Here is a 72089-nt window from a genome sequence, read left to right on the forward strand (position 1 = left end):
GAGGTAGAAGGGCTTCGAGGAACCCCAGTACCACCAGTAAATAAATAAGTTAATTAATTAATTAATTAATTAATTAAATAGAGCTAGGGTTACAGCTCAGAGGTAGAATGTCTGAGTTCAATCCCTAGTAACACACACACACACACACACACACACACACACACTCACACTCACACATACACACACAGAATTGGATATTCACTCTGTGAATATCTAGTCTGATAACTATCTAGTCTGACAGTCTGATTGATTTTACAAGATGGAAGAGACAGAAAAAGTAATTTGGATCAATGCGCACATCATATTACGACGTGGTCTTCAATGCATGTTCTCTTGTGCTTCTTAGGTTTATAAGTGATTTTGTTTAAGTTATGGAAATTACCTATTATGCACTTAGGTAACCAGTCCCACAGAGGGCTAGTACAAACTTGTAATTATTGGAGGGCTCAGCATCCCTATAAGCGTGTTCCAAGAGAGAAAAGAGGGGTTCCTTACTCAAATAATTTTAGTAAATGCTGAATTCAATAAATAAATAGGCTTCTTAACTATTCCCAGAGCCTCGGTATGTTTTTTGTTTGTTTGTTTGTTTGTTTTTGGTTTTTGTTTTTTTGTTTTTTGAGGGTCTGGGAGTAGAACCCAGGGGCATTCGACCTCCAAGCTATACCTCCTGCCCAATTTTTTATTCTTTATTTTGAAACCCAGTCTCACTGAGTTGCAGAGGGCCTCACTAAGTAGCTGGAGCTGTCCACGAACCATGATGCTCCAGTCTCAGCCTCCCAAATGCTGGGATTACAAGCGTGCACCACCACGCCCAGCTCTCGGTATGTTAATGTCAGGTATTATCTCACAAGATTAAGGCTCTTCAATAAAACAGTAATAATAACAATAAAAATAAAGATCGTGCTTGGGCTCTTAACTCTGCACCCAGTAGTCTACTAAGCACTTCATACTATATCGCATTTCACCTTTCCAAATGACCCTAGACCAGAGCCCCCACTGTAGCCCCATTTCTCAGAGAAGCAGAGACTTCAGGAAGCTAGGCAGTGAGCGGAAGTCTCATGGCCAACAAGTCGTAGGATTGGAATTCAAAGCACTCTGGATCCAGAAATTATACAGCTGACTGCTCAATTATGTGTCTCTGTCTGTCTGCTTTAATCAAATCAGAAAACAGGCCCTGCTTCAGCCAATTCTTGCTGAGTTTTGACAACAGCAATTGCTTTGAACTACAGAGAAGAGAAAAGAGGGAAAAGGGGGAGAAGGAAGGAGAAGAGGAGGCATCGTGTGGCTTACGAAGAACCAAATAACTAGACAGGGCATTACTGCAAAACGTGCACCAGACAATTCATTCCCTTATGGCAAGATGGTTAAAAAAAGAATTTGCTTCTATCATGCACATGTATATACCAAGTTCATCTTTCTGTGATAAGGTGAGAAGAAGGAGGAAGAGGAGGCAGAGAAGGAGGATGAGGAGGAGGAGGAGGAGGAAGAGGAGGAGGAGGAGGAAGAGGAAGAGAAGGAGGAGGAGGAGGAGGAGAAGGAGGAGGAGGAAGAGGAAGAGGAGAAAAAGGAGGAGGAGGAGAAGGAGGAAGAGGAGGAAAAGGAGGAGGAGGAGGAAGAGGAGGATGAAGAGGAAGAAGAAGAGTTGGGTTATTTTGTGCAAATATTTCACATTGCCAAGGTGACCAGCATGATCATCCCAGCCACAAAACTAGCACCAACCACAGGGTGCCAAGGGACACTCGAGAGGTAGATTCCAAAGTGAAACTAAAAATTTCAAGACATACCGGAGAAAGGATGAAGGCTGTAAGCGCACATTACAAAAAAAGAAGACTGTCATAAAAAAAATTTAACTTCAAGTGAAGCAAAAGATGTTTCGAACATCCATATCCCCTATAGAGCTAGTCCCCCAGCGACAAGCCCATAAATGAAATTGCCGATGAAATAGAAAAACGCTGCCTAGTACGATTTAATTGAGTTTCCTGGAGGGGTGAGCTGAAATCAGCCAGCTTTTCCAGACTGGGGGAAGGAATTTGAATCCTGCAAAAATGCCCAGTGGAATAAACTGGCAGGAAGTCCTCTTCGGCATGTTAATATGACCAGAGCTTCTTTAAAGCCTCAGATGCTTCTTCAGGGGAACAGGAGCATGCAGAAATTGAGAAACAGGAGTGCTCCCCTGCCGAATCTTTTTTTTTTTCTCCACCTATTTGAAATTATTTCTACTGCTCACCAAAAGTTTTGCATTCCTGGCCTACCTAGTCAACTGCGCTAGCTTGTCCATTAAAGGACAGAAGAGAGGGGAAGAGGTAACCCCCTAGGGCTAAAACCCCCAGCAATCCTCTACCCCAGGACACAGGAGGCTCCAGCAGGCCCCACCAAGCCAAGGGTCATCTTTGATCAGAGCACAGACACCAAACAGGGATTTTCTGCCTGCTGATATTGTGATTTAAAAGCCCATTTTATTTCTCATCGCAGCCTGGAATCAGTGATTTAGACAAACCAGAGAAAGACTTAAGGTTTTCTTTCAGCCATTCATTCAAGAAAATTCTGAGAGGCTAACCCCAGAGCACCAGGGTCCCAGGGACCGGCCATTCACTGGCTGTAGCTGGTGAATACCAGTTTGGTTGATGACAGGCTGAATTAGACAGCCTGGTGTGGTTATTGGGAGACTGGAGGATTTCAGAGAAACTCTGGACTCCCTATCTGAACCCAGATCTATGATAGGACCGATTTTGTTGGGTTTGGGGTATCTCCAGTCAAATCAGAAATTAAGGTTGTTTTGAAAGCGGTCCAGGCTTCCAAGACTCCACTTCTTTAAACTGTTAAGCATATATAAAGTATATACTTTATATATAAAGTATATAAACCCACACATTAACCCAGGGCCATGCCACCCCGGGGCTGTTTTATTTTATTTTGTTTTTTATTTTTTATTTTGAAACAAGATTTTGCTAAATTGCTGAGGTTGGCCTCAAACCAAACCTGCGATACTTCTGTCTTGGCCTCCCAAGTGCTGGGATTACAGGCGTGTGCCACCACACTCAGCACTTTAACTCTTAGGACCCAAACTACCATAGCGTCAAGACAGCCATCGATGGGGCAAGACACAGAAGGGAAAACTGCCAGCGATGTGTGCATGTGTGTGTGTGTGTGTGTGTGTGTGTGTGTGTGTGTGTGTTAACACTATGAGGCATAATCATAATGCCCCAATAAAAGTATTTTTAAAAGAGGTCAGTAACTTCCCTGCTGTGGGTCTACCTTCCCCAACTTCTATGGGACAGAATTTTAAAATTAAATAACAGTAAGTTGAGGCCTTTTGCAGTGGTGGTCCATTGTTTCAGCAAACATCCCCCCTCACACATTCAACTCTTATGCATTCAATACACCCTGCTGTGTATCAAGACACAGAAAGGTAAAAAGCTCACAACATCTGCACTCCTGGGGCTCACAAGGCAGTCAAGACATGAAGATGGGGGATTCCGGGAAGAGAAAGGCTCGGTGAAGATATGAAACCTGGACCCAAAACTCGCAGGAAGGTGAGCTCCCGGGTGCTGGGTTTTAGAGTGATGCGGACAGTGTCTGAAGGTTAGAGATTTTCCATCCAAGTGCTGGCGTACAAAGTAAGCCCAAAGCCAAAAAGCTAAGGAGATCTTAATCTGCCCAAACACTGTGTCTATTCTTTTCCTCATTGGTATTTCAGACATCGATCAAAGAGACAGCAGAAGAGAGTTCAACAAGAAGTCTCTAGAAATAGACTTTAAAAAACAGTACTGGGGATTGAACCCAGGGACACTCTACTTCTGAACTATACCTCTATCTCTTCTCATTTACTTTTATTCATTCATTCATTCATTCATTCATTCATTCATTCATTTATTGTACTGGGATTGAACCCAGGGCATTCTACCTCTGAGATATATCCCTAGCCTTCTTTCTTATTTATTTATTTATTTATTTGTTCATTTATTTGTTTATTTTTTATTTATGATACTTGGGATTAAACCTCGGGGTATTCTACCTCTGAGCTACACCTCTGTCCCTTCTCATTCATTCATTCATTCATTCATTGTACTGGGGATTGAACCCAGAGCATTCTACCTCTTAGCCACACCCCCAACCTTCTTTCTTATTTATTTATTTGTTTATTTATTTCTTTATGATACTCAGGATTGAACCCAGGGGTATTCTAACTCTGAGATACTCAGCCTTGTTTTTTCTTTTTTAATTTTTAAATAGGGTCTCCCTTGGTTACTAAGTGCCTCACTAAGTTTCTGCAGCTGGCCTCGAACCTGCAATCCTCCTATCTCATTCTCCCAAGAATTAGGATTACAGGCACGTGCCACCCTGCCTGGCTTAAAAAATGGGCTGCCTTCTTGAAACAGCCCAGTGTCATTAACAAGGCATCAAAAACTACTTTGTTCAGTTTCCAAACCTGTACAGTGGTAACAAAGTAGCTGCGGCACCAGCTCCCTTTGAAAGAATCAGTGAGATGGCGTCTGAGATGCCGGGGGTCCCTCACTGGGAGCTGTCACAGACGCTAAATAATAAATACTATCCTCAGCGAAGCTCCTCTAATCCAGCGAGCTCCAGTCGGGCTGCAAAAAGCCTCCGCTCTTGCTTCAAATCTTTCTCTCCCTAACTTTTAAAGGTTGGCATGACTGATTCATCGAACATGACTGAAATCAGCCAACAGAATGGAAAAGAAAAAGCTCAATGCAAATCCTCCTGTGTTTCTGCAGAGGTTCTGCGCAGCGCGCGTACGGCGACTTACTAACTGCCTCCCCGGCTCGGAACCCTATCTGGTTAGGTGACTGTAACTTATCCTCGACTCATACAAAAATTATTCATTTTCCACTCTGAGTCAGAACCCTTTGGTCTCTAAACATGCTGACAAAAAACGCATCCACTTAGGTTTGGGATGTCCTCACCTTGGGCATGCGGTTTCTCTCCTTCCCTCTGGGACCCTTCGGGACCAGGTACCCCCTTTGCATCTCACTGATTTGTGTATATTTCACTCCTGCTCCAATTGAGACATATATTTTTTTCCTCCTCAAGTCGCCATGTTATTACAGATCCCCAATTTTCAGCTTTCTGGAAACAGGGCTTGACTTAGAATTTTCCCCTGATCCTTATTTTTTGAGGTTTTTCATTTGTGTCTATCTATTTTGCTGGGTTTTTTAAAAAAAATATTCTGTCTATTTGGGGGGGTTGGGGAGGAGGAGACTCAATGGGGATGTGTTTTGGAAGTCCTAGAGTTCCCATTGGTCAATCATGGGGTTACAATGGATCCTGGGGAGAGAGGGGTTTACCCTTTTTATTACCTCTCTCTTCATTGCAAACTCACACATTTTATCATTTATTTATTTATTTAGGTGCTGGAAATTGAACTCAGGGCCATTCTACCTCTGAGCTATACCCCCATCCTTTTTTTTCTTTTGTTTCAAAACAGGGTCTCTCTAAGTTGCTGAGAGCCTCACTAAGTTGCTGAGGCTGGTCTTGAACCTGGGGTCCTCCTATCTCAGCTTCCCAAGTCCTGGGGTTACAGGCGTACACCAACATGCCCAGCTACACGTTTCATAGAGGAGGTAAACACTGCTCCAAGATGGTTTTACAAGTCAAGGATGTGGAAAATACCCACATCCTACTGCCGGTGGTAACCAAATGAACTCTTCTCCTGAGTCAAATGTTCAGCAAAAAAAAAACAAGAAGTCAGGCAGAAGGAAATAAGCTTAAATATTTAGTGCTGTGCTTCAAAGGAGCAAGCATACTGTCCTTCAAGGCAAAGACCTTGCCCTTACACCCCTAGAGAAACATGGGTTTCTATCATTTCTGCTAATGGCCAGGAGCCCCATTAAGCTATGTGTGTACTCTGTACCTCGAGAACAGAGGAAAGAGTTCCACCAGCTCCACGTTGTAAATAAGAACAGCCCTATGCATGGATCTCATTCCACTCTTGACCTTCAACAGAAAAAAAATTAATACTAATTTCAAGCCCAGCCTGGTGGCACAGCTTGTAATACCAGTACTTGAGAGGCTGCGACAGGAGGATGGTAGGTTCGAGGCCAGCCTCAGCAACCTGGTAAAACTCTCAGCAGCAACTTAGCGAGACCGTTTCAAAATAAAATTTAAAAAAAAAAATTTCAAAATAAAAAATAAATAAAATAGGGCTGGGGTATAGCTCAGAGGTAGGATGTCCCTGGGTTCAATCCACTATACCAAATAAGAATCATCATCATTATAATTATTATTACAATGCTCCTAAAAGATATAGAGTACTGGCCAGGCGTGGTGGCACACGCTTGTAATCCCAGCTTTTGGGAGGCTGAGACTGGAGGATCGCGGTTCGTGGACAGCTCCAGCTACTTAGTGAGGCCCTCCGCAACTCAGTGAGACCGGGTTTCAAAATAAAGAATAAAAAAATTGGGCAGGAGGTATAGCTCGGAGGTCGAATGCCCCTGGGTTCCATCCCCAGACCCAAAAAAAAAAAAAAAAAAAAAGTAGAGTACTCTTCAGATATTTTTTATCCCCCCTCCTCTCCGGTAGATTATTAGTGTGCTCATTACACTAATAATCTCTGAGTGCTCAGGTACACTCAGAAGACTTCTCTGGCCACAGTGCCGAGTCTGCTTCTTTCTTCTACGTGTCTCTGGTAGCATTTCCCCTTACCTGGCTTTTATATAGGTTGTTATCTTCACATCATAAGTTATAGTTAGATATGAAGTCCGCCCTGAAGAGCTCATTTATCAATGCCAAGAGTTGGTGTAACTAAGTCCTGGGGTTTCTCATGCATCTGTGGATACGTCCGTTGTAATGGTGACCTACTGGGCGGTGGCTGGGGAAGGCGGGTCCCTGAATGTGTGGCCTTGGGGACAGTGCTTTCGTCTTTGAATCCCCTGCTTGCTGGCTCTCTCTTGACCTCCATGATGTGAGAACAGAGTCTTTGCTCTCTCCCTCTCTCTGCTTCCCAACACCATGCTCTGATCTCCACAGACCCAGCCTCACATGGACTGAACCCAAAATCTAAAAACAAAACAAAACAAAACAAAACTGTGAACAAATAAATCTACGTTCCCTAAGAAGTGTGGTCAGTTTGAGGTAGGGTAGGAAAAATAATAGGTAGAAAGAAGACAAACTGGGAAGGACAGAAAACTATAGTTTTAAAATCTAGAAACATCATAATCTTTATTGTTACCCTACAGGGCCTGTTCTTTTCTTGGGCAAAAATTCTCAATAGGCCCACACTTCTAATCATAATGGCCCCTTCCTCCACCTGAAATTCTGGGAATGCTTGGTAAATAAAGGATCCCTAAAAATGTCTGGCCATTGGTCAAGCAATCATCAATGAAATGTCAGGAACCCGAGGATTCCAACAATAAGGGGGCCAGCCCCCCATCCCTGCCATGAGCCCCTACATATCTCCTCATGGGTGTATCCTACAAAAAAACTGTGAAGACCCCAAGGACTGTTCTCTCCCTCTTGAGGTGTCCCATATTCCCCCTTGCATGTGTATCCTCCATTTTTCTAAATAAACTTCTGTCTTTGTTTCTGACTGACACGCGCTGGAATTCTTTTCTACATGAAAGCCAAGAACACCAAGTTCCTGAGGCGAGGAATGGACCCGTCACACCCCGACATTTCATGCAGAGTGAGAATGTTGCAACGAATGTTGACCAAGATACTACGGGGGTCACTTATTCCTCAGGTGTCCGCCCCTGTAGGCGCTGGGACGACAAAGATGCCTGAACACCAGCCCTGCCTTTGAATGGGGCTGAGGCTGTTGGCATAGAAACAGGGCTCGGGAGAGGCTGACACCGTCCCTAGGGTAGAGGTAAGCAACTACTTGTTCAGTAATAATGACTGGTCCAAAGCTGGGCACACCTACATTCCAGTCCTTGAGAGGCTGAGACAGGAGCTTCTCAGCTTCAGCAATGCAGCGCGCCTCTCCACAACTTAGACCCTGTTTCGAAACAAACAAAATAAATAAATAAAAAAGGCCTAGAGGTGTAGCTCAGAAGTAGAATGCCCCTGGGTTCAGTCCTCAGTACCACAAAAACAAACAAACAATAACAATAATGATAACAACAATAATAATGACAGATTCTACACATGTATCTAGAAAATTCAAAGGAGACTTTCTCAAACACAGGTGCACAAAAATGCCTCATTTTTACCTGAAAAATTAAAAAGTAAACATTTTACTTTAAAAATTATCGCAGAGACCACAACAGGAAGGAAAGAAGACTGTTTTCTTTCACCTCTGGGTGAGAATAATACAGGTCACTCCATCTAGGTGTTTTCTAACTACTATTTACCTGCTCTCTCCTTTAGAAATTTTGGAAGGAGCTGGAAGGGATGGGGGTGGGGCTGGTGAAGCCTTTGCATAACAAAATATGTTTATAGGAAGAGATCCCACTCAATCAAAACTGAAAAGAACCCAAAACAGATTGTGAGGAAGAGAAACAGCTTCCTCACCTGTCTCTTCTTGCCCCAAACAGCTCAGGCCTTGGGAATGAATGCCTTGAGCTTCTGCCCTGTTTTTCCACCAGGGAGAATGTTGATCAAGGCCTGACTGATCGCTCACAAAAGGTCCAAAAATGCTCAGAAGAGGGAAGCCGGCCAGGGCCCCCAGGACTTGGAAGAGCAGAGGCCAGACGTTTTCCTAAGGGGCCTGGATGGCTCTGCGACCCCGTGATTCACCCAGGAAACACTGGCGTTTATCTCTCAGCTGTCTCACAAGGGAGAGACATCACAGCCTGCCACCGGGACTGGGCTCCTCTACGCCATGACAGGCTCAGATTTCACTTCAGGAGGGCTAGGCCTGAAGGTGACCTGACTCAGGCGGGTATGTTAACGCCCAGACCTTAAACTTCGCCAGTCAAGAAAAGGTCACAACACCCCACCCCTAGGACTTAGGAAATCTCCACCTCCCCCTTACCCCCAGCTTAAAAGGCCTGTGAGCCACCATTTGGGGGGGTCTCATCTTCGCTCAGTGCGCTGATGGGCCCCAGCATGCTGGATTCCCCAAAATAAAGCTCTTGTGATTGTATATACCCTAGTGGTCTCTTTGTGGAGGACTGCTGAACCCTTTTAAGTGAGACTATTTCAAAATAAAGGACAAAAAATAGAGCCGGGATATAGCTCAGAAGTAGAATACCCCTGAGTAAATCCCTAGTTCCGAAAAAAAAAAAAATACAAAGAAAGCCTAGTGTGGTGGAACACTCCTGTAATCCCAGTGCTTAGGAGGCTGAGACAGGAATCATAGGCTTGAGGCCAGCCTCAGCAAGTTGGTGAGAACCACACCAACTCAATGAGACCCTGTTTCCAAGTTAAAATATATGAATTAGTAGAGGGCCGGGGTAGAGGTCAGAAGTAACACATGGGTGGGTTCAATCCCCAATACCAAGAAAGAAAGAAAGAAAGAAAGAAAGAAAGAAAGAAAGAAAGAAAGAAAGGAAGAAAGAAAGAAAGAAAGAGAAAATGAGATAGGAAGGGAGACCAGGGTTAGAGAAGAGGAACTGGAGAAGAGATGAGAGAAGATAATTTTACTTATGACTTAGTAGCATCTTCGGGCGTTTGTTTGTTTGCTTGTTTTGTGTTCCGGATGTTATTTTGTTTTGTTTTTGTTTTCGTGCTACAGGAGATTGAACCCAGGAACATTCTACCTCTGAGCTGCACCCCCAGCCGCATTTTACTTTTCATTTTGAAACAGGGTCTCACTATGTTGCAGAAGGTCTTGCTAGGTTGCTGAGGCTGGCCTCGAAGCACAGAGGGGCAAAAAGAAAGGACATGGCTGGTATACTATTGTGCCAGTATTGGGAATGACCTAGGAAGATTTGGGAAAGCTCTGATTATTAATATATTTCAAAAGAAAATAATTGTTATATTTCAAAATAGTTGTGTCAAAATGGCGGCAGACATGGGTAAAGAAAGGACTTGATTTCTGCCTAAAACAGGCAGCTATTCCAATGTAAATTAACCTAGCTCAAAGCAATTAACCAGTCCATAGGAGAGGAGAACTAGGCCTTTATCTAAAGAGATCTAGTGATGATGGGGGAGGATGGCGCAGGATTTGACCTTGCCCTTCAGGAAAAGAGACACCTCACCACACCTTGCTAGGGGAGGTACCTTACAGGGTTAAGGGGAGGTACTTTACAGGGACATTCACAAGTCAGAGTCACGCAAACAAGATGGAGGTCATGGGTATAAAAGGCCGAGTCCACGTGTAAGCCCTTTGGTGTATTCATTTTGAGTCACCCCTCCATGCTAGTCTTGTATGGAGCTGATCCTGTTCTCTGTATTTCCATCTTTTAATAAACTTTAAATCTTCAGCAACTGTCCAAGCTATGCATATTTATTCTTAGCTTAGGACAAGAATCCACAGTTTTTTCTTCTGTTTGGAGTCGTTTTGGGTTTTGTTATGGGTTGGGGGAAAGTGTGTCCGGGACCCTAGCAGGGGTTCCCGGGGAACGGTTTCCACAAACCGTATTCTCCCAATCCGTAACACTATGAGTAGGGGAGGAGGAGAGTAGAATTTGAAAGGCTAAAGACGAGACACAAGAGGAAGGAACTGTTAAGGAGTTTGGACCATTGCCTGAAAAATGGTTAAGACTTTGAAGAGTATGTCCTTGGCTACCCCTGTAGAGACTGGAGGCCTGGAAGGAGAGGGAAGGGGTGCGGTTAACCTCGAGGCGCACCTATTGCAAGTGGAATTAGCAGCACTTGGCATGACTGACTACCTGTGGGGAGTGATGGTCACATCAAGCCTAACTTGGAGATTTCCACTACAACCATGCGTGAAAGATGAAAGGAGCCGGGCGTGGGGGCGCACGCCTGTAATCCCAGTACATGGGAGGCGGAGACAAGAGGATCAGAGGTTCAAGGCCAGCCTCATCAAATTGGTGAGGCTCTCGGCAACTTAGTGAAACTCTATCTCCAAAAGAAAAATTAAAAAAAAAAAAAACTGGGGGTGAAGTTCAGAAGTAAAATGTCCCTGGGTGGTTCAATCCCCAGTGGGGGGGGGGGGATAAAAGAATGCAAAAGAAGCCAGAGAGACAAGAGAGGTTTCCAGGAAGAGGGAGGCCTGAGTGTGTCAGCACACAAGGATGTCCAGGCCTCAGCTCCAGGGCTGGGCGGGGCGGACAGCGGCTCTTCGTGGTCACGGTGCCTTTGGCTCACAGCGACTGCAGCGCACGACTTTCCTGGTGATGTAAACGTGGGTCAGAAGTCGCCCAGGATGGGGTGGTGGTGAGCGGGCGGAGGGGTTAGGATGAGCGGCTCATGACGGTTCAGAAATGTCCGAAGCCCGGGTACTGATCGCGGGCGTGAGCACAGCGCAGTACTGCTCAGCACAGGTGGCGGGGATGAAATGGACCGCCATGCTTGCTGACCACTGGGGCTGCTTCTGGGGCCTGCAGCTATCAAAAGGATGCTCAAGGCCCTTGGAGAAAATGACACGAAGTTTGCAATTAGCCCGGACACATCCTTCTATACACCTCACATTCTCTCTAGAGTACTGACCACGCCTGTTCCAGCAGCCATACTATTCACATTGTCAAATATATTTGACGTAGACATCTATTTTTTATGAACACATACGTATATGTTTTTGGTATGGTACTGAGGACTGCGTCCTGGGGCATTCTACCACTGAGTTACACCCCAGCCCTTTTTGTTTTGAAAGAGGGTCTCACTGGATTGCTGAAGTTAGTCTCAAACCTGCGAGCCTCCTGTCTCAGCCTCCTAAATACTGGGATTACAGGCATATGCCACCACGCCCATCTTGGTTTGTTTATTTATTTATTTATTTATTTATTTATTTAGTGTGTGTGTGTGTGTGTGTGTGTGTGTGTGTGTGTGTGTGCTACTAGGGATAGAACCCAGGGCATTGGAGGTAGCTCCAAGCGACACTTCCAGCCCTATTTTTTTAATTATTTCTTTTTTTTGTGGGGGGTGGTACTGGGGTTCCTGGAAGCCCTTCTAACTCCGGGCTACACTCCCAGACCTATTTTATACTTTTTTTTTTAATTTTTGGAAACAGGGTCTCTTAAGCCAGCACGGCTGGCTTCGAACCTGCGCGATTCTCCTGTCTCTGCCTCCCAAGCGCAGGGATTACAAGCGTGCGCCACCACGCCTGGCCTTATTCTTTATTTTGAAACAGGTTTTCACTGAGTTGCAAAGGGCCTCAGTAAGTAGCTGAGGCTGGCTTTGAACCTGTGCAATCCCCCTCTCTCAGCCTCACAAATGCCGGCATTACAAGTGTGCGCCACCACGCCCGGCTCTAATTTTTTACTCTGGTATTATTATTTGTATTTATTTTAATCCATAGTCCGTCAAATCTACAGATAGGGAGCCCATGGATACAGAAGGCTGACTGTACCCTATATATAATAAATGTATTGTATATTGCATTTCTGTTACCTTAGTATAAAGAGGTCAGCAAGACAGTAAAATGTCCAATTCAGGTGGGAAGTATCTTTTTAGAATTTCAAAGTTTCATCAAAACTGGGGTTTCAGTCTTTTCTCTCATCACCAAGCTCTTTCTACAGGTGCAAAATAAAATGCGGCTGGGTGTGGTGGCACACACCCACGATCCCAGCACTTGGGAGGCTGAGACAGGAGGATCTCAAGGCCAAGGACAGTCTCAGGAGCGTGGCAAGCTACCTAGTGAGACCTGTTTTCAAATAAAAAATAAAATAAAATAAAATAAAATGAGGTAGAATAATTGGAGGTAGGACATCCCTGGGTTCAATCCTCAGTACCACATAATAATAATAATAATAATAATAATAATAATAATAATAATAACAACAATAATAATAACAACAATAATAATAACAATAATAAAAACAATAATAATTAATAATAATAATAACAACAACAACAATAACAATAATAACAATAATAAAAACAATAATAATAATAATAATAATAATAATAATAAAATAGAGGATCCATGCATTCAGCCCATGCTCAGATGGAGTCCTTCCAAAGAAAATTCTTTGGTGCTTAAGGTGTAAGTTTGTAAGTATGATAGATATATTTCCTTCATGCCATTTCTAAGTAGGGATATTGAGTAAAAAGAAATAAACTCGTGTCTGGAGTTTCTTGAGCATTCTTAATGAAAAAGAATTAATTAGATGGATTACTTATTGTCAGCACCATGATAAATTAGATATAGAAGCCAACGCACATGCCAACTTGGTTTTTCTTAAATTGATGAAGAAGTAATTTGCTGTGTATCAAATATAAAGGTCACCATAGAAATGTATTCATTTCTAGCCAGTATCTGGAACATAGAGAATTAATGAGAAATCAGCGTCAAGCGACTCCCGCACTTGAACAGACGGGGCTCATCTGTCAGCCCCTCTAACAGCCCGGCCACCGCGATCACTAAGTCACCGGCAGTATCGCCTGTCTTCCATTTCGCTTTCTGACACTGAGACCCCGTCGCTTCGTGTTTCTTAGGCTCTCCCAACAAATGCTGCTGAGGGAAGCTCTGTACGCAACGAAGACATCATTTTCTTTCGATTTCAAAATTCAATCGATTAAAAAAAATGCATAGAAGTTGCTTATCTCACATTACATTTGAAGGATCTAAGAGTGAGCCCTGCTTACATGGCTTTTCTAGCTCGCCTACAAACATATCCAAAGAGTAGGTCTACGAAGGAAACCATCGAAACACAGTCTAGAGCCACGCTGTTTAATAGGAATACCATGTAAGCCTTAAATGCAGTTTATTTATGTTTATTTTATGTTTTAGATTGAAACAGGATCTCATTAACTTGCTGAGGACCTCACTAACTTGCAGAGGCTGACCTCAGACTTTCTATCCTTCTGTCTCATTCTCCCAAGTACTGGGATTACAGGTGTGCACCATCATGCCTAGTTCTGAAGCAAATATTGTGTGTGTGTGTGTGGTGTGTGTGTGTGTGTGTGTGTGTGGTACTGGGGATGGAACCATTCTAACCTCTGAGCTACACCCCTCGTCTTATTTTTTTATTCTTTATTTTGAAACAAGCTCTCACTGAGTTGCAGAGGGCCTCACTAAGTAGCTGAGGCTGTCCGCGAACCACGATCCTCCGGTCTCAGCCTCCCAAATGCTGGGATTACAATCGTGCGCCACCACGCCCCGCTCTGAAGCAAATATGTAAAGAAAGAGAATTAACTCTGTAAACTGTGCCAGTAGGTTCGAGGAATCCGAAAGCATAGAGAGCTTTGCTGAAGTTGCTGGGCTGGCCTCAAACTTGTAATCCTCCTGCCTCAGCCTCTCAAGTACAAGGTATGTACTACCATGCTCAGCACTTAAGTGCAATTTAAAATTTTCCAATAGCTACATGAAAAAAACTGCTAAAATGAATCTCAGTAATATAAATTATTTAAGCCAACATTGTATCAACATGAAGTCCATATGAAAGATTATTTTACACTTTTATACTAATTTCTTAAAATCAAATGTCTATTAGAACTGAGCGTGGCAGCACACTTCTGTAATCCTAGTGCAATACATTAATCCCAGTAAAGATTTTGGGAGGCTGAGATGGGAGGATCATGGGTTCAAGGACAGCCTCAGCAAGTAGAGAGACTCTCAACACCCTAGCAAGACCCTGTTTCAAAACAAAAATAAAAAAGGGCTGGGAGTATAGCTTGGAGGTAGAATACCCCTGAGTTTAATCCCCAGTACCACCAAATAAATAAATAAATAAATAAATAAATAAATAAATAAATAAATAAATAAATAAAAGGCTGTTGTATGTACTTACACCATATGCCCAATCAGAAACTAAATTTTCAATGGCTGAAATAAAATACAGTCCTACCCCAAACAAAAAAGAGTATGTTTACCCTGAAAAATATTTTACACTGCCTCATCTTTTAAATCTGAACCCATCAAAATGAAGCACAATGGAGAGCCACTTCCTCGGCCACCCCAGACATTTCAAGTGCTCAGAAGCCACAGGTAGCTCCTGTTTACTGTCCCGGCCGATGACACAGAGGACAGGACCGCTGGCCTCTCTAACGCGAGTTCACACTGGGAATCAGGGGGAGATGAAACACAGACCAGGTATCTGCAGAATGCCAGGCTCCTACCTGGCCCTCGGCAGTTCTGACCGTAGAATGCAAACTGTCTGAGGGTCAAGCAATCTGTCTATTTTGTTTACCATTACCGCTAACATTCTTTGGTGCTTAAGAATGTGCCTGACATGCCGTAAACACTCACTAAATATTTGTCAGAGAAGGCAAGGCGTTGAGTTTTTTGCCATTAATTTAGCAACCCTACAATTAAGAGATTGAAAGGAGCTTAGTCCCTCACCCAGGGCTCAATCCCAGGACCGTTTGACTCCCAACCAGGGCTGTCTTCACGATGCCATTGTCCAATCAAATGAAAAGAAAAAAAAATGACCTTACTTTGGAATCCATTAGGTAATTTGTTAATAGCAGATGTGTCCTTCTGTTTCTGTGTATTTGTGCTTGTATTAAAATTAGCTTTCATTTTTCCCCATTCATACCAGCTGATGCAGAGAGCGTGGTAAGATGCCGCCAGGCTGCGGGGTGGGTGGAGGAGGAAGCTGGACTCGCTGTCAACGTCAGTGGGGGCAAGGCGTGCGGCGGGTGTTTGAAACGCAGCAGGACCGCACCGAGTTCCACTACAGATTTTGTTTCCTGTGTCACAGACGGAAGATAATGCAAAAGAGAGAGAGAGTTTTCCCCAAGTTAGCAAGAGAGAATGAACAAATTCTCAGACTTCCTATTATGTATGTAGGATAACACACACACACACACACACACACACACACACACACACGCGCGCGCGCGCGCGCGCACGCTCTGATATTCTGTAAAGGTCTTTCTAATGCATATTTTATATATTGTACTATATATTAGAAAGAGCTGTACAGAATCTCTGTACCCAATTATGGTTTTGATATTGGGGGAGAGGTGGCCAGGGATGGAGCCTGGATGGAAGGCGGAGGTCTACAGCAGGAAGCTGCTGGACGAGTTCTCTGCTTCCACCATCAAAGCAGAGGTCATTGGCAATTTTGTGTCACCCTTGCTCAGTTATACATAAACCTGGGTATATCCTTGGTACTCTGTTTCTATTTGTTTGCTTATTGGTCCATCTGTATTAGGTATTGAATACAGGGGCATTCTACTTCCAAGCTAGATCCCAGCCCTTTTTTTGTTTTGTTTTGGTGGTACTGGGGGTGGAACCCAGAGGCTTTCCACCTCCGGGCTGTACTCCCAGACCTTTTTTATATTTTATTTGGAAACAGGGTCTCACTAAGTTGCCGAGAGCCTCGCTAAGTAGCTGAGGCTGGCTTCGAACCCGTGCGATCCTCCTGTCTCAGCCTCCCAAGCGCGGGGATTACAAGCGTGCGCCACCACGCCTGGCTAATCCCAGCCCTTTTTTTAAGTATGTATGTATGTATATATGTATGTATGTATGTATTTTTCGTACTGGGGGGTGGAACCCAGGGGCTTTTCTACCTCTGGACTATACTCCCAGACCTATTTTATACTCTACTTGGAAACAGGGTTTCACCAAGTTGCTCAGAGCCTCAATAAATAGCTGAGGCTGGCTTCAAACCTGAGCAATCCTCCTGTCTCAGCCTCCCAAGCTCTATGATTACAAGCGTGCGCCAGCACGCCCAGATTTAGTCTTTATTTTGAAACAAGGTCTCACTGAGCTGCAAAGGGCCTCACTAAGTAGCTGAGGCTGGTTGAGAACAGTGATCCTCCTGTCTCAGCCTCCTGAATGCTGGGATTGCAAACGTGTGCCACCATGCCTGGCTTCTCCAATGCGTTTTAATTTCTATTTATTTATCTTTGAAACAGGGTTTCCTGTGGCACACGCCTATAATCCCAGTACTTGGAAGCCTGAGATGGGAGGCTCTCAGGCTCAAGGCCAGCCTCAGCAACTTAGTGAGAGTCTATTTAAAAATAAAAAATAAATGAGTAAGTTAAGGCTGGGGGTATAGCTCAGATGTAGATACCCCTGGGATCAACCCCCAGTGCTATTAATTAATTTATTAGAAAAAAAGGAAGACCAAAGGGGGAGGGAAGGAAGGAAGGAAGGAAGGAAGGAAGGAAGGAAGGTTGGTTGGGTACTAGGCTGCTAAAAGTCTTACTATGCTGCTGAGGCTGGCCTAAATTCTGCAATTCTCCTGTCCCAGCCTCCCAAGTCCTGGGATTCCAGGCGTGTGCATCCATGGCCGGCCTGGCCAGGCTCATTTTGAGATGAAGTGTGGTGGGAATCCCTTGCCCTCAGGAGTCAATAACATGACTCATTGGTTTACGAAAGCTGGAATACACGGAAGGAAGCGCGCGCCTGCAGAAACAATTGTGGCATCTGAAGGGCTGTCCTGAGCCCAGGAGCACTCGGCCCCGGTCTGGGCGCCGTGGCCCCCTGCCTCGTGGTGGGGCACTGTCCTCCTCAGCGCCTTTCCCAGCAGTCAGCAAAACATTATACACCCTCAAGGCTCCGCTCCGCCAGGGGAGGCCCCCGCGTTGCTGATCTTTCCCCAGTGAACCAACATTCAGAGCAGCTTCAAAATGAGAAGACCGGAGGAAATACCATGGCGATCAGCGCAGGGGTTGTTTACCCAGGTTAGAGCAGAGAGAAATCAAAACACCGAAGAAGCGTGCATGGACATCCATCTTATTAACTGGGAAACTGTGCTCATAATAGCCATGAAGTTAGCTATAGAGAGCTAGGAATGCAGGTGCGCACCTTTAATCCCAGGACTTGGGAGGCTGAGACAGGAAGGAGGATCGCAGCTTCGCAGCCCGTCTCAGAGATGCAGCGAGGCCCTCAGCAATCTGCAAGACTCTGGTTGTTTGGGGATTTTTTTCTTTTTTCTTTTGCAGTACTGGGGATGGAATCCAGCAGCATTCTACCTCCAAGTTACTCCTCCAGTCCTATCTTTTTATTATTTATTTTGAAACAGGGTCTCACTATGTTTCAGAGGGCCGCACTCAGTAGCTGAGGCTGGCTGCGAACCACGAGCCTCCTGTCTCAGCCTCCCAAATGCTGGGAGTACAAGTATGTGCCACCACACCCAGCTGAGACTCTAGTTTTAAAACAAAAAATAAAAGAAGCTTGAGCCTGGCATGGAGGCGCACACTTGTAATCCCTGCGCTTGGGAGGCTGAGATGGGAGGATCGCACAGGTTCGAAGCCAGCCTCAGCCACTTAGTGAGGCTCTCAGCAACTTAGTGAGACCCTGTTTCCAAATAAAGTCTAAAATAGGTCTGGGAGTATAGCCCGGAGGTAGAAAGCTCCTGGGTTCTACCCCCAGTACAGAAGGAGGAGGAGGAAGAGGAGGAGGAGGAGGAGGAGGAGGAGGAGGAGGAGGAGGAGGAGGAGGAGGAAGAGAAAGTTGGAGATGCAGCTTGGAAGTAGAATGGCCCTGGGTTCAATCGCCAGTAACACACACACACACACACACACACACACACACACACACACACAAATAAATAAACAAATAAATAAATAAATAAATAAATAAATAAATATGAAGGAGGTGTTAATTGTTATTGCAGTCAACAGGAGAGGAATAGAAGGGAAAATGTGGGCCATGGAAAAAAAGCCACCGGTTGGGTAATTTACAGGTTTGTTTGTTTGGTTGTTTGATTGGTGGGTTTTCTCTTTGTGATACCAGGGATCGAACCCAGGAGCATTCTGTCTTTGAGCTCCATCCCTAGCCCTATTTATTTTTTTAAATTTTGAAACGTGGTCTCCCAAAATTGCCGAGGACCTCACTAAATTACCAAAGCTGGCCTCGAACCTGTGGCTCTCCTGTCTCAGCCTCCCCTGGCTCAACGGTATTTTATTACTAGTAAAAATTAAGAATGTCGGAAGAGAATAAAGTCATTGGATTAGGAGTTTGAACTGACCCCACTTGCCCACCTAATAAAGAGCTGCCACACTGGGCTGGTAAACCCTTTGAACTGTGGCTAAGTTTACTTTGAGGAAGGAAGCTGTCAGCTCTGCTCACAGTGAGCCAACAGCCAGCTACAAACGAGCCGATGGGCTTGGGACAGTAAGTGGGGCAGGCCTAGCGTAGGAAGCAGGACGTTTATCGGGGAGGACGAAAGTCATCAGGGGCCTGGCTGGCGGCCAGCGTGTGCTCTGCCGCTCCAGGAGTGGAGTTGTTTGGCTTGAGGGGCCCCATCCCAGCAGCCCAGAGGCCCTGAAACACAAATTCTGACAGTCACCAATTTCAAGAAATCTCGATTCTATTCCACCCCAACACCCCAAATTTTCTTTCCTTCATTTTTTTTTTTTTTGCACTGAACCCAGAGACATTTCTACCTCTGAGGTACACCTTCAACCTTTTATTTTTTTGTGTGTGTGGTACTGGGGGTGGAACCCAGGGGCTTTCTACCTCCGGGCTATTCTCACTAAGGGTCTCACTAAGTTGCTGAGAACCTCACTCAGTAGCTGAGGCTGGCTTCGAACCTGTGTGATCCTCCTGTCTCAGCCTCCCAAGCGCGGGTATTACAAGCGTGCGCCACCATGCCTGGCTCACTTTTTATTTTGAAAGAGGGTTTATGAAGTTGCAGACGGCCTCACTAAGTTGCTGAGGCTGGCCTCAAACCTGTGATCCTCCTGTCTCATCTTCCCAAATACTGAGAGTATAAGCATATGGTACCATGCCCAGCTTCACCTTAATCTTTTAGATGGCGATTTATTTCTTCTTGAGACACCCCTATCTTTTATTTATTTGGTATGGAGGATTGAGCCTAGGGGCATTCTACCTCTGACTTATACCCCCAGCTCCTTTTCTTTATTATTTATTTGTTTTATTTCTTTGTTCGCTTTGAAATAGAGTCTTGTTAGGTTCCTGAGAGTCTTACTAACTTGCTGAAGCTGTCCTCAACAAACTTCTACCCTTCCTGTCTTTGCCTCCCAAATACTTGGATTACAGGCCTGCGCCTTTATCCCCCATTTTTTAGATACTTTTTCCTTCTTGAGACAAATCGTATTACCTGAGAGAAACACATAACTGCACGTTCATATAGTTAAGAGTTCTGTTTCATTTTATTTTATTATTTTATTTTTATTTTTTATTTTTTGGTGGTACTGGGGGTGGAACCCAGAGGCTTTCTACCTCTGGGCTATACTCCCAGATCTATTTTATATTTTATTTGGAAACAGGGTCTCACTGAGTTGCTGAGAGCCTCACTCAATAGCTGAGGCTGGCTTCGAACCTGCGCGATCCTCCTGTCTCAGCCTCCCAAGCGCGGGGATTACAAGTGTGCACCACCATGCCCGGCTTAAGAGTTCTGTTTCATCAAGAAATTTCACTTACACGGCTTTAAATGAACCAGATACAGTGGCACACATCTGTGATTGCAGTCCCTGGGAGGCCAAGAGAGGAAAATTACAGGTTCCAGGCCAGCCTCAGCAACTTGGTGAGGTTCTTTTTCCAAATAAAAAATAAAATAGGGATGGAGGTGTAGCTCAGTGACAGATCACCCCTGGGGTTAATCCCCAGAACCACAAAATAAATAAATGCAATAAGATATTTTAAATGTTGATACCAACTAAGGAGGAAAGAAGTTTTTGGAAATATACCCTTTCTATTCCTGAGAGTAAAGCAAATAGGTGAAAGATTAAACAAAGAAAGCTGTCTTGGGGTGAGACTTTAGCAGAGTTCTTTTTCCAGAGCTTTCTATGGCACACATATATGCTTTATTATGCATTTTCTTTTTCAATGAAAAATGAAGTTTCATTGAAAGTTAATCATGCTTGAGTTGCTGGTGAGTACTGCAGAAGAAGAAAAAAGAAGGAGGAAGGGGAGGAGGAAGAGGAGGGGGAAAGGGAGGAGGAAGAGGAGGAGGAAGAGGAGGAGGAAGGGGAGGAAGAAGAGGAGGAGGAAGAGGAAGAGGAGGAGGAGGAAGGGGAGGAGAAAGAAGAGGAGAACTTTGTTCCGTGTTCTGAGAACTTTGCTGTGCCTTAGATCTAACTTTTTTTAAAAACTCCTCTCACTTTAGAAAAGTTAAAATCTCATACTATACTGAGATTCCATGATTTCATTCTATTTAGAGTATATCCGCAGGGTGGAAAAATCACTTCTTCAGACCATGACATTTTCCTAAAGGTTTATTTTACACTGTACTATGAAAATATTTTTTCCAACTTTTATCAAGTAGGCGATTATGTTGGGGTAAATGCTTATCTAAAAGGTAACAAATATTAGCTGGACGGGGTGGCAGATAATACTTGAGAGGCTGAGAAAGGAGGATTGCATGTTTGAGGACAGCCTCAGCAAATAGTGAGAGCCTGTTTTAAAAATAAAAAATAAAATAGAGCTAGTGGCGTAGCTCAGAGGTAGAATGCCCCTGCATTCAATCCCTAGCACCACAAGAACTAATAATAATGATGAATCCAAGAAACAAGTATTGGTGAGGATAAAAAGAAATTGGAGTTCCTGTACACTACTGATGAGAAAGCAAAATGTCGCAGCCCTTGTGGATACCAGTCTGGAGGTTCCTCAAATAAACCAAATGTGTGGGGATGCACCACAGCGGCAGAGTGCTGGCTTCACGGGCATGAGGGCCTGGGATGAATCTTAGCCTGTAAAATTAAAAGCTCAACTACCATATGGTCCAGTAATCTCACTTCTGTGTATAGATCTAAAAGAGTTGAAGTCAAGATCTTAAAGCGCCGGGCGTGGTGGCGCACGCTTGCAATCCCCGCGCTTGGGAGGCGGAGACAGGAGGATCGCGCAGGTTCGAGGCCAGCCACGCTGGCGTAAGAGACCCTGTTTCAAAAATATAAAAATAGGTCTGGGAGTGTAGCCCGGAGGTAGAAGGGCTTCCAGGAACCCCAGTACCACCAAAAAGAAAAAAAAAGATCTTAAAGCAATCCCAGCAATCCCCACGTTCACCACAGCATCATTCCCAATACCCAAGATACAGAAACCACCCAAACGTCTATCAGGAGACTAAGAGACAGAGGGAAAGTGGTGCATCCATCAATGGAAAGCCATCAGCATTACGAACACACGAAATCCTATCTTGGCCACAATGTGGATGAACCTAGAGGATACCCTATTAAGGGAAATAAGCCAGCTTCAAAGTCCAAATGCCATGCCATCCCATCTGTCAGAGCTATCTGAAATGGCCAAACCCATAGAAGAGGAAAATCAGATGGTGGTTGGCAGGGGCCGGGGAGGGGAAGATGAGGAGTGAGTCAATGGATAGAAAATCTCAGCCATGAAAGATAAACCCAAGAGATATGCTGTACAACAGGGCGCCACAATGACATTCCAACAGAGGGCACTTAGGAAGCAGTAGAAGGACTGATCTCATGTGAATCATTCTAGCCAAAAAAATAAATAAAAATTAAGCTAAATATTCAAAGGGACATGAGGAAATTTTGGGAGGTGATGGATATGTTTATGACCTTGATCATAGTGGCTACTCTCATGGATATAGGCATATGTACAGGACCATCAAATTTGGCATGGTAAACGTGTAGATTTTTTAATGTATCAGTTCTATTTCAATAAAATGTGTGTGTGTGTGTGTGTGTGTGTGTGTGTGTGTGTGTGTGTGTGTGTCCAGGCAACAACTCCAGGTCTTTATACTTTTCATCTTAAAACAGGGTCTCACTAGGTTGCCAAGAGCTTCACTAAGATGCTGAGGCTGGCCTTGACCCTACAATCCTCCTGTCTCAGTCTCCCAAATATTGAGATTACAGGTGTGTGCCACCATGTCCAGTAGAGCTGTTTTTGTGTTGTTGTTATTTGTTTTGTTTAGAGAGAAAAAGTAAATGTGTCTCCAAACTGCTTCAAAACTGAATATCCTGATATGGCAGCTTTGACTTCCTGGATATGGAATCCGAACTGGAAATCCTCTTTAAATGATGGCTTTTCCAATTCAGAGGGCTGGTCTTCAGGACTCTCGCCATACTTCTTAAATATTCAAATTAAGAGCAAGCTGTAGGAAATTACCAACTATGATTTGGGAGACAATCTGAAAAAAAAAATGGACCATTGAACCTGTAGTGTTTTTGCCTGTTGGTGTCTTTGCTGGTTTCTGGGCCTCTTTATAAAATACTTGTCACTCAGCAACACATCACAAAGTGAGTCAATATGGCTGCCGCTCTGCCTGGGTAGTGGGGATGTCCTCATCCCGTCTAGAGCCGACCCTGCATGACTTAATGTTCTCTTGATGTCCTTTTGCCTCCCACTTCCCCACATACACTACCTCTGCATCTTCTTCCTTCAACTCTCTAGGGCAATTAAGAATTTGAAGAGCCAGGGCCTGTTAGTACAAAACTATAATCCCAGTACTTGGCAGTCTGAGACAGGAGGATCACAAGGTCATGGCCAGCCTCAGTAACCTAGACAGACTGTGTTTCAAAACAAAAACAAAAACAAAAAAGGAATGGTGGTATAGCTCAGTGGTAGAATGCCCCTGGGTTCTATCCCCACTACCAAAAAAGAGAAAGAAAGAAAGAAAGAAAGAAAGAAAGAAAGAAAGAAAGAAAGAAAGAAAGAAAGAAAGAAAGAGGAGGAAAGGAAAGGAAAAAATCTGAGGATCTAGTTTTTGGCAAAGGGATAAAACTCAAAGGCATTTTATTTATATATTTTAATTATATCAGAGAAACTCCCTGGATGAGGTCTTTGAATTCCAAAAATCTTAATGGGAATTTGATGACTCTATTCAATTGTTCAAAGGGCCTGTTAGCAACAGTTGTGCTACTTTTGAAGAAAACATAATGGACCTAAGACCATTGGCCATGTTACTCAAGAAATTAGTTTACTGTTGCTTATTGTTTTTTGCTGTTTGCCAAGCACTGTTGTCTCTCACTATTACACATTCAATTTTATTTTCTTTGAATCATAAAAATGAGGAAATGAAGGATTACTTCCTGCAAATGGATTTTAAAAGCTTACATTCAGCCACTCAGAGATACTTGAACAAAGAATGGTCCTCTGGAGTCTGGGAAGTTGGTGCTCCAGGACCGAGTTCCGGAGGTAACCCCACAGCCTGGTGACCCAGCAAGGTGACCCCCACAACCCACTGCTGTCTCCACTCTGCCAGGCCAGAGCATTCAACTCTGGAGTCACTGGGCTGAAAGATGCTGTATATTTTTTGAATAAATAAAAGCCTTTCAAGAATGAGCCTGGAGTTTGTGGGTAAGATGTCAGCTAACCAGTGCTTGCGATGAAAAGGTGGAGTGGTCCACCCCGGGCCACGTGTGATGCTTATGGTGGGGGCGGGACACAAAGAAGCTCAGCTTCATTGTAGTAGACTCAGCATCCAGCTGGACCCTGGGACCTGATGCAGCCTCAAGGCTGCAGAAATGATGGACCTACGGCAGCCGCCGGGATGTTTTACCATAAAGAGCAGCTCTTTGCCGAGAAACTGAGAGTACGAGAGCCCGAAGCACGCCACTGTTGGCAGAAACCAAGATGGAAGTCCTGAGCGGGAGCAAGATGATTTCTCTTTGAGACTCCATGTCTGAAGCTGGGCATGGTGGCGCACACCTGGAATCCTAGTATTTGAGGGGCTGAGACAGGAGGATCGCAGGGTTGAGGACAGCCTCAGCGATGTAGCAACACCTTCAGCAACTTAGTGAGACCTGTTTAAAAATAAAATAAATAAATAAACAAATAAACAGGGCTGGGGTGTGGGGTGTAGCTAAGAGGTAGAACACCCTGGGGTTCCATCTCCAGTAACACACACACACACACACACACACACACACACACACACACCCTATCTCCATATGAAGGCATCAACGGGAAGTCAGATGGGAAACTCAGAATATTCCATGCTCCTGGAAACTCTCCCTTACCTCAACACACACACACACACACACACACACACACACACACACCCTTTCTCCAACCAACAACGGGCAAGAAACACATCTCACCACACCCTCGGCCTCAGGCCAGGTCAGGAGCTCAGCACCCTAGGCTATCTTTACTCCAGGACTGCACTTCCCATCACTGTACGCATGCCTTCTCTAAGCCCATCCATCACACCAGCACATCTTTTGAAACCCACTCACTGTGCCTTCTGGAACTCACGTTCCACCATCGGCAAACACCGCTCTGTCCCTAAGGTCAGGTAGTGACAGGAAGCTGACTCACCTTCATGCCTTGCTGAGAAGCTTCGGCCTGCTTACTTCTCCCCCTGGGCCTCAGGGTGGGCTTGGATGCCTTCCTCCCCACTCATCTCTGCTGTTTCTAGGCCAATCTCTGGCCTCCTCTCTAAAAGTTCCAGCTGTGACTCTGAGGTCATTGAATTCTTTTTTTTGGCGGGGGGGTGGGGACTGGGGATGTAAACCAGGGGCCTTCTACCTCGGGCTACACTCCCAGACCTATTTTATATTTTATTTGGAAACAGGGTCTCTTAAGCCAGTTGAGGCTGGCTTCGGAACCTGCGTGATCCTCCTGTTTCAGCCTCCCAACTGTGGGGATTACAAGCGTGTGCCACCAGGGCCAGCTTCTGAGGTCACTGAATTCTACCACCAGGCACCTTTGCTACAGTCAACAACTCAGTCCTGTTCCCCAGTCACCTCCATCACCCCATTTCCCCAACAGCTCCAATCCTGGCTTACTGGACCTCCCCCCACAACAAACTCCTGTTATAATTCTTTCTTTTTCCCCTCTAGGACTGGGGATTAAACTCAGAGACATGCTACCTCTGAGCTGCACCCTCAGCCTTGTTATTTTTTTGTTTTGAAACAGGGTCTCACTGGGTAGCTAAGAAACTCACTAAGTTACTAAGTCTAATCTTGAATCTGTGATCCTCCTGTCTCAGCCTTCCAAGTACTGGGATGACAGCTGTGCACCACGCCCAGCTCTGCTGTGATCCTTGGTGATTCCAACAGCCACATGGGTAAACTTTCCACACTCCATTCCTTGGACTTTTGTACTCCAGCAGACCCAAATCCTCCCCATCCCTTCACCAGAGCTATATCATAAGCAATAACTAGTTATATATTATGATAACTAATAAGCATATCATAACCAATACTGGAATCCCTTCAAAATTATTTTAATCTCAGACACTCCATTTTTTCATTATCACTTCCTTTCTGATCCATCTCTCCGTATACTCTAACACCCTTTGAGGGTTCTTCTTATTACTGATTCTAATACCTGTTTATCTTCTTTCTCCTCTTCACCCTTTTCCTTCCTTCTTTGTCTATGTTAGTTCCACGAATGCACATTAAAACCTCCCCCTTACTTCCCAGAATAAAAAAAAAGATGATTCTCTGTTCTACTTCCTCGCTTCATGCTCACTAGGAGAAAATTACAACCATGATTAGCCCATCTTCCCCAGCCTGGCATCCAGACAACCAAGCACACCTGGGGAAAAACACACATCTAACCTAACTGTTCTCTCCTTGATTTAAAAAGCACCTGAAGGGAGGCTGAGACAGGAGGGTTTCTGTTCACAGACAGCCTAGGCTACTTAGTGAGGCCCTCTGAAACTTAGTGAAACTCTGTTTCAAAATAAAGAATAAAAAATAGGGCTGAGGGTACAGCTCAGAGGTAGAATGCCACTGGGTTCCATCTCCAGTATCACAAAAAATTTTAAAAAGTTTAAAAAATAAAAAATAAAAACCAACTGAATAGAACCTGTAATGGTTTAGATTTAGAATTTCCCTAGCCCTCACAGAAACCGGGCAGCATGTCGGAGGTTGCCAAGGAGGGGTTCCTGGGGTGTGGCTTTCGAGATTATATAAGGTCCCTCCTTCTCTGTTCTCTCTTTTCCTTCCAGCTTCTGTGAATAAGAGCAGAGTCCTGCTCTCTCCCTTTCTCTGCTTCCCATCACCATGTCCTGAGCTCCACAAACCTGGCCTGACATGGACTGAACCTCTGAAATCTCCAAAAGTGTGAGCAAATAAGTCTTCCTTCCTCTAAGCTGCATGGTTAGGTTCCTTGGGTCACAGCAGTGAGACTCTTCACCGGAACAGGCCCCACTGCTGCCCCTCGCACAGACTCCCACCACTTGTGTCCACAATCTGCACCTGCAGGTGAAAGTCCCCTCCCACCATGTGTTCCTTTTCTCGATGTTACAAGAGTTGAATTCTTTGTGCTCTTAACCAAAGTAAACCCCTTAGGAAAGCACTAGACTTATTTCTCGCCTACTCAAGGGCACAACCACATCAAATCTCTCCTTTTTTCCCTGAACTGTTAAAATTTCTGGCATTATTTCATGAGCTTATGAACATCTATTTTGCCTTAACAAAGAAAAGACAATGATAATAACATAAAATCGCTTTGGGCTACACTTCTACCTCCAGCTCCCTCCTCATTTCTAACTCTGCTCGTATAGAATATTCCTTGAAATTCTGTGCTTGCTGTCTACAAATTGTCTCCATCGTTTTTTTCCCCTTGAACTCCTTCCTCATGTTCTCACCCCATGGTGCTCTACTGGCACTACTTTTTCAGGGTCACGAATGAGTCCAATGATGTGAAATCTAATTATGGGTCTTTGGTCCTCAGCCTTCTTGACTTATCAATCGCAGTTGGTACAGTTCCTACATCTTCCAACCACAGATGTGTGTGTCCCTGACCTCCCAATATCTTTACTGTTTTCTCTCATTTTTCTAGCCTCTGAATCGTGTCGTATCCGAGACCTCAATCTCTAGACTTTTCCTCTTGTCTATTTGTATGCGGTCTCTGGGTAAATATATTTACCCTCATGGTTTTAAATATCACCTACTTGCTGATGCTTTTTGTTTGTTTGATTTTGCTTGGGCTTTGGTTTTTAAGTATTGGGAATCAAACACAAGGTTATGCAACCTTCATGCCCTTTTTTTTTTTTTTATGTTTGGGGATGGAACCCAGGGGCATTCGACCTCCTAGCTACACTCCCTGCCCTATTTTTTATTCTTTATTTTGAAACAGGTTCTCACTAAGTTGCAGAGGGCCTCACTAAGTAGTAGCTGAGGTTGTCCGCGAACCGTGATCCTCCAGTCTCAGCCTCCCAAATGCTGAGATTACAAGCATGCGCCACCAAGCCCACCAAGCCCGGCTAAGCCCTTTTTCTTTTTTTAAACAGGGTCTCACTAAGTTGCTGAGACTGTTGTCAAAACTGTGATCTTCCTGTCTCAGACTCCCAAGTACTGGGATTATAGACTCATAATACCACACCCAGCTCAACTTTATAACTTTATAAGCTCTCCTTTGACCCCAGGTTCATACACCCAACTTCCTGGTACATTTTCATTCATAATTATGGTAGGCTTTTCACACTTGAAGTATCCAAGACTGGACTTTTGATATCTTCTTCCCCAAAACCTGTTCCTTTGACATCTTGTCGTCCTCAGCTAATGTCAGCTGCATCCTTGCACTTATTCAGGCCCCCAAACTTGCCATAAACACTGAATAGGCCGCGAGTCTGGAGAGTTGTGCACAGTCCTGATTGGCCGGCTGAGTCACGTGGGGGATCCGAGGCACCGCTGTTTTATAGGCATGTTGATTATCTCCCGACATCTGTAGCATCGCGATGTTTGGAGTCTCGCGATATCTCTGCTTCTGGTTTCCGGGGTTCCACTGCGAGATCACGCGGGGGAGGAACCCAACTTGTCAAATGCAACCTCTTCTTTCTCTCCTGTCTGCTTCAAATCCACCAAGTCCTGCGGAGCACCTCTGCCCATCCCCACCTCGGCTCAGGCCCGCCCTGCTCTAAGCTGTCCTTTCTTACCTGGATGATAACTGTAGGGTTCTGAATGAAACTTTATTTCTACTCTTGTGATCGTTCAAGTCACATCATGCTACTACCCTGGACAGAATCCACTGATGACTCCCCACCTCAATCGGAATAAAACCCACAGTCCTTGCCATGATCAACCATCCCCTACCCGGGGAGGTTCTCAGTGGTTTCTCTGGTTTTCTCTCCGCCTTTGCCCTCCCTCCCACGCTCTCCACACTGACTCCATCTTCTTCCTCAGCACACCCGGAAGGCTGCCCTCGTGGCCTCTGCATCAGCTGTTCTCTTCCTCAAATGCTCCTCTCTTCTGTACCTGGGTAACTAGCCCCTTTCCTTTGGGTCTTTACTCAAATGACCCTTTTCACTAAAATACTCTGTGTTATACTTATCTACCTTTTTATTGTCTTTTTATAATTTAGAATATTAGTTTTAGCCGCTTGTCATCCCAGCGCTTGGGAGGCTGAGACAGGAGGATCGCAGGTTCGAAGCCAGCCTCAGCTACTGAGTGAGGCTCTCAGCAACTTAGTGAGACCCTGTTTTCAAATAAAATATAAAATAGGTTTGGGAGGATAGCCCGGAGGTAGAAAGAAAGAAAGCCCCTGGGTTCCACCCCAGCACCACACACACACACACACACACACACACACACACACACACACACTAAGAATAGTAGTTTTAGTAGAGAAAGATTTTTGTCTCCTTCATCCGCCCTTACTTTCCCACCACTCAGAATAGTAACCTAGAATCCAGCAGGCATTCAAAAGATTGGTTAAGTAGGTACCTTTGTCGCTCACCCTGTGGATTCTATTTTATTCATCCTTTTTAAAGGCTGTTGGTGTTCTAACTGCGTATACCTAATAAACTCATTAAAGACAGAAGCAATTTCATTTTTAATCCTCCATGAATTTTTATGATTCATAAAGATGTCAAATAAATATTTGATGAAGTAATTGATTGACAAAACCATTGATAGGCATTTTTTTGTGTGGTACTGGGGATGGAACCCAGGGGCATTCTGCCCCCAAGATACATTCCCAGCCCTATTTTTTATTGTTTATTTTGAAACAAGGTCTCAGTAAGTTGCAGAGGGCTTCACTAAGTAGCTGAGGGTGGCCTTGAACCTGGGATCCTCCTGTCTCAGCCTCCCAAGTACTAGGATTACAAAAATGTGTTCCCACACCCAGCTCATTGATAGTCTACTTAATGTTTATTAGATAATTAGATAATATTCTAAATAACAAGCACCAGAAATTCAGGGATGTCTTAGCAATTATAAAATATCATATCTCACACACACACAAAAAAAAAGCCTATGGAAATAAAGCAAAATTATAACCTACAAAAAATGTATAACAGCATTTTTATCTTTTTGTGATCCTGGGGATTTAACCCAGGGGCCGTCTGCCTCCAAGATACCCCACCAGCCTTTTTTAATTTTTTTGTTCTGAAACAGGGTCTCACTAGTTTGCTGAGGCTTTCCTTGAACCCGTGATCCTCCTGTCTCAGACTCCCGAGTACTGGGGTTAAAGGCATGCACTTCCATGCCTGGCTGTAATGGCATTTTAAACATAACTCTTTGAATAGTTAGGAGCAGCAAAGAGCTCCTACAGTATTAGTTGTTTATATTGGGTCTGAGAGTAATATGAGTCAAGTGTGGTCTTCATTTCAATGTACTGTTAAAAAAACCACAGTTCGTGGAAAACATAAAGAAGAGGATTCGCGGTCCCCGGCCTCACACGGCGTGCCAAGGAGCCTCCGTATTGAAGCTACTGCTGGAAACAGACCACCCTGCCAGGATGCTGGGCCGGGTGGTACCCAGGAGGATGGGGAAAGACAGGCTCTTCGCAAATCTTGCTCAGAGTCTAGAACTGCAAGTTCAACGCTGCATGTCCAGGATCGAGTAGCTTCTAAATGTGGGACTAGAACAAAAGAAAGAAGAAGGGCAGGATGTGTAAGCCTCTAGTTCACTTAAAACATGAAGAGGAAGGGAAGAAAAGGACCAGCTGAGGGACGAGGGATGTGTATGTCTGGACATACAATAAGACAAAGGAAGCCAATACAATGATGTGCAAATCCGGACAGAACTTGGAGACAAAGCTCTTCCAGTTTACATAAACCATGTCCTGAGGGGAAGGCGAAGGACTGCCTTCTGGAAAACACTAATACAAATATATACAAATTTCTTTCTCCTCTTCTTCCTCTCCTCCTCTTCTTCCTCCTCTTCTTCTTCCTTCTTCTTCTGAGCAGGGATCTAACCCAGGGTCGTCCTACCTCTGAGCTACATCCCCAGCCCTACTTCATTTATTTATTTTATTTTATTTTGAAACAAGTCTCCTTAAGTTGTTGAAAGCCTCGCTAAATTGTTGAGACTTGCCTTGAACCTGCGACCCTCCTGTCGCAGCTTCCCAGGTACTGGGATTATTACAGGTGTGTGCCCAGTTCCTATTTTGTTTTTTATTTGGAAATGGGGTCTTGCTAAGTTGTTGAGACTGGCCTTAAACCGCGGCTCCTCCTGCCTTAGCCTCCCAAGTACCAGGATGACAGGTGCGTGCCATCACAACTGGCCAAATATATTTTTCTTCTGAACTTTTGTACATTCTCTCAACAACTTAGTGAGACTGTTTTAAAATTTAAAAAAAAACACCAGTCCATATTCAAATGTCCCTGATTGTACCAGGATTTTAAAACATTTCTATTATTTTCAAGACAGGATTGAGTCAGGTTTTATGTATCATGTTTAGTTGTTTTGCCTCTAAAAATTGCTAAAGTCACACTCTAAGAAATTTTTTTTTAATATACCTTCTTGGAAGGTGTATTCTACTTGATGGAATTCCTAATCCAGAGAAATTAGAGGGCTCCAGGATCAAATCTCGTTCTGTTTACCTCTGCTGCTCTTTAAAAGACAGTCCTGCAGGGCGTGATGGTACACATCTGTCATCCCAGTAAATGGGAGGCTGAGACAGGAGGCTCACAAGTCGTTGGCCAGCCTCAGAAACTTAGCAAGGCCCTCCGCAACTTAGTGAGACCCTATCTCAAAATAAAAATAAAATAAAATATGCCTGGGAGGTGTTGCTCAGAGATAGAATGTGCCTGGGTTTAATTCTCAGTAGCATGCACACACACACACACACACACACACACACACACACACACACAAATTAAAATTAAAATTAAAATTAAAATTAAAAAAATAAAAGGCAGTCAGAAGAGATATCTTCTGTGTTTTCAAATACTTGAGCCGCCATTATGTGAGACCTCAGTTGACAACAGTAACCCTTAGAACCCGTTATTACCCCCACGCTGCTGAAGTGTTCCTGGGCGTTATATATTCCTTTCTGCCCTAGATATGTCTGCTTTTTTTTTTTCTTCACTTATTACTTTAGCACTCCTCACTCTTTTTCTCCTCACCCCCCTCCTTTCCTGGCCCTTGGCCTCGGGTTCCAGAACAACCTGGCCAACTTCAGAAGTCCCTTTTCAACAAGGCCCTCGGAGGATGGGATGAGGACACCGCCCACACCCAGCATATCCATGGAGACGTCTCACTATGTCTGCCTAGGTCTTGGTGCCCATGTGGATTCTATACCCTTGCACACCCAGGGTCAAGGAGACAGGGAAGAGAAGTCTTTATGTGGAGCTTCCAGAGGACTGGAAAGGATTCAGTTCAGCCACCTGACACCTTTACACACTTATCGTTCATTATCTGACCCCTGTCCTTTGGAACCCACTGCTTTCCAAACTCCTTTGGGCCGGCTGCTTGGAAAGTAAAGTGTGAATTTCCTCTTGTGACTGAACAGCAACTTAGAGACACCCTCGGCAATTTAGAGAGAACTTATTTCAAAAATAAATAAATATCCAGGCGCGGTAGCACACGCTTGTAATCCCAGCATGTGGGAGGCTGAGACCAGGGGATTGCAGTTCGTGGACAGCATCAGCTACTTTGTGAGGCCCCCTGCAACTCAGTGAGACCCTGCTTCAAAATACAGAATTAAAAAATAGGGCAGGGGCTGTAGCTCAGAGGTCAAATGCCCCCGGGTTCCATCCCAGACTCACAAAAAAACAAAAAAATTAAATAAATAGTAGATAGATAGATAGATAGATAGATAGATAGATAGATAAGGACTGGAGGTGTAGCTCAGAAGTAGAAGCACACAGGTTCAATCTCTACAAACACACACACACACACACACACACACACACACACACACACACACGTTTTAGAAGCAGCCATGAAATAGCCCAGTATTTGTCCTCCCATCTAGGGATCCTCATTCCTACCAATATTCCTTCCTTTATCCCTCAATCTTAGGGACTAAGGTTGAGGAAAATTGGGAGGGTCCAGTTCTCCGAGTCTAGAATGTTTAAAAATATGAACAAGGCATATGTTCTAAATAAAGAACTTTGAGGCCCTAAATTCTAAGTGACTAGGTTACTTCCATCTATTTTCCAAAAGCAAAGAACAATATTTTTTATCTTGGAGTCGCAGTCACATAAATACCAGTGTTTAGAGAAAACTTTCTGCAAATGTCTAGCCGCCAAAGGGACAGGCTGGGTCCTCGCGAAGGCCTGAAAGAGAATTAGGGGAAAGTCGGAGATTTCCTGTCTTTGTAATGAGTTTACTAATTAAATCTTAATTGTAAACCAAGCTGAGCAAAATTTAAATGAACCTCTGGTGCCAGAAGCCAGGTTATTATGATGGAAATGTTTATAAGGACAGGAAAGTGACTTTCTAAACATCAAATTCCTGTGCGTTAGCCAAGACCCAAAGGAAGTTTCCCTGCGTGTGGGGAAACAGAATGTGGTCCAGCAAGTGGCTTGGGCCTGCTTATATAATTAAATGACACCAAGATGCTCAGAGTCTCCTAAGTTCTGCCAGAGACTGCAATATTTATTTCTCTTCTGATGGTCTGGAAGCCGCCATTTCTCCATCAACCAGTACGTTTTCCTTCTTTTATAACAAATGATCGGTCCAGCCATGTTACCAATGATTTTAGCAGTGATAATAATGGAAATTCCTTGACTTTGTAAATGCCGAGAGCTCTGCTGAAAAGTAAGTCTTGCAAATACACGGAAGGAAGCCCCAACTCTGAAGAAGAACAAGGTCGCCATGTTGGGGAAGTAAAAGGCAAAATTGCAGCCCGGCATGGCGGCGCATGCCTGTAGCCTGCAGCCTGTAGCCGCAGGACTTGGGAGGCTGAGAGAGGAGGATAACAGGTTCGAGAACAACCTCAGCAACTTAACGAGGCCCTTAGCAACTTAGTGAGACCCTGTTTCCAAATAAAAAACAAAATAGGGCTGGGGTGGAGTGTAGCTTGAAGGTAGAATACCCCTGGGTTCAATCCCCAGCACCTAAAAAAAAGTAAAGTTGCTTGGGTTTTCTCTATTACTAACCAGAGGATAAAAGGTGAGCTATAAAATAAACAGAAGCAAAATTCAGGTGGCTGTGCACATAGTTTAGCACAGTTTATTTAGCATAAGATTAGGAGAGTGAGTTATCCAAATACTCAGATTCTGCTTAGTTTGGTTATATTTTTATTTATTTATTTATTTATTTATTTATTTATTTATCGGTTTATTTATTTATTTATTTGCGGTACTGGGGATTGAATCCAGGGGCATTCTACCTCCGAGCTAAACCCCCATCCCAATTTTTTTTTTTTTTTTGAAATAGGGTCTCACTAAGTTGCAGAGGGCCTCCCTAAGTAGCTGAGGCTGGCTACAAACTCAGATCCTCCTGTGTCAGTCTCCCAAATGCTGGGATTACAAGCGTGCACCACCATGCCTGGCTTGGGTTTTGTTTTTTGTTTTTTTAATGCACTTACTTAAAGTGAATAGATTTCTTTATAGCTTTTCCCTTAGAGGCATTAATTTAGCACCAACTTTTTCCTCCTCTATACCTCTCGCCAGCAAAACCCTCCACTGTCTGGTTTGGCCTTGAAAGTGGATCCGTTTCCTGGATTCCTTTGCAAGCTAAAGGCATGCCATAGATCAGGGACCATGGGGAAAATTCTATCCAAGCCTAGAAGGAATGAGGTCAGTGGCAGATACGGCTGATTTCTGTGACCCAGAAGTTGGAGGGCCAGCAGACAGTTTCCTTAACATCATTATAACCTCAATCCTTTGCTCGCTTCCAAGGAAACCACTCGGGTGCAAGTTGGGACAGATCATCTACACTGTAAGAAATTAAGCAAAAAGGCAGCGGGCGTGGTGGCGCACGCCTGTAATCACAGTCCTTGGGAGGCTGAGACGGGGGGATTGCAAGTTCGAGGACAGCCTCAGCAAGTGCTGAGACACTCATCAACCTAGTGACACCCTGTTTCAAAATAAAAATAAAATAGGGCTGGGGGTGTAGCTCAGAAGTACAATGAACCTTGATTCAATCCCTGGTCTCATATACAGAGAGAGAGAGAGAGAGAGAGAGAGAGAGAGAGAGAGAGAGAGGGATGCAGCATAATTTTATGATATAATGCTATGATATATAACCATAATATGATTTATTCTACTCATATGTATAAATTTTGAAAGGCAAAACAGCCTTGCTGTGCCACCCCCAAAATAATAAAATAGGCAAACGTGCAGGGTTTCTCCTTCAGACCTCTTCTTGGGTCCGAGTGGGGCAAGATGCCTACCGCGCAAATCGTGACCGTAGGCTCGCTCCGGTCGAGCCCCATCATCTGTATGTAGTCGTGCGCCCACATACTCCTCAGATGTTGGCAGCTGGAAGGGAGTCGTAATCCCAAGAAGAGGCACGTTAAACACGGGGGCTTCGTGTCTCCACTGCTCACAGGTTGTAACAGGGCTCAAAAGAAGGTTTGGGGGCAGCTACAATTTATTATCACTATTATTGTCATTTGACTCTGAATCCTAAAGGAAAGAAAATAAGAAAACCATCCCCCAGAGAGCTATAATAAAACCGGCCTCTCCCGTCTCTAATTTAAGTCACTTTCTCAATTATCCCCACAGAGCCTCTTTAACGGCCTACTATTTACTTCGTAAACTTAAATTGTTTTTATAGGTCTTTTCCAAAGTCCCTGGTTGTTGTTCTTTTGTTTTGCTTTTAATACGAGCCAGAGCCTAAATGTAAGATTTACATAATAAAATCTCATTTCATCCTGGAAATCTTTTGAGGCTATTTTAAGAGGTGGGGCCTGCACATCTTTTGGAAAAGCAACTTAGCCTGAGTCTTTTCTATCTTCGAGGTAAATGCTTTGCTAAATCGCAAGATAAAAGTTAGAACGCTTTCGAATTGCCTGCCCTGTGTGCTGCGGCCATCACTGGCTCCAGCGGAGTATCTTGACTTGATGCATGGGTTCCGGGTAAGAAAATCCTTGGAGGGAAAAGAAACACATCCTTTGGATATCAGTTATAAATCAACGCTTCAGAGATACGTGGCTTTGCTTTTGTTCGCAACTTTGTTGAATATATTTTCTTTGGGGTTTGTCCTTTGAAGCCATTAGCCAACAAAATCGTTTCCTGACCCTCTCCACCATTGCCAATGCTAGTCAACAAATAGGCAGACCCCACAGAGCCTTACGGGCAGCCAGCCAGCCCTAGCAACCTGAGAACCACGACTCACAGACTGCCGTTGCTGAATTGTTGATGGCGTGGGGCACCCTCGGTAAATAGTCTCCCATCATTTTATAAAAGACAAGGATGGATTGGGGTGGTCCATGGTCCAACTGCACCCTACCAGCATCGTGCTGTTTGGAGTGAGCCAGCTGTGGTAGCCCTCCACCAGAAGTCTAGTCTCTTAGGCTTCTGGTAATTGGATTGCTTTCTCAGGTTAAAGAGAATTTTGAGCCAGGCGTGGTGGAACAGGACTATAACCCCACGACTTGGGAGTCTGAGACAGGAGGACCTCAGGTTTGAGGCCATCCTCGACAACTTAGTGAGACTTTTAGCAACCTATTAAGACGGTTTTAAAACAAAAATAATGAATAAATAAATAAAAATAAATAAATAAACAAACAAATAGGCTGGAGGTATATCTTGGAGGTAGAACGTCTCTAAGTTTAATATTCAGTACAGCCGGGCGTGGTGGCGCACGCTTGTCATCCCCGCGCTTGGGAGGCAGAGACAGGAGGATCGCGCAGGTTCGAAGCCAGCCGCGCGTGCTGGCTTAGGAGACCCTGTTTCCAAATCAAAATGTAAAAATAGGTCTGGGAGTGGAGCCTGGAGGTAGAAGGGCTTCCAGGAACCCCAGTACCACCAGAAAAAATGATATCCAATACAGAGAGGGGGTGGGATCAATTTTGTAAAGACAGTTTCCATGATAGGTGTTAGGGCACCTGCGTTTATTGAAAATATATTTAGTACAGAACAAAATTCAATTCCCTAAAGCATATAAATTACTTGCACTAAAGTACCCATAGCTGTAGACTTAAAAAAGCTTCTTTTAGTTTTTGGTGAATACAAAAATTGGTGCGTTTTAAGACAGCGTATGTATTATTTAGCTCAGCACCTCAGTTTAACAGGTTAAAATGGGGATAGACGTCAGCGTGGGTAAGCAGTAGATAGCCGGGCCATTTTGTCATCGTCTCCACAACTTCTTATTCAGTGACTCCAGAGAAGCCGAGTGCGGTAGGGCGCAATCCCAGCACTTAGGAGGCTGAGACGCGAAGATCGCAGGTTCACCGTCAGCCGCAGCAACTTAGAGTAAGGTCCTCTGCAACTCAGTGAGAATCTGTTTCAAAATTAAAAAATAAAATAGTGCAGCGGTGTAGCTCAGAGGCAGAACACTTCTAGGTTCAATCGCCAGGACCACATACACAAAATTATTCCAGAGAGCCCAGAAGGAGATGGAGAAGCCATATTCACTTTGTATTCCAGTGAGGTTGCTAGGCCCCAGTGTTAACAACTGAATTGGATGACATAATAAAACTCTGACATCAAGTTTTTGGGGAACTATTTTATCTTATTTATTTATTTATTTATTTATTTATTTATTTAGTGGTACTAGGGGTTGAACCCAGGGGCATTCTACCTCTGAGCAACACCCCCAGCCCTATTTCTTTATTCTTGATTTTGAAGCAGGGTCTCCCTAAGTTGCGGAGGGTCTCATTAAGTAGCTGAGGCTGTCCGCAAACCTGCGATCCTCCTGTCTTAGCTTCTCAAGTACTGGGATTACAAGCGTGCACCAACCACACTAGGCTAAGAACTGTTTTATTATTAAAACTGGATTTTTCTCTCAATTAGGCTCTCTTTTTTAAGCTTAGAAATGGCTTTGGGGGATGTTAAATTATAACCTAGCCTGGACTCAAAAGTGCTATTGGTCTGGTGGATTCAAAACGTTAAGCAATTCTGACTTACCAGCTAAAGGTCAGATAAGAACTGGGGACAAGTTCCACGGCTCAGTGTAAGCCCCATTGCTGAATGGCCGCGGGCCGTGAGATGTTGTGATTATTGTGAACATCTCCACGTCTTGCACTAAGCATTCAACTGGGCCAGTAGGTCTGATTCTATTTCAGAAGAAGTTTTAGAAAGCCCCCCCCCCTTTTTATGTTTCTTTCTCCCTTTTTCTTTTCTTTTTCTTTTCTTTTGTGTGGTACTGGGGGTTGAATCCAGGGGCATTCTGCCTCTGAGGTACACCCCCAGTTCTATTTTTTGTTCTTTATTTTGAAAGAGGGTCTTATTAAATTGCAGAGAGACTCATTAAATAGCTAATACTGACTGTGAACCTGTGATTCTTCTGTTTCAGCCTCCTAAATACTGGGATTACAGCCAGGTGTGGTGATACACGTTTGTAATCCCAGTATTCAGGAGGCTGAGACAGGACGACTGTGGTTTGTGACCAGCCTCAGCTACTTAGTGAGGTCCTTTGAAACTCAGTGAGAACCTATTTCAAAATAAAGAATAATAATTTAAAAAGGGGGGGGCAGGGGTGTAGTTCGGAGGTAGAATGTCCCTGGGTTTCATCCTCAGCACCGCAAAAAAAAAAAAAAAAAAGTACTGGTATTACAAGTCTGTGCCACCATGCCCAGCTTCTTTCTTCATTTTTAATTAATTTATTTATTTTTATCTTTTAGCAATGAAAAAGATTGCTTTGGGGATTCCCGGTGCGTTCAGGTTGTCTCCAACCCTATGGATTTTTGGTGATCACATCTTACACAGAAAGATTCTACTTTAGCCTAAAAATTCCAGAGCCGACCAAAGAGAGAGGGTGTAAGCAAGCGGAGGGCCTGGAGAGCATCACGTTAAGTGAAACCAGCCAGTCACAGAAAGCGAAGGGTCGCGTATTTTCTCTCAAGTGCGGAAGCTCGGGAGTAATCGGGACACAAGAGGAACCTCAGATCAAGGAGGATTAACCCCAGTGGAGATGGAGGGGGTCTGGGAAGGGTGGTGTGGGACGGGGAAGGAGAGTAAATGAAGGAAACACTTTCACTGATGATACGGACGCGTGTGAAATGACCAACGCCAAGCTCAGTATCTTGTATGGGGAAGGAGAGGGAGCCGGGGGGAAACACCCCCAGTGTGTGTGCATGTTGGTCCCCATCACTCTGAACTACATTACAACGTGACACTACAAGGCACCCATGAAAGTATATTAGAAAACAAAAGCAAATCGATATCGTTAGCCAGGAGAGAGGGAGCCCAGAGGAAAGGAAGCTGACCTTCTCCATAATAATAAAAGGGAGACAATGAGCGCGTTGGGCGCCTTTGGGTGATGCAAGCCTAGCTTCTGGCGATTTCCAGTCTTCCAGGTGCAGCTCCTGAATCCCTGAGCTGGCTGCTGTTCAACTGAGCCCGAATCCCTGAGCTGGCTGCTGTTCAGCTGAGCCTCGGCCACCTCCAGGGTACAGGATCAGGCCCGGGCAAGCTTCAGTCAGTCGGTGCAAAACCACTGAAAGAGACATAACCAATTCCCAACTAGTAAACTCTGCAAGAGCGGGGAAGGTTGTCTGTCTGCCAATGGTCGGATCCTCGGAGCACAGCATGGGGCCTCGTCTCTAGTGGGTGCTTACTGCGTACGTGTTGACAGAAGGGTTACCATACTGGAGCAAAGCAGGAGGACACAGAGAGAAAAGAATGCTTGTGCGTGGTTGGCGGGAGTGTAAATTGGTTCGCCCATCCTGAAAAATGTCGGGGAGGTTCCTGGAAGAAGGAAAAATAGGATTACCATCAGATCTGGTAGCTTCGGGTTGCTAGGTACATGTCCAGAGGAAATACAGTCAGTATCTCAGAGAGAGATACGCTCTCTCTTATACATTTTGCATGAGGCTGAGGCCCAATGTCCTTGTTAGGGTTCATAACAAAGTACCACAGCCTGGATGGCACTGCAGAATAGCTTCAGAAGCTATTCTGGTTTTTTGGTTGTTGTTTTTGTTTGTTTGTGTTTGTAGTAATTTGTAGAATGTCCCTGCGCATTAAACAAAGGAGCATTCTATCTCCGAGTCACAACCCCAGCCCGATTTTATTTTCATTTTGAAACAGGGTTTTATGAGGTTGATGAGAGTCTCACTATTGGCTGAGGCTGTCCCCAAACTCGAGATTCTCCTGTCTGAGCCTCCCGAGTACTGGGATTACAGGCGTATACCACCATGCACAGTTCTACTCTGTTTTCTTAATATGCTTTTATTGGTGCATTATAGGCTCACATCATACTGTAAATCATATTAATAGTAACATCCATGCATAACATCCATGCACACAGCTCTTGGTCCCACCCCCCGCCTCCCCATCTCCTCCCTTCCCAAAACAATACTGATATTGACATTGATATGTTCACATATGTACACGTAGTCGATGGCAGTAACTCCATTAATGAACCTCAGTCTTTTCCCTTCCCCTTTCCCCTGGACCACCTCCCTGGCTCCACCGAGGATTCCCCTCCATCGTTTGGAATTGCTCTGGTATCTCAATTACTCCGAAGTTTGTGCACATTAGAGAAAAAAATATGACCCTCTGCTTTCTGTGATTAGCTAAGACTTTACACTAAATATAAATAAATAAATAAATAAATAACCCAATCAAGAAATGGGCAAGTGAATTGAATAGACACTTCACAAAAGAAGAGCTACAAATGGCCAATAATTGCACAAAAGGGTTCAACATCATTAGCAACCAGAGAGATGCAAATCAAAACCACACCGAGATTCCCTCTAACCCCAAGCAGAATAGTGAGCATCAAGAAGTCAAGTAACAGTAAATGCTGCGATGTGGGGAAACGGGAAGCCTTTTGCACTGTTGGTGGGAGTGCAAATTAGTACAGCTCTGTGGAGACCAGTGCTGAGATTCCTCAGAGAGGTGGGCATGGATCCACCATAGGATCTGGCTATACCACCCCTGGGTATCTTTCCAAAGGAGCCCAGACCAGAGAACTACAGTAATATACGCAAACCCATGTTCACAGCAGCACAATTCAGGTAGCCAAACTATGGAACCAAGCAAGGTGGCCATCAACACATGAATGGATTACAAAATTACGGGCTATCCACACAATGGAATTCTACTCAGCGTTAAAGAAAAACAAAATCACATCATTTATAAGAAAATAGAAGGACCCGGAGAACATTGTGTTACATGAGATTAGTCTATTCTGTCTTTTTTTTTTTTTTTCCAGTACTGGGCATGGAGCCCAGAGGCATTCTACTTCCAAGCTACACCCCCAGCCATATTTTCTATTCTTTATTTTTTATTTTTATTTTTGGTGGTACTGGGGGTAGAACCCAGAGGCTTTCTACCTCCAGGCTATACTCCCAGATCTATTTTATACTTTGTTTGGAAACAGGGTCTCACTAAGTTGCTGAGAGCCTCACTAAGTAGCTGAGGCTGGCTTCGAACCTGTGCGATCCTCGTGTGTCAGCCTCCCAAGCGCAGGGATTACAAGTGTGCACCACCACTCCTAGCTCTATTCTTTATTTTGAAACAGGGTCACACTGAGTTACAAAGGGCCTTACTAAGTAGCTCAGGCTGGCCTCGAACCCTGATCCTCCTGTCTCAGCCTTCTCAATGCTGGGATGACACGCGTGCACCGCCACGCCCGGCTGTATTCTGCCTTTTAAATTGTGCTGCTCTCTTATTCTGGGGGCTGGAAGCCAAGGCCGCACCACGGTGGGTTTCTCCCCCAGGGCCCTCTCTTTGGCTTGCAGACGTCCACCGTGGACCAGCTGCACAGCCTATGCTAGAAAGACTTACTGCTTTCATTGGTGTATTTTTTTTTTTTTTTTTTTTTTTTTTTTTTGGTGGTACTGGGGTTCCTGGAAGCCCTTCTACCTCCGGGCTACACTCCCAGACCTATTTTTACATTTTCATTTGGAAACAGGGTCTCCTAAGCCAGCGCCCGCGGCTGGCTTCGAACCTGCGCAATCCTCCTGTCTCTGCCTCCCAAGCGCGGGGATTACAAGCGTGCGCCACCACGCCCGGCAAATTGGTGGATCTTTAATGAAAGGAACACAGGTTTTCATCTTCCCCTTTCTCACCTCCTTTATAGGTTTGATCACTGTTGAGGAACTATTAATGGGACTTCTGGCTCAGCCACATCCGCACCACCACTGCCAAGTGTTCTCAAGAGAATGGACCGGGTTAAGTAATCAAGAGAAAGCCCTGGCTGGGCACGCTGGCGCACGCTGGCCATCCCAGCATTCGGGAGGCTGAGACGGGAGGCTCGCGGTTCGCGGACAGCCTCAGCTGCTACTTAGTGAGGCCCTTTGCAATTCAGTGAGACCCTGTTTCAAAATAAAGAATAAAAATAGGGCTGGAGGTGTAGCTCAGAGGTAGAATGCCCTTGGGTTCCATCCCCAGTACCGAGAGAGAGAGAGAGAGAGAGAGAGAGAGAGAGAGAGAGAGAGAGAGGGAGAGAGAGAGAGACGGACACTTTGGTGATTAAGAAAGGCTGCTGGGATCACCAGGAACACAGGGATAAGAGGTTACAGGTCACCACAGTAAACACCTGGCTCCAGGCAGGACCACACTCGCCCAGGTGGCCACCAAGCCTGTCCTTAATTCCAAATTTGGCTTATTTTGGAAAACAAACCCAGATTTCACCCACCATGAGGATCTTTTTTTTTTTTTTGTACTAGAAATTGAACTGAGAGGAAGAATTCCCTGGAGCTACACCAGCCCTATTTTTTACCTCTTTTATTTTTTCTTTCTTTCTTTTTTTTTTTTTTTTTTGGTGTGTATTGTGAAACAGCATCTCGCTAAATTGCTGAGGGCCTCATTAAACTTCTGAAGCTGGTCCTCGTGTCTCAGCCTCCCAAATCCTGGGAGAATCTTTTTGACAATACTCAGGTGTTACCTATGGTTTATGTTTAGGCTACAAGGCCAATCACAAAAGGAAATGTGGATGAGAGGCTGGTCGCCTCAAAGCCAGAAATAGCATCATTGCCCAAGACCATGGGTACGCAGCAGATAAATCCTGAATGGCACTTGACAGGATGGGCTGCGATGCTTTTGGTTTAGACAAACTTACTACTGAACAATTTCTCGATCCTCTAATTCCGGAACTTCCTTTTTTAGCACATAATCATATTAAGCATTTTGTGTGTGTATGGTACTGCGGTTGGAACCCAGAGGCATTCTACCTCTGAGCTAAACCCCCCAGGTCTATTTTCTATTTCTTATTTTGAAACAGGGTCTCAGGAAGTTACAGAGGGCCTCATAACACTCAGTTGCAAAGGACCTCACTAAGTAGCTGAAGTTGTCTGAGAACCACGATCCTCCTGTCTCAGCCTCCCAAATGCTGGGATTACAAGCGTGAGCCACCACGCCTGGCCATATTAAGCATTTTTAACAAGAAAAGTTGATCAAATGGTTAGTTGTTGTTGTTGTTGTTGTTGTTGTTGTTGTTGTTTGCGGAACTGGGGATGGAACCCAGGAATATTCTACCTCCAAGTGACACCCCAGCCCTACTTTTTATTCTTTCACAATTTTGAAACAGGGTCTCACTCTGTTGCAAAGGGCCTCACAGTAGCTGAGGCTGGCTTCGAACCTGCGCAATCCTCCTGTCTCAGCCTCCCAAATGCTGGGATTACAAACGTGTGCCACCACGCCCAGCTTGGTTAGTTCTTTTTGACCCCTGTTGAAGATTAAATAAGAAAAAGTTAAAAAATTGGGTTTTCAGGGAGTTTGTTTTTGTGGTACTACAGATTGAACCCAGGGGCATTCTATCCCCCAGCAATACCTCCAGCCCTTTTTATTTTCTTATTTTAAAATAGGGTCTTGCTAAGTTGCTGAGAGGCTCACTAAATTGCTGAGGCTGGCTTTGAACCTGCAGTCCTCTGGTCTCAGCCTCCCAAGGACTGAGATTACAGGCATGGGCCACTATGCCCACTGAAAAATTAAGTTTTACACACAAAGACTTCTCTCACAGTGATGTCAGTTAACACACACACACACACACACACACACACACACACTGAATTTGGTGGTAAAAAGTAAGAGCTTGTTGTCTTATACATTGGTTGCTCACCCAAATCCTTAAGAACAATATTGATATTAAATTCACCTGGCCTCTCCTGGACTTCCATCCTAGACTTTAGAAAGTGTTCCTTTAGCTGGGTGTGATGGCACACGCTTATAATCCCCGCGCTTGGGAGGCAGAGACAGGAGGACCGCACAGGTTCAAAGCCAGCCTCAGCTACTTAGTGAGGCTCTCAGCAACTTAGTGAGACCCTGTTTCCAAATAAAGTAAAAGTCACAGGGAGAGTAGCCTAAAGGTAGAAATGCCCCTGGGTTCCACCCTTAGTATTACAAAAAAAAAAAAAAAAAAAGTGCTACTTTTCTCTGAAAACCTGGAAAACTGGCCTGCTATTTCTCTGCCAGTACAGCTCTGTGCATTTTTAAATGTCCCCTTCTCCTTGAAGGCTTCTCTCTTTCCTCACCCCAGCCCCCAGGATGGAGCACACACCTGCTCTACCTTGCACGGCATATATTTTGTGCATTTTATTGGGTTTTTTTTTTTTTTTTTTTTTTTTGTGTGTGTGTGTGTGTGTGTGTGTGTGTGTGCATGTGTGCGGTACTGGAGATGGAACCCAGGGGCATTCTATCTCTAAGCTACACCCCAGCCCTATTTTTTAGTCTTTATTTTGAAACAGGGTCTCACTGAGTTGCAAAGGGCCTCACTAAGTAGCTGAGGCTGTCCGCGAACTGCAATTCTCCTGTCTTAGCCTCCCTTGAAACAGAGTCTCACTAAATTGCCGAGTCTGGCCTCAAACCTGTTCTCCTGTCTCAGCCTCCCGAATGCTGAGATTGCAAGCGAGCGCCACCACGCCCAGCTACATTTTATTAATGGTTATATGCCGTTTGTTCTCTGCACTGAGCTGTGACCCGCTGGAGGGTAGATGATGGCTTCTCACCTTGGCATCCGAAGCGCCCACCACATCCCTGACACATACAGATGTTCGTTGAGTGAGTCACTCAGTCCGTTCCAGTCCCCTTTCTAACGCTTAGCTCCGCAGGGCAGACATCTGGGCAAACGTGGCCACAGGAGGTAAATATCACTCACCCAACTGAGGCCACCGAAAGCGCGACTTCCCCCGCAAGGATTAGGGAAAGCTGAGCCAGGGGCACACATCTATAACCCCAGCACTTGGGAGGCTGAGACTGGAGGATCACAAGTTCCAGGAAAGTCTCAGCAATGAGCGAGACACTTATCAACCCAGCAAGACTATTTCAAAATGAAAATAATATAGGGCAGGGGGTGTAGCTCAGAGGCAGAATGCCCCTGAGTTCAGTCTCCAATACCATGAAAATAAATAAAAGTGTTTGGGGGGGGGGGGGCGGGTAGGGATCTAGCCAGTTCAAACACAGGAGAAAAGTCACAGGGGAAAGAGATGATGAGCCATGCAGGAGGAATCCCACCTACTTGCTTTTTCCAAAACAGGTTTCTGAACCCGATGGTCAAGGAGAAGTCCGGCAGCGTGCAGAGACAGCTCCGGTCCTCAGCCCGCGGCGGATCGCATGCGGGTGTGAGTCACGCACTGCGGTCGCTGGAGGTCCTCCCGCAGGCACCCAGGTCTCCCTTCAGCTTCTAAAACCCCTTGTCTCTGATGCAGAGTATTAAATACCAAAGCAGTGTCGTGGCCACAGATGAGAAACTGCAAGGAAAAAAAAAAATTCTTAACTGGAACAGGCCAGGGAAATTGGGCCGTATGAGACCTGTGGTTAGAACGTAACCACAGGCTCATTTACCTATATTTGGGGCAGCGAAGATTGGATTTTATAAAAATATAGACAGCCGCCATTGTAAATCATGTCGACAACCAGACTAACTTAAAAAAAATGCTTTGCTTTAAGCCTGTGTTTTAGATGTATCATTTTTAACATGAGAAATGAAGTATTTGTAGACTGGAATGGATCTTTTAGTTTCTGCTTCTGAAGTGGTAGATCTCCAATTGGATGAGCCTAGACAAGCAATAGATATTGAAAGCTAAGTTTAAAATAACTCCCCACATTTGATTTAGAGAGATATCGTAAATTAACCACTATTAAAAATTATAGTGGCAATGGATATCTAATATGGAATCAAATAAACCACTGTTTTAAAATTGTTAATAGTCAATTAAGTAAATACCTATGGTTAATAGATTAGCTGTCTTCATTAGGCTTTTAAAAGTTGAAGTACTGAGACAAAAACTTATTCTGGGCCAAAATTTACTTTTTTTTTTTTTTCTCCTTCCCAAATTGAAAAAAAAAAAAATCGAAGGGAAGAAGTAAAATATATTTTCTTATTTGGCTTATAAAATTACTTTTGCTTTTTTTCTTAATAGTTTATGCAAATTGAAAGCACAATTTTATGACAATTTTCTTCTGCACTCCTAATGGTTTTCAGAAGAAGTATGTTTGGGAACTCAATTTTAAATTACCTAAAAATATCTTTATTTCCCAAATTTACCATCAAATTGTTGAAGAGTATGAGACCATATTTTTGGTTGACAGTGTATACCAAAGTAGTTTATGAAGTTCCAAGAAATGAAGAGAAAAGAGATAAAACTGTCCTGAGAAATCATGTATGTCCGTGTTCAATCTTTGTTTTGTTGTTGTTGCTATTGTCGTTACTGTTGATTGTTTGGTTTGTTTTGCTTTGTTTGTTTCTCCTTGGCTCATGAAAATGAAAGTTACAATCGTGCTCTGTGGCTAAGAAAAGCAAACTAGAAGCAAAGGACAGAAGGCACGAGGTACACAAACATGGTGGTTCCATAAATAAGAACTTTATAAAAACTGATGCCGGTGCGCTTGAGAACCTCGGCATCTGCCGTGGCCTGGGGCTCTGGATGGGCTAAGGATGACGGGGAGGAGCCAGGTGACTTATTGAAGGTGTCTCCATTGAACGCGGATAACTTATTCAATGTAAGCAGGCCCGGCCATTTGCTGGCATGAGTGTCTTCTTGCCTTCATGGAGAAATTCGCCGCTGCCATGTTTTCTCCTGTCCCTTGGCACCTCTGCTGCTACACTGATACTGCTCTCTCTGCAGTTCCAAATGACCTACTCCTTGCCAGTCCTAAAGGATATTCCCATCCTCCTCTTCACCTTCGGTGGCATGTGACTCGTGACTACACCGTCCTCCTGGACCCGTTTTCCTCCTGGCTTCTATCCCGGTCACTGTTTCCTTCATGGGCCCTTCTCATTTGTCCAGTAAGCGCATCATCAGGCATCTACTGTGTGCGGGAAAGAATACACAAAGGAGACGCCAGTCTCCATGCTGGAGGGAACTCTAGAGTTAGTGATTATTAATTATTGAGAAGCCGCTGCCGGGCACAGGATGCGCTGGGCATTTCGATTGTGAAGCCTGTACTCTTTCCGCTCCTTGGGGTTGCACACCTTCCGATGCCTTTGGTTTTCCTAAGGGTATCTTTCACATCTTTTGTTTTTCTTCTCTGTTTATTCTTCTTTGACTATCTCCGCACCATCCACGATTTACATCTAGATAACTCCCAAGTTTATACTCCCAGTACAAGTGTCCTGTCTGAACGTAGAGCTGTGTAGCCTGTTATCTCTAGCAGAGGGCTCGACAAGCTCAAAATTGAACTTACCCTCTTTCCCCCAGGAATTATTGTACCCAGGATTCCCCTCTCCTCAGTGGCTCCCCTGTCTTCAGAATGCCCTCAACCACTAACTTCTGGGTCATCTCTCCTCCTTCCTCTTCTTCAAGATAGCTAATTAATCGCTCGCCAATCAATCTGTATCCTAAATCAATGCATTCTAATTTGTCCTTTTTTTAAGTACTGGGGATGAAGCCCAGGGGAATTCTACCTCCAAGCCACACCTCCAGCCCTAATATTATTTTGAAACAGGGACTCACTGAGTTGCAAAGGGCCTCACTAAGTAGCTGAGGCTGGCCACGAACCCCGATCCTCCTGTCTCAATCTCCCAAATGCTGGGATTACAAGCGTGCGCCACCACGCCCAACTTGTCAGTTTTTTTTTTTTTTTTTAATTACAGCTTTGGTTAAACTCTCGTTTTCTTACCTCAATAGCTCCCAGAACTTTTTTTTTTTTTTTTTTTTTTTTGGTGGTGGTACAGGGGAGTGGAACCCAGAGGCTTTCTACCTCCGGGCTATACTCCCAGACCCATTTTATATTTTATTTGGAAACAGGGTCTCGCTAAGTTGCTGAGAGCCTCACTAAGTAGCTGAGGCTGGCTTCGAACTTGTGCGATCCTCCTGTCTCAGCCTCCCAAGTGCGGGGATTACAAGCGTGCGCCACCACGCCCGGCTTCCCAGAACTTCGTAAAGCATCTGCATGCCCCTAGTTTTAGGTTCTCCCACCTAGACCATCTTGCACACACCTATTGGCCAGATGTGCTCATCTACTTCTCTGCTAAATCCTCACCTGATTCTCCATGGACTTCGGGAATTGTTTATATTTCATGGTTACAAACTCTTAATTAGGATTTGTTTGCTCATTTTTCCCTCTAATTTGACTGTAAAAATCATGGGAACATGAGTCTTCTTCCATCCATATCTGTATTTCAGTGCCTAGGCTCTCCCTTATATCTGATAGATATTTAATAAATATAACTAAGTAAGTGATATTTCTTTTCTATCGGACTTCCAAAATTACTGAAACCTTTCTTCCATGTCTTTTCGTCTTATAAACATTCAGAATATATATGTATTTCTTGTTCCGGAAGATTAGGCATTAAGTAACCTTCTACTGTGGGTTTTATTTTCATTAAGTAATATGATCTGCCTTTACTGATAAGATAATGTTAGCATCTACCGCTCTCTGTCAGAGAACAGGATCTCAGAAAATGAGACCGGTGGGTGTCAATAAAGACAAGCAGACAGGAAATGGTTTCAGTGGTGGGTCCAGGAAGGATACGCTCCAAACTGCAGACCCTGGTCAATCAGAGACAAATGGCAGCCTGGGTACTAAGCACTTTGCTGTCTCTTCAGCAGATGCGAAGCCTCACCATTTCCCGTACGCATCCTTTTATGTAAGGAGTTAACTACTTCTCTCCAACATATTTAGAAAAAAAAAAATTGTTGGTTTTGTTTTGTTTTGTTTTAGCACTAGAGTTTGAACATTGGGGCATTCTACCTCCAAACTATTTCTCCAGCCCAACACTTTTTACTTTTCATTTTGAAACATTGTTTTACTAGGAGGCTGGCCTCAAACCTGCGATCCTCCTAGCTCAGAAACTCCCCAAAACTTAGATTGTAGGCATGTGCCGCCACGCCGGGCTAGAACGGTCTTAATGACAGGCCATACTCAGGGAAATTTAGAAAGCGGCCATACACAGTTTCTGTGTGCTCTCCTCAGATGAGGAACTCTGGCTGGGGAAAAAAAAAAAGATGTCTTAAGCCGGACGTGGTGGCCCACGCTTGTAATCCCAGCATTTGGGAGGCTGAGACCAGAGGATCGCAGTTTGTGGACAGCCTCAGCTACTTAGTGAGGCCCTCCGCAACTTAATGAGACCTTATTTCAAAATGAAGAATAAAAAAAAAAAATATAGGGCAGGGGGTGTAGCTCAGAGGTCAAATGCCCCTGGGTTCCATCCCCAGACCCACAAAAAATAAATAAATAAATAAATAAATAAATAAATAAATAAATAAATAAGATGTCTTAAGGTTAAGAATTAAATCCACAGGACCACTCAGCTCTCACTTACCAAAGAAGATTCAGGATACAGAATACCAATGACAACCACAATATTCTGAATGGGGAGGGAGCCAGGGTAAAGCCCACCAAGTGCTGTGTGCACGGATGTCGCCTTCACTATGACCTGCATTATGAGCTGCAATCGTGCATCCGTGAACGCATTTTAAAAAAGAAGCCAAGCCAAGCGTGGTGGCGCACACTTGTAATCCCAGCATTTGGGTGGCTGAGAACAGAGGATCACGGTTCGCGGCCAGCCTCAGCTACTTACTGAGGCCCTCTGCAACTTAGTGAGACCCTGTTTCAAAATAAAGCATAAAAAATAGGGCTGGGGGTGTAGCTCGGAGATAGAATGCCCCTAGAATGCCCCTGGGTTCCATCCCCAGTTCCACAAAAAAAGAAGTGAAATGTAACGTATATAATGCATATGCAATACATGTATATATTTATGTATCCGTGCACATGTTCATGTATGTGTATATATAGAGTGCGTGTGTGTGTGTGTGTGTGTGTGTGTGTGTGTGTGTGTGTGTGAAGCACACAGTTGAGAAGGAGCAGGACACCAGCCGTTAACGACAGCACAGTGTTCTTTTCTCCTGTCTAAGACTGACTAGCAAGCGCTATGTGGTACCTGCCTTTGTTCACGGAATGGTATTTCATATGCATGAATGTCAGGGCTTCAGAAAGTTCAAGCCTAAGTGAACACCGGGCCTCATCAGCACCCCCTAACTCGTGAGTAAGACCAAGGGGCCGCCAAGCCAGGAGACAACAGACCAAAGAGCGGCAGGAATCTACCCAGCACGGAGGAGCGTGGACCCTCTGGCCAGGACCTGGCTGGCCCCGCGAGACTTGCTGCTGCCGGCAAGGGCTTGAAGGCTTGTGCAACCCCTTCTGCTGGAGGAAGAAATTCCTCCCTGCCTCTGCCAGCGGCCTCCCGTGCTGTTAGGCCAGCTGTGTGATTATCCCTGTATTCTTTTCTCAGTTTACCAAGCTACATTTTTGCTATCGATAGCGAGTCCACGGCCGGGCGTGGTGGCGCATGCTTGTAATCCCTGTGCTTGGGAGGCTGAGACAGGAGGATCGCGCAGGTTCGAGGCCAACCTCAGCTGGCTTAAGAGACCCTGTTTCCAAATAAAATATAAAATAGGTCTGGGAGTGTAGCCCGGAGGTAGAAGGCCCCTGGGTTCCATCCCCAGTACCACAAAAAATAAAAATAAAAATAACGAGTCAACAACTTTTTTTGTGTGATACTGGGGATTGAACTCAGAGGTATTCTATTTTCGAGCCATACCCCCAACCCTATTTTATTTGCATTTTGAATCAGGGTCTTGCTAGATTGATTGGAGTCTACTACTTGTGGAGGCTGTCCTCTGTATGGTGATCCTCCCATCTCAGCCTCCCAAGGACTGAGATTATAGGCATGCACCACCATGCCTAGTTCTTTTTTTTTTTTTAATGCTCTCAAAATATCACAGGCCCTTGTTAACCACATAAAATAACCTTATGCCAATAATTTGTGTTTAATTCCACTATAGAATATTTCTCTGGGTTCCAGAGAGACACTCTGCTCACTTGCCAGGTATAGAGTAATCCCAGTACTTGGGAGACTGAGACAGGAGGATTGCAGGTTCAAGGCCAGTCTCAGAAATTTAGCAAGGCCCTTTACAACTTAGTGAGACTTTGGTTTCCCCCCAAAATAAAATAGGGTTGGTAGAAGGACCCTGGGTTCGATCCCCAGTACCATAAGAAAAAAAAATGCTACTGTGTTCTATGACAAAGCACACTCACGAGTTACTTCATGAGAAACTTATTTTCTTCTAGAAGAGAAAGAATAAAAAAGTATCAAGAATTTAAATACACATAAAACTTGTATCTTTTGCATCTTAAACTTTGTAGATAACTTTTTTCCTTTCTTCCTTCCTTTCTTTCTTTCCTTTTTCTTTTTATGGTACTGAGGATTGAGCCCTCAGTATCCTCTGAGCTATACCCCAACTCCTATATATTTTTTTCTTTTGAAACAAGGTCTCACTAAGTTGAGGAGGACCTATTTAAGTTGCAGAAGCTACCCAGAAACCTGCAAGGCCCCTGCCTCGGCTTCCCAAATACTAGAATTACAGGCCTGCACCACCAGGCCCAGCTGTAGAGAGCTCCTTAAAGAAAAAAAAAAAAAAATTGCAATCATACAGATGCATGGAAGTTGTTCTGTCCCAGAAACTTGGCATGCCAATGCACTGGTTATTTCAGTGCATATTTTATATAGGTGTGTGTGTGTGTGTGTGTGTGTGTGTGTGTGTGTGTGTGTGTTTGGGGGAACTGGGAAAAAAGGAATTCATTATGCAAATCAGTAGAACCAACTTGAAATTTAAAAAGGTCTAGAATAACCCGAACGCAAGCCTTTAAGTAATGGGCCTACATTAAAAATAAACCCTGTGAAATCTACTCTCCCCCCTACCACCGCCACCCAACTAGGCTCCTACACTAAGCTACAAGAACTAGAGTGAAATTGGTTATACAAAATTTGGAAAACACACTCACACCTACGTCTGTCACCACATATAAAAAGTCCCCCCCACGTGTCCCTAACAGATAAAAAATAATGCCCGTCTGTTCTCTTCAAAGTTCTTATACAAATATAAGCACATTTGTGGTTCACTGGATGTGAGACGATTTCTCCCCCCCTACACACCAGCAGAAAGCAAAAATAGACTCGCGTGTATTTTTCAGTTTGTGGTCTCCTCTGGCTGAAGAGAGAGAGAGAGAGAGAGAGAGAGAGAGAGAGAGAGAGAGAGAGAGAGAGAGAGAGAGAGATATCACAAAATGAATGAGTGCATTCCACCTGAAGGAGCTGGGAAGCCAGATGACCGGCTGGAGTGTTTCTCTTTGACTCCCATTACAGAACGTGGCCCTGGAAACATAATTCAGCCAGTTTCCAGGACCCTTGTGTTGCCGCTGGAATTACAACCGTTAGCTTGGGGGCCAGGAGGAAACCAACTTCTGCCCAGGCCAATGGGGATGGGAGGGCGTGGGGAGTGGTCCATCTCTGCATCGTGTGTGCGTGTGCGTGTGTTGCTAGCAATTGAACCCAGGGGCATTCTACCTCCGAGCTATTGCCCCAAACCGATGTATTGTTCATTTTGAAACAGGGTCTCACTGAGTTGCTGAGAGCCTCACTGAATTGCTGAGGCTGATTTCTGACCCGCCATCCTCCTGCCTCAGCCTCCCAAGGACCCGGATTACCACGCCCCGCTCACTTACGGCTTCTGACAGCTTGGTCGTCTGGGATGTCACAAAGGATGGAAGACGGTGCCTGTCCAGTCATTCTGGGTTGCAGAGTAATTTGCCGCTCTTACTGCTGGGTCTCAGGAAAGTGGCAAATTCAAAGCCTGTCATTTATTGCACTAATGGAATTAAAAATGAATGTGGCCATGGCGGCAATCGATGCTTTGCTTACCTTGATGGATTATGGCTTGGCTAAATGGTAGGACCTTTAATTATCTGGAGAGAAAAACCCAAAGGCAATTTTCCAATGTCTTTGCTGTTTTCTCTGTGATTTCCCATACAAGCACAACCTGTCGTGTGCTATTTTTATTTAGCTTAAATAAATTTCGTGCTTATGAAAGGTGCTAGATGAACAGCACTAAAGCGAAATTCTTTATTTCTTTAGTACTTTATTATTAGACGCTTTTAGAATATTGTTCTCTTCTGAGTTCCACGTAGTCAGTCCATTTGATTACTTTTAATGACATTCATTTATAGTATTATTATTATTATTATTATTATTATTCCAATAGGAAATCTGAAATGGAAATTGTAAGTGATAGGGTCAGGGACACAAAAAGAGTTAAGGACTGCTGTTTTCCTGGTTTGGGGTACAGCCCCAAACACCAACTACAGCTGGTGGGTAGTGTGGTTAATGGACGTGCGGGGTATAGAACCTAATAAGAACTATTCGCTGGCAACTCCACAGGTGAAATTCATCAGCCCATATCCAATAAACAGTCAGAGAAGCTAATGTTAGGCCTTGGATAAAAACTAAGGGAAACATGAGAATTACTCAAAAATGTCTCCTTGAGACTGAGTTTTTGGAAGAGAAGGCAAATAGTCATTTTCTTTAGGGGGTCTTATGCTGTGCTTGGTGATGAACACCTGAGAGGCTGAGACCTATTTTATATTTTATTTGGAAACAGGGTCTCACTAAGTTACAGAGCCTGGCTTCAAGCCTGTGTGATCCTCCTGTGTCAGCCTCCCAAGTACTGGGATTATGAGTGCCTGCCACCTCGCCCAGCATGACTCTAGGTTTTTTTGTTTTGTTTTGTTTTGTTTTTGCGGGTCTGGGGATGGAACCCAGGGGCATTTGACCTCTGAGCTACACCCCCTGCCCTATTTTTTATTCTTTATTTTGAAACCAGGTCTCACTGAGTTGCGGAGGGCCTCACTAAGTAGCTGAATCTGTCCGCGAACCACAATCCTCCAGGTCTCAGCCTCCCGAATGCTGGGATTACAAGTGTACGCCACCACGCGCCCAGCATGACTCTAAGTTTTGAAATCTGATTTTCCTTTTTTAAAGAAACAGCAAGGATAGAGTGTGATGGTACACTTGGGAGGCTGAGGCAGGAGGCTTGCAGGTTGGAGGTCAGCCTCAGCAATTTATAAAAGGTTCCTTAGCAACGCAGTGAGACTCTGTGTCAAAACTTAACAAATAGGGTTAGGGGAATCTAGCTCAGAGGTAGGATGCCTCTGGGTTCAACCTCTAGTATCAAAAAAAAAAAAAAAGACTAGAACCATTTATTTTGTTTCTAAATCCCTTTGATTTCATCAACAAATCCCCCACAGATTACAAAATCCAGGCCTACATCTGTTAAGTTGTATATAATAAAACGGTAAAGAAAATCGATCCCGTTTCTATCAACCTCTCAAAACACTCTCCCTTCACCGGTCATAACAGAAACGAACCTGCTCTCTTTCCGCGCCAGGGCAGGGCCTGCACTTCTTTTAAGATCATCTTCTTGAATTAAATATCAGGGGCCTGGGGGGTGGGACTGTGCGGGGATGGGCAGCCGCCTCCGCTGACGCCGTTTCTCAGTCGGCACGTGAGGCAGGCCTTGGAGAAGACCACACGTCAAAGACCACACGTCAAAGACCTTGCCAAGAGGAGTTTTCTTTTCACCCGCTTATTTTTAGTAGTGCAGCTGGGAAATGAGATGACTCCGTGAACGGCTGGACCATAGGCCGAGGGGGAAACGTCCAGGCGCCCGGGTGGTCTTTGGATTCAGATCCAGAGAATGAAGAGTCCAGGAGCAGGGCATCCAGGGTCCTGAGGGCAGCCTGCCTCCTGCGCCTCACAATCCCTGTGAGTGAGACGGGTCCTCAACACGCTCCACCTTCTTCCTGGATAAAATAAGGATAATCGCCTGTCTACTCTTCCTCTCTGACAGAAGTAGACCTTGCGTTGTTTTGTTGAGGAAAAGTTACTGGGGACTGAGCCCAGGGCCTCAGGTAACCCAGGCAAGGGCTCCACCACCAAACTACATCTCCGGCCCCCTCCCCTCATCAACTAGTTCTTAAGAGCCAACAAAATTCAAATATGAGATATTTTGAAGATACAAGATATTGCTGAGCATGTGGTAGGACATGCTGTGATCTCAGTACTTGGGAGGCTGAGATGGGAGGATCGCAGATTCACGGCCAGCCTCAGCTACTTAGCGAGGCTCTCCACATCTTACTGAGACCTTGTTTCAAAATAAAGAATAAAATAGTGCTTGGGGTTTAGTTCAGAGGGAGAATGCCCCTGGCTTCAATCCCTAGTACTGCAAAAAAAAAAAAAGATACAAGATATTTAAATGATATATCTTAATAATAATATATCTGATAGAGTGTATCATATAAATTTATAAGATCTAGGATATTTAAATGTTTAAGCAGTTTTGAGTGCTCTGAACTGTATTTTGGTTTGTTTGCTCTGTTTTCTGGTTTAGTTCTGGGGGTTGAACTCGGGTCATCCTACTTTCAAGCCACACCCTTTGCTGAGAGTTTTGCTAAGTTTGCTAAGACAGGCCTCAAACCTGCGATCCTCCGGTAATGGAATTCCAGGCGGTACCAACGCACCCAGTCCAGATTGAGTGTGAGTTTTTTTGTGGGGAGGGGCTCAAATAGAATTTCTGGACGTGCAGGTTGTTTGTTTGTTTGTTTGTTTGTTTGTTTGTTTGTTTGGATGGTGGTGGTACTGGGGATGGAACCCAGAGGCTTTCTACCTCCAGGCTATACTCCCAGACCTATTTTATATTTTATTTGGAAACAAGGTTTAAGTTACTGAGAGCCTCACTAAGTAGCTGAGGCTGGCTTCGAACCTGTGTGATCCTCCTGTCTCAGCTTCCCAAGACCTATTTTATATTTTATTTGGAAACAAGGTCTCACTGAGTTACTGAGAGCCTCACTAAGTAGCTGAGGCTGGCTTCTAACCCATGCGATCCTCCTGTCTCACCTTCCCAAGGACTGGGATTATAAGAAGGCGCCACTACACCAGGCTTCTTCTATTCTTTTTTTTTTTTTCCTATTCTTAATCTTATATGTTTGATGGATAATTCAGAAAATTGTGAGTGGGTGTCTAGAATAAAGGGATGATCCATCCAGCAATCAAAGTTTCCTGAGAATATGCTATTTCCTTTTCCGTTAGCACTACTTCTTTGAAAGTGATCTGGAGACCTCAGGCTATACTGGATAAGCAGCTGTTGAACTCTCCATGCCTCGAAGCACCAGTAACTCAATCTGGTGAATTGTCTTAAACCCTCCATCTGTACACATTGCTTATTAATTAGTTAAATCAAGTTATATAAAGAAATGTGTAAAAGTTGAAGAATTCCAGCTGAATGTGGTGGCACATTCCCATAAGCCCAGTACTTGGGAGGCTGAAACAGGAGGATCGCAGGTTCAAGGCCAGCCTCGGCAACTTACCGAACTCCTCTGCAACTTAGTGAGAGCCTGCTTCAAAATAAAAAAAAAATAAAATAAAGCTGGAGATTTAGGTCAGAGGTAGAATGTCACTGGGCTCGATCCCTAGTACTACACAGAAAAGAAAAAAATTTTTGAAGTATTCTTATTAAAAAGGAAATGGGCCCAGTTCATTTTCAGAATTGCACCCAAAAGTCTTATTTTAGAAAATCTGCCATCTTTTAAGTCATATTTATTGATGTGAAATGGAGTGCTGGCCACTTACATATATTTCTAGTTTCTGTTTGTTACGATAGATTAGCCATATGAATCTTCTCTAATCAACTACGATCTATTTTTTAAAGGCATGATCTATTTAATCAGGCATTACATGGTTTTAATGCTCACTAAGCACTGGGCAAGAAGCTAACCATGAGATGCTATCGATCTGCCCACGGCACAGCGTCCGACAATGTGAGGACGATGTGGTATATTATATATCAGGCATGAACTGTTTCTTAATCTCAGACGATATGATTGTAGTTTGGGGATTGAGCAAAACCCCACTTTATTTCCCAGCTTGTTATAGACCTGGTTTTGAAGAGAGCGCTAAGTTAACTGCTGTGGCGGTATATTCAAGCACGTGCTTTCTAGTGAAACCCCACAGTTCAAAAGGATGCGCAGTAACTCAGAAGGCACCTGAGGACCACAGACTTCTATGTTCAAGAGCTCTGAGTATCCAACGAAGGTCCCGAAGCAATCACACGATGAAGCCAAGCATGGTGGTACACACCTCTTATCCCAGTACCTGGGAGGCTGAGACAGGAGGATAAGAGGTTCAAAGCCAAACTCATCAACTTAGCAGGATCTTGTTTTCAAATAAAAAAATGAAATAGGGCTGGCTGGAGGTGTAGCTCAGAGGTAGGATGCCTCTGGGTTCCATCACCAGCACCCCAAAGAAAACAAAAAGAAAAGAAATCCCACATTGAAAGTAAACAAACATTTCTATACTTTTGGCTCTAAAGAGATTTGTGGAGTTTTTTTGTTTTGTTTTGTTTTTGTTTTTGTTTTTGTTTTTTTGGTGTGTGTGTGTGTGTGTGTGTGTGTGTGTGTGTGTGTGTGTGTGTGGTACCGGGGAAGGAACCCAAGAGCATTCTACCCTCGAGCTACACCCCCAGCCCTATTTTTTATTCTTTATTTTGTAATAGGGTCTCACTGAGTTGTTGAGGCTGGCCATGAACCTGCAATCCTCCTGTCTCAGCTTCACAAGTACTGGGATTACAAGCGTGCGCCACCAAGCCTGGGAGGTGAGATTCGCTTTGATAGATGAATTCTGTAAGATTATTTAGAAGTTGCGGGAGTGGGGGAAGGGATAGTGAACGACCTCTGATGGCCTCTTACTCCTATCTCTGTATTATTCAATAGTGATCATAACTTTTAAACTTCCCTCATTAAGTAGAAGTCTTGCTGTGACTTAAGATTCCCTTACTGTCCGGGAAATTAAGCTAGAGAGCACAGTTATTAGAAGAGGTTCTCTAATTTAGATGTTTACAAACATATAGACAAGGTTTTCCTATGAATTAATGGCAGGCCAGCCTTTAGCATGAGGATAATAAGCTTTGTAGCTTAAATGCTTAACATCTTGAGTCAGGAAAATGTCTACTGATGTTTACCGTTCAATTTTTTTTTTTTTACCATGAAGGTACTTAAGAAAATGCATCTTTAAATAATTAAAGAATAACTCAAGAAATGTCAGGTACTGTGGTTTAGTCCTCTAATTGAACATCTAGATATTTTGCTGGATCTATCTAGAATGATTCCAATTTTTTTCTAACATGGTGTGCATATCAGGAATCAAATCTAAATCATTTCTATGTGACAGTTGGGCTCCTAATTTTACGGATCAAGAAAGGATGGGGTCAAGTGCCCGGACAAGTCAAGGGTTAGAGAGAAATCTGCGGTAGAACCCAGATTAAAGAGCTTATATTGGGCCTACAGCATCGTGTAGTGTCTCCCCACCTTGATGGAGGATTATTTTCTTACATAATATGAATAACCCCAAAGTAAGAAGACCGAATTAGAAATGCCAGTTCATATTATAAGAGCGCACGAAATGAAGTTGTTAATTGGTCTAAGTTATATTGTGGGGAATAGTTTAATTCTCTTAAATTCCCCCTGGCTAATTATACACAGATAGAGCCAAAACACCGTAAGAACCTTCTCACTCACACAGACTCATTATGGTGAAAACGGTCTTGATGATTTCAGGACAGCGCCTTGGCTGCGCCATCCACTCCCCGCCCCGCCTCATCTCTTGGGTGAGTCACCGTTTTCTCAAGTGTGGAGGGGCCCCCGCGCTGCACTGGCAGAAACTGTAGCCAAGCCCATGTGGGGGCCCCCGCCTGGATCCCCCCTCGGCCCCGCACATCATTAAGCCAATTGTCAACCGAGTTCTAATTACAGCACTTTTCTGACTGCTGATGATGTAAGAGTCATCGTAGGCACACCTTGTTTTCTTCCAAGCCCGGCTGTGTTTGTAGTGCTGGCAGTTAAAGGCCAAAGCATTTTTCGTCTTGCACAAACTGAGCTAATTTACGTGGGAACCCAGACCCTCTCGGTGTTGTTTGTTCTGCGTCAATTTGCAGACACTAATGAGCCCTTTTTAGATGATGGAAAAACCCTCGGTGGCTGCAAGACTGAGTATCTTTTAAAGCCTGTCCACAGAAAACAGAGATGCTTCACCAGAAAAGAAACCAGGCTCACCTTGTCCTGATTTATTCCTCACCCAAGAGAACGCGGTATGGGCATCATCGTAGTGCCCGGGAGCCCCTAATGGCCTGGGATCTCTGGATTGTCCTATCTTTGGTCTTGAGAAACCCCATTAGCTAATCAGGTGGAGAGTGCTTGAGATCTAAAGGAATCCGTTGTTTATCTTCTGGTGAATAAGGATGTTATACACGGGGTAGCATATCCAAGGCGAGCCTCCTCTGGAAATATTGTGCATAGCACTTGTTGAAATGCATAACCAATTAGCCTCTCTCCAGTGACTTTATGAACTTTGCATGCAGCGAGGCAAAGGGGAGGCTCTAGTCAATCTTGCCCTAATGGCCTGCAAGGAAAGAATGGGCATCTCCAACGAGAGGCAGAAACTAGCGCATCCCAGCCTAGCAAAAGCTACACAAGTAAGACAGGGTTCAAGCTACTAGGAATCAAGCAATGGTATAGCGCAAATACAAGATAATACTTAGAGAACAATCCTAATTTTAGGTGTCACACACTCAGGGGATTAACCACCTGTGTCTATATAAAGGTTGCCTTCAAATTTTCTATTAAGGTCAACATTATATCTAATTTTCAGACGAATATTTGAGTTTCAGTAGTACTTCATTATCTTTATTTATTTTATTTTATTTTATTGCGGGTCTGGGAGTGGAACCCAGGGGCATTTGACCTCCGAGCTACACCCCTGCCCCATTTTTTTATTCTTTATTTTGAAACCGGGTCTCACTGAGTTGCAGAGGGCCTCACTAAGTAGCTGAGGCTGTCCGCGAACCGCGATCCTCCGGTCTCAGCCTCCCAAATGCTGGGATTACAAGTGTGCACCACCACGCCCGGCACATTCTCTTTAAAAATTATATAATCTATAAGCTTTTCCAAAATAGAAAAGACTTTAGAAGCCTTGCTCAAGCCAGGTGTAGTGACACACGACTATAATCCTGATTCACGGGAGGCTGAGACATGATGTTCGCAGGTTCAAATCCAGCCTCAGCGACTTAAGTGAGACATTTCAGAATAAAAATAAAATAGGGCTGGGGGTGTAGCTCAAAGGTAGAATGCCCCTGTGGTTAATCCTCAGCACCAAACAAACAAAAAACAAAAATGCAATGTAAGCTTTCTCTGAGCTAAACGAGATAAGACTCACCAACATTGGAATTCCACCTAGAATACAATTTCTCCGGCATGGTGACATTCTCAAGTTAATTTTTTTAAGCATTTATCTCCAATTATAATTATAAGCATCATCCCAGCATCTCAAAATGCTCTATTTTTACTGCAAAGCTGTGGTTTGCATGCCAAGCCAGGACCCAAGCATCACCTGAGTCCTGATAGTTTTGTGCCAGATATTGAGTCCAGATTCTTGATTTCCTTTAGGAGCTAAAAATCATGGAATGGTAACAGTGGACAATATCACTTCTCTAAGTCAGTACCTGATGTACGCATGTAACTAAAGTGGTTTTCTCATTTCAAAGCCATCTTATGAGGCTATGGGTGTAGCTTGGTGGGGAAGTGACTGCCTGGCTTGCAGGAGACCCTGGGTTCAATCCCTGGCACAAGAGAAAGAAAGAAAAGAGAGGAAGGTAAGGTAAAAAGTAGATAAAGTAAATGAGAAGAGAAGAGAAAGGAAAAGGAAAGGAGGGAGGGAGGAAAAAAGAAAAAGAGGAGGAAGGAAGGAAGGAAGGAAGGAAGGTAGGTAGGTAGGAAAGTACTGGGAGTGGCGGTACACACTTAATAATTCCAGTACTTGGGAGGCTGAAACAGGAGGATCACAGGTTCACTTCCAGCCTCAGCCGCTTCATGAGACAATCAGCAACTTAGTGAGATCCTATTGCAAAATTTAAAAAGATAAAATAAAATAGGGCTGGGAGTGTAGCTCAGAGGTAGAATGCCTCTGGTTCAACCCCTGGGATAAAAAAAAAATAAAGTTATTCATTAAAAAGAAACAAATAAATAAATAATGGTGGGGGAGAGAAACCATGCTATAAATCAGAAGACAAGATAAAGGGGGAAAAAGTCATTGAAAGGAATGTAAAACTGGAAAATCCACCACTGAGGTACTGGTACCTTCTAAACTAAACACAAACATACAGTGTTGAAAGTATCTTAATTATTTTTTAAGTACATAACCTGCTGGCTTGCCCCAGCATATTGAAAAAAATTTAAACATTAACACTTTCTTCTAGAAGAAGAAAAAAAAAACTTGTTTTCAAACAGGATCACCCTGAGTCACCCTCAGCAATTTCCCCTCACCTTCAATCTGATGTCAGGAGGGAGGGAAGGCTCTAGAAAACTCTGTAGCAGTAAACATTTTAAACAAGAATCCTAAACAGGGAGGTAAACAAGATGGCTCTTCCCAGGAAAGTAGAATTTTCCCTCCAACATTTTATCCAGGTGTTTTTTTCTGCATCTCATGAAAACGTTACTCATCCCCATTTGGTGGGAACGACTTTATCTTAGTAGGGCATTTTACTGTCCTCAGTAGACCAAGACTGAAAAGCAGAGGTACTGACATTGCGCAAGAGAACAACAGAATTGCTGACAGAAGTCTCATGGGTGAGATGGATCTCGGGAATTTTCCGGCCTGGACTTGCCAAACACGAGGGCTAAAGTACAGATAAGCATCTGAGCTCTCGGGTGTTTAAATGAACCAAACCTTCCAACCTTTTTGAGGTTGGCCAATGACTAGTAATTATATTGTCATTTAACAAAGGTATCTGCATTAAACCAGGGATGTTACATTAATGGTTAAGTTCATATCCATTAAAAACGCAGAGCACCGCCGAGCACACGGGGGCTCCCACGTACGTGGCATGGGGTGGGAGCCGATGGAAGTTACAGACCGTAAATCAATGGCTAAGTACTGCCTGTCAGGTTTGGAAGTCATGCTAATGTGGGCTGTTTTACTTCTTTTCGGTATATAGAGGTCAAAGGGGGAGGGACAGATATGTAACTTAAATGGAAACCCCCAAAGATGACGGTCGGTGCGCCAATCTAGAAGACAGCGATTGTATTACAGTCAGGATTTCTACCACCCACCTCTAAGGGAAAGGCTGAATTCTTGGGTTTCCAGAGGAGGCCACAGAAGAAGTGAGGATTCATTCCTAGAATCTACAAAGCCTTTCTTTGAGGAAAGAGTATAATGGGGGGAAATGACTTGTCGATTCCCTCACTCCTAAGCTGAGAAAGTGAATATTTCACTCTTACCTGCTTCCTACAAGAATGTGGTACTAAGTACAATTTAATAAATAAGGTCTTTTTGTTATTTATTTATTTATTTATTTATTTATTTATTTATTGGTGATCCTGGGGATGAAACCCAGGGTTCTCTACCTCCAGGCTATACCCCGGGCTTACTTTGTATTTTTTTTAATTTTTTTTAATTGGTGCATTGTAGTCATACATCTTAATGGGATAAAAATCTGTGGAGATGTACGTGCACACATCACCCAATTAGCCCTTACCCGATCCACACATCATTCCCTCCCCATTATATTTTATTTGGAAACAGGGTCTCAGTAAGTTGCTGAGAGCCTCACTAAGTAGCTGAGGCTGGCTTTGAAGCTCTGCGATCCTCCTGTCTCAGCCTCCCAAGTACTGAGATTACAAGCATGCACCACCATGCCTGGCTTTATTTATTTATTTATTTATTTATTTATTTATTTATTATTTATATATTTATGCTACTGGGGATTGAGCCCGGGGGCATTCTACCTCTAAGTAACACCCTAGGTCCTTTTTAATTATTTCTTTGGAAACAGGATTTTGTTAGATTGCTGAAAGTCTCACTAAGTTCCTGAGGCTGTCCTCGAACCTGCGATCCTCCTGTTTCAGCCTCCCAAGTACTGGGATTACAGGCATGTGCCATCACACCTGACAAAGAAGGCCTTTTAAGTCCTTGTATGTATGTCAATATTTTTCTCCCGTGATTATGTGATACCAAGTGAGTATATGCTAACAGTCACAGTAAGCTTTCTTTTTAATGGATGCAGAACAAATCTCAAGTTAAATAACGTATCCGTGAAAAAATCATGTAAAAACCTCCCAATTTCTTTATTAAAGGGAATGTACATTACAACCAGTTGTTCCTTGTCAGAGGCCAGAGATCTGCAAAAAGAAAACAAATATATAAAGTAGAACCCAGGGGTGTGGTAATGCACACCTGTAATCTCAGTACAGACAGGAGGATCACAGATTTGAGGACAGCCTCAGTAAGTAGTAAAGACTCTACACAACCCAGCCAGACCCTGTTTCAAACATAAAAATGAAATAGGGGGTCGTAGCTCTGAGATAGACTGTCCTGGGTTCAATCCCCAGTACCATCACAATAAAACAAAATGTGTAATCTAGGATAAAGACCCACGATTCCAAAGTAAGCAGCAACTCTCCATATCCAAGATAGCAGAGCGTGAGCCAGAAGACAAACCTTTAAATGTCATGAGTAATAAGCACAGCCAAGCTAAGGTCAGAATTTAAAACTCAAGTTAAAAACAAACTTAAAGGGCCACAGTCAGAAAGGTCAGATCAAACTCAAGCCATCAAGGGAGTCAAACCATCTCGTCTTGATAGGAAAGGCCGGCGCCACCCTCTGCCTTAGGGGCTAAGAACAGAGGTGAAGAACAGCTCATATATACTCTTCGTGGGACCAGAAAGCCGTCCTTACCCTGTTGGTCTGACATCTTCCATGATTATCCATTTCTTACCAGTCAAGCCCTGACATGTGTCGCTAGTGTCCAAGACTAGAAGAAAAAAATGCCAACTATATAACAGTTTTGAGAGTTGTAGGTTAGTCTTTTACAAAAGTTGGTAAGTCTGTGTGCCCAAACCTCCATGATTCTAGTCTTTCTGAAGCCAGGTACTGGCATATCACACCCTTTGCAAAACTCCGTGGCATTTTCCGACTGCCCACCAAACAAGGCCCAGTCATCCCTGATCTGACTGTAGTCTCCACTTCTGCCAGCTCGGATCTGACTCTCTAGCCAAACCTACTTGCTTCTACTTACCCTGCATGAGCTGCGTAACACTGAGTGTGGCACGGTGTCCATTGATCTATTTACCTAAACATCCTCGTCATTTCTGCTTACAGACTTCCCCCTTAGTATCCCAAGTCTACATGCCTCCATGACTTGTCAAGAGCTCACCTCTTAGCTAAAGCCCTTCCACAGTCTGTAGCTCCATCCATCCACTCTCCATTCGTCTGCCATGTGTCTTAAGAGCACTATGTGCCGGCTCACCCGGCACATGGCTGGGACTTTAAACATTAATACTGGTTCTCAGAAGACACTGTCTTCAAAGGTGATGAGTATGAGTCACCTTCCACTGACTGCCCAGCTAATCTCCAGTGGACTAAATCCTTTCTGTAGATGACCATTTTGATCTCATCTTTATATCCTTCTCTGGGCTATGTGCAACTTCAAGGTTGTGACTACATTTTCAAAATGTTGCTGAATATTAGTGACGAGTGCTTCTATTTTCTTTAATTTGGAGATGCCAAAACTATTAAAAGGAAGTGTTTCATATTACTAAATACAATGACCTTCAGCGTCTTTGCACCAAGAGCAAGGCTCGACTAATGATCTGCTTGATTAAGTTTGTACAGTGCTGGCTTTTCAAGGTCTGGGGGTGGACCGGGAGGGAGGCGACTGGCTACAAAGAACACCCAGGTCCCTCAGAAGCCTATCCCTAGAGGCTCCACTGCTGGCATTAGTAGGCTGACACCCCGGCACATTTCACAATAAAACCTATTGTGATCCCAGTCAGCAGGGGGTGGAGGAAATTTAAAAATCTGTCTAGAAATGCAGGAAGCAATGTAAGCAATGTAACCAAAGCTCCAAATTTTCCTGACAATGTTGAAAAAGAAGGAAAACAAAATAAAATAAAAGCAATCGCAATCTAGTTGATTCTACTAATGTTACATAAAACTGATTTTTAAGGCAGAAAATGGGATTCAATTTAGCTCAGATATATCACCTTGGGGGTAACTAGCTAGAGAAACCCAAATTACAGCTGAATTGAACAAGCATATCAATGCCAGACCTTACCATGAACAGGAGTGGTAGAACAGTAGACTTTCCCCCCTAAATCTAGGATTATTTCATAAGTGTTTTGAAGCTACTGGTTGGAGTAGGAGTGGTTGTTGTTGTTGTTACTGTATTGTCACAGCTTTGTAATACAATATCATATTTAGAAAGCTAAGTGTTAGCACATGAGCCAGAATTTGCTAGTAGTCTTTATCATGTTTCTTTAAAGCACTATTTATAGATATCAAAAGCACTGACTTTCTTTTGCTTGCCAGCATGGTGGTGCACGGCTGTAATCCCAGTATTTGGGAGGCTGAGACAGGAGGATCACAGGTTCAAGGACAGCCTCAGCAATGTAGTGGGACTCTCAGCAACCCAACAAGACCATGTTTCAAAACAAAAAATAAGAGGGGCTGGGAGTATAACTGGGTAGAAGAATGCCCCTGGATCCAATTCCTAGGGGCAGTTTACCATAGACCAAATAACAAAGGAACAAAGAAAAGTAGAGAGAAAGAAGGGGGGAGGGAGGGAGGGAGGGAGGGAGGGAGGGAGGGAGGGAGGGAAGGAAGGAGGAAGGAAGGAAGGAAGGAAGGAAGGAAGGAAGGAAGGAAGGTGTTCAAGAATATAACTGAAACCATTAAGCCCTGGTCTAGTTAATCGATTGCGTAGTATAGAAAGGGTGGTTAGCTCAAGGATGTGGCCCTGTCCTTTCTAGATTGGGATTAAGAAAACTATGGGCAAGAAAGATTTTGTTTCTCAGTAACCTAAAGGACTTCATCTTCTTAACATGTGAGTGACGTGGAAACACTAGAAAGTAGTCACGAAAGAATAAGAGAAACGGCTCCCGAGCTTAGAGCTCAGGGCTTCAGAGGCGCCACAGGAAACAGGGTCTTTAGCCTGAAGAGACGTCCAGCCCTCGGGGGCGCCTCATACTACTTCATGGAATCAAAGTACGAAGTGAAGGGAGACGAGGAGGGGCCGGGGAGAGAGGAGAGTTGTGCTGCAGCACGGAGCCGGCCCCATTCTGAACGCGCTCATGTGAGTGTGTGACAATGAATCCTACAATTGCACAGAATTAAAACACGCCGATGAATACCTTCTGTAAGGAAACCGAGTCCACAGCGTGACAGCGGAGAAGTTCGGAAGTGATAAAAAGGACCTGAGAGGTGGAGGGGGTTCAGCCTGCCCTCACGGGAGGGAAGGACATTTGAGGGCATGAGCTGTCTCCAGGGGAAATAAATTAAGTGGCGTAAAGAAAATGGCTACAGAAGAATTCGTAGGTAAGGATTACTGTGATAAAGCTTCCTGGAGGATCTTTTGAAATAGTCTTCCTTTTGGAGTTCCTGAGGAGAGGAGAGGAGAGGAGGGGAGAGGAGAGGAGAGGAGAGGAGAGGAGAGGAGAGGAGAGGAGAGGAGAGGAGAGGAGAGGAGAGGAGAGGAGAGGAGAGGAGGGGAGGGGAGAGGAGAGGAGGGGAGGGGAGGGGAGGGGAGGGGAGGGGAGGAGAGAGGAGGGGAGGGGAGGGGAGGGGAGAGGAGAGGAGAGGAGGGGAGGGGAGGGGAGGGGAGGGGAGGGGAGGGGAGAGGAGAGGAGAGGAGAGGAGGGGAGGGGAGGGGAGGGGAGAGGAGGGGAGGGGAGGGGAGGGGAGGGGAGGGGAGGGGAGAGGAGAGGACAGGAGGGGAGGGGAAGGGAGGGGAGGGGAGGGGAGAGGAGAGGAGAGGAGAGGAGAGGAGGGGAGGGGAGGGGAGGGGAGGGGAGAGGAGGGGAGGGGAGGGGAGGGGAGGGGAGGGGAGGGGAGGGGAGAGGAGAGGAGAGGAGGGGAGGGGAGAGGAGGGGAGAGGAGAGGAGGGGAGAGGAGGGGAGGGAAGAGGAGGGGAGGGAAGAGGAAAGGAGAGGAGAGGACAGGAGATGGCAGGAGAGGAGAGGAGAGGAGAGGAGAGGAGAGGAGGGTTCTCACTAAGTTGCTGAAGGTCTCACTAAATTGCTGAGGCTGGTTTTGAACATTTGATCCTCCTGTCTCAGCCTCCCAAGTACTAGGATTACAGGCATGCTCCACCAGGCTCAGCTAAATTTGTATTTTTTTAATGAACCCACTGGGAGTTGGAAATCTGGGCTTTTGTTCTGATTCTTGCTTTAAGAATCTGTGTGCCTTGGGAAGACAATTGGTATCATGAGTATTAATTACCCATACCTAAGCAATATCTGTCCTGAAAGAGAAATGGTGAGCCGGGCGTGGTGACACACGCTTGTAATCCCGGCATTTGGGAGGCTGAGACAGGAGGATCGTGGTTCGCGGACAGCCTCAGCTACTTAGTGAGGCCCTCTGCAACTCAGTGAGAGCTTGTTTCAAAAAATTTTTAAAAGACTAAAAAATAGGGCTGGGAGTGTAGCTCAGAGGTAGAATGCCCCTGGGTTTCATCCCCAGTACTGAAAAAAAAAAAAAAAAGGATTTAAAATACATACAGGTGCCTCCTGTATATTTACAACAAAGAACACATTTTGGGAGGAGGCATTTCTGCAATAGAGACGAATTATCCATCTGTTTTAGGTTTTTGAACAACATTTAGTTGTTTCAAACTAGAATCTCCGTCACTTTACCACTTACCCTGCCTAATTGTTTGAATATGCCGTGTGTGTGTGTGTGTGTGTGTGTGTGTGTGTGTGTCTATCAACTATATAATGACTGTTTCCATTGGGCCAGAGGACTTGACTATTCTCCTCACATCTGCACCAGTCAATCAAGGTCACCTGGTAAAGCGCAAACAGGTTTTGAGCAGAATGGAGAATCCCAAGGAATAGAGAAATCATGGCTTGGATGAGGAGCCAGTGTCTCAAGATAATTAACTTCAACTACATGAGAATAAGATATCACATTCTAATACAGATCTTATAAAGCTGCTCCCAGACTGCAGGCTCAGCTGAATGGGACCTACATGGAGGATGCTTGGGGAAGGAAGGAAGGAAGGAAGGAAGGAAGGAAGGAAGGAAGGAAGGGAGAGAGGAAAGAAAGAAGGAAGAAGATAAAGAAAGGAAAGAAATAAAAGGAGAAAGAAAGAGAGAAAGAAGGAAGGAGAAAGAGAGAGAAAGAAAGAGAAGAGAAAGGAAAGAAAAGGAGAAAGAAAGAGAGAAGGAAGGAAGGAAGGAGAAAGAAGGAAGGAAGGAAGGAAAGAAGGAAGAAGAGAAAGGAAGGAAAGAAAAGGAGAAAGAAAGAGAAGAGAAAGAAAGGAAAGAAAGAAGGAAGAAGGAAGAAGATAAAGAAAGGAAAGAAATAAAAGGAGAAAGAAAGAGAGAAAGAAGGAAGGAAGGCGAAAGAGAGAGAAAGAAAGAGAAGAGAAAGAAATTTGGAAAGAAAGAAAAGGAGAAAGAAAGAGAGAAGGAAGGAAGGAGGAAGAAGGAAGGAAAGAAGGAAGAAGAGAAAGAAAGGAAAGAAAGAAAAGGAGAAAGAAAAAGAAGGAAGGAGAAAGAAAGAAAGAAGGAAGGAAGGAAGGAAGGAAGGAAGGAAGGAGAAAGAAGGAAGGAAAGAAGGAAGAAGAGAAAGAAAGGAAAGAAAGAAAAGGAGAAAGAAAAAGAAGGAAGGAGAAAGAAAGAAAGAAGGAAGGAAGGAAGGAAGGAAGGAAGGAAGGAGAAAGAAGGAAGGAAAGAAGGAAGAAGAGAAAGAAAGGAAAGAAAGAAAAGGAGAAAGAAAAAGAAGGAAGGAGAAAGAAACAAAGAAGGAAGGAAGGAAGGAAGGAAGGAAGGAAGGAAGGAAGGAAGGATAGAAGAGGAAAAAGTCAGAAAATTTTAATTACGACCTGGAGCTTGGAATCCTGCACCTGCTGATCAGCTGGAGTCTTGCCCATCAACAACTTCCCTGTCTCCTTTGGTCTGGCTGAGGCAGAAAAGCCTCATTGGCGAGCCACCCTGGCAGCCAGAATGGAATTCCTGTTTCTAATCTTTCTGTCCCCCCAACCCCACCCAACCCTCTCTCTTTTTCAACGATTTGAATATATTAATCCTGTGCTGTGGGCACTCTGTGCCAACCTCTCCTGCCCTCTCCTTTTACAAGGTGAAAAGCCCGTTTAAAGGATTTCACCTTAGATGCTTCTCCCCCCTTGACCCCCACGGATGTGTCTCCACCCCCTTCTGGGCTGGCCTCAGCATGCACCCTTCAGACCAGGAGGGAGGCGCTCGCTCCGGCCCTGGGCACAGTTGTAGACCTTCCTTTCACTGGTGCTTTTAGTAGCTTTGAGTAGCACTAAACTGGAGAGAGCCACCTCCCACACACGGTCACGCCACCCTCTGCCCCGCGGCAGCTGCTGGGGGCTTCACAGGACGCCTGTGCCCAGCTCCGGGCACCTCGAGGTACGAATGCCCCATGGGTGTGGCTGAGGACTTTGTTGTGAAAAGATCACTCCTCACTCACCTCTCTGCCTGCTCCTGATTCCTTCTCTTTGTAGCTGCAGGTTCCAAGGGTACCCGTGATAATCTTCTTGTTCCTCCTCTCTTTTTTTCTTTCTTCCTCTCTTTTTTTCATTCTTCCTTTGTTTCTTTTTTCTTTATATTTTCTTTTTCTCTTTATTTCCTTCCTCCCTCCCTTCCTCTCTCCTTCTTTCTTTCTTTCTTTCCTTTTCTCTTTTTTATACTGGGAATTGAACCCACGGGCATTCTACCTTCAAGCTATACCTTTTATATTTTGAAACAGGGCCTCGCTAGGTTGCTAAAGCTAACCTCCAACCTGCAATCCTTCTTTCTCAGCCTCTCAAGTCCTGGGATCACAGCCATGTACCAACATGCCCAATACATACCGATAAACTGATTACATACTGATTCCCATTTGAGAGTCTGCTTCTTGGGGTACTTGACCTACAAAGGATACCTTTTCCAAATCTCAGATGATAAGTGCCCCATTTATCTCTGTCATTAGTGCTTAGCACTTGCTACCATAATACCCATATTTTAATTGTCAATGGATTCATCTCTGTCCTATCAAAACCCTAGGCTTCTTGAGAGCAGGAACCATGTCTCTAGGATTCAGTTATTCCAATACCAAGAGCATACTAGATATTCAATGGATATTTATTGAAATAATGCATCGATTAAAGGGTGCAAAGAGGTATAATAGTGATGCCTAATTATATTAGTTAGGCTAATGCTCTTTGGTATAACAATTAAATCCCAAACTTACAGTTGCATAACACAATGGACCAGGTGTTAGGAAACCTTTTCGTTAAAAGACAAGATAATATTTTAATTGCTGAGGGTCATACAATCTGTTGAAACTACTTAATTCTGCTATTGTAACGTGGAATCGGCCATATATAATATAAGAACAAATGGACATAGCTCTGCCCAGTAAAACATTTATATACAACAGTTGAGAGAGAACCAAATTTGTCCCACCACCACAACCTCCACCAAATTTTTACTCAACTTCCATTTTGGTTAGGAGGCATCTTTTCTCCATGCAGTGATTTGGAGGTTCCCATGGCTTCTGTTTTGTGATGCTCCTTCCCCCTAGAATCACAGAGTCCTCTATTTCTTAGGTGCTATCTGGGTAAAGAGCCAGCTTCTTTGGCCTAGAGACGCACATGTATCTTCCACTTACATCTCATTGGCAACAGCCAATCACATCCGTGCAAAGAAGCAGGGAGATGCGGGCTCTGGCAAAGCGGAGGCCTCTCAACAGTCACTCCAAATTATCAGAGAGAAACATGAATCTGTGGTGGACAGCTACCTCTCTGTACTTCAAGAGGAATATGTCTCTATATTGATAAAAACAGTCCCATGTAGATGATGTGTCTCTTTCTTCTGTCTTTGTCCTACGAGCATTTAAAGTTTCCAAGGAATATATTATTCACACATTTATGTCTTCTTTCTTGGGGGACTCACTGATACTTCAAAGATATCTGCACAATCTCTCAGAAAATAAAGTCTGTCTAGATTAATATAACCATTATGCAAATGCAAACTCACCACAGAGATAAGAGCAGCCTTTGCTAACGTGGGCTTGGGGAGTCCAGAAAGGCTCCGCTAAGTCCTATGTGATGTGACCATCGAGAAGAATCAACAATCAACTCAAAGAAGCATAAAGGAAGGAGTCATCCCAGGCAGAGGGAGCGGCATGCTCCTGCTGCCTGAGAGTGAGGGAAAGCTACTGTGCTTTAAGCTACAGATGAACTTTGCGTTCCAGAAAACCCACTTTACTCTCACTGTGGAGAATAGCTTGGAGCGTGCGTGGAGACCAATGAGGAGGACAGGGCGCTTGTCCAGGGTGATGTGGAAGCCATAGACACAGAAAGCAGAGAAGGGCTCAAGAGGTAAATGGAAGGCAAAACAAAAGGACTCGATAATGTGATGCAGAGGGAAAAGGTTAGGAATTGAGAAAGAACAAGTAACTTAAGGAGAGAAGCAAGTTTGCACAAAAGAGTATCAGAGTCAGAGAAGATCCTGGGTTCAATTTTTGACATGTTCAGTTTAACGGGCCTTTGAGATAATCAGGAAGAGATGACCAAAGAAATGGTCATTGGCTTTAAAATCATGGAGATGTACAGTAGGTTTAAGTCACTATTTCCTACTGACTCATTAAACAGTGATATTTCTGAGAGTGACGAGGGAGTAAAAAAAGGGGGACAATTTATTTTAAAAAAGCTGCAAAATGAAAGAATA

This window comes from Muscardinus avellanarius (assembly GCF_963383645.1).
Source record: "Muscardinus avellanarius genome assembly, chromosome: 20".
In the NCBI taxonomy this organism is placed as follows: Eukaryota; Metazoa; Chordata; class Mammalia; order Rodentia; family Gliridae; genus Muscardinus; species Muscardinus avellanarius.